This window comes from Bufo bufo, chromosome 4 (genome assembly GCF_905171765.1).
Source record: "Bufo bufo chromosome 4, aBufBuf1.1, whole genome shotgun sequence".
Lineage (NCBI taxonomy): Eukaryota > Metazoa > Chordata > Amphibia > Anura > Bufonidae > Bufo > Bufo bufo.
In genome coordinates this window covers 383,653,292-383,725,380 of record NC_053392.1, presented here as the reverse complement: position 1 = coordinate 383,725,380, position 72,089 = coordinate 383,653,292, and the positions used below count along the sequence as shown (strand labels likewise).

The 72,089-nt window shown below is 44.7% G+C and overlaps 1 protein-coding gene across 2 annotated transcripts; it reads right to left on the bottom strand.

Moving 5' to 3' along the window:
• Positions 1-29,369: 29,369 nt before the first annotated feature.
• On the bottom strand, positions 29,370-59,231 carry TNFAIP3 (TNF alpha induced protein 3). Of its 2 annotated transcripts, XM_040429206.1 has the most exons (9): positions 59,053-59,231; positions 47,656-47,957; positions 40,881-41,071; positions 39,516-39,663; positions 37,170-37,340; positions 36,814-36,994; positions 34,591-35,447; positions 31,549-31,757; positions 29,370-30,889 (listed from the first exon to the last, which is right to left on the bottom strand). In XM_040429206.1, the coding sequence occupies exons 2-9, from the start codon at positions 47,951-47,953 to the stop codon at positions 30,647-30,649; spliced, it is 2,298 nt and encodes a 765-aa protein (XP_040285140.1). In that variant the 5' UTR covers positions 47,954-47,957; positions 59,053-59,231; the 3' UTR covers positions 29,370-30,646. The 2 variants fall into 2 exon arrangements, with proteins under 2 accessions (XP_040285140.1, XP_040285141.1); XM_040429207.1 differs by lacking the exons at positions 47,656-47,957; positions 59,053-59,231 and adding an exon at positions 41,226-41,327.
• Between the last annotated feature and the right edge of the window lie 12,858 nt (positions 59,232-72,089).

The following is a 72,089-nucleotide window of genomic DNA, read 5'->3' as shown; positions in this document are numbered from 1 at the left end:
GGTTTGGGATGAGCTGGACTTCAGAATGAAGGCAAAAGGGCCAACAAGTGCTAAGCATCTCTGGTAACTCCTTCAAGACTGTTGGAAGACCATTTCAGGGGACTACCTCTTGAAGCTCATCAAGAGAATGCCAAGAGTGTGCAAAGCAGTAATCAAAGCAAAAGGTGGCTACTTTGAAGAACCTAGAATATGACATATTTTCAGTTGTTTCACACTTGTTTGTTATGTATATAATTCCACATGTGTTAATTCATAGTTCTGATGCCTTCATAGTCATAAAAATAAAGAAAACTCTTTGAATGAGAAGGTGTGTCCAAACTTTTGGTCTGTACTGTATATATAATTACAATATAGCAACTATACTTTGCAATTACGATAAAAATGAATGAAATACAACTGAATCTTTTCCCATAAAACTATACATCAATCTGCTTGGCTCCTACTGCTCTATATGCTGCCTGTAGTTTACACTGCATTTCATGGTGTCAGGTTCCCTTTTCTCGTTGACAATTCACCTGCAAAATAATAGAAAAATGCTGAATCTCATGCATACTTTGGGTAATTTGTATGCATGGAAATTGACCTGCCATGAGGATTTTAGCATTTTTTTTATTTGCAGTACAGCAATTGTTTTTGTGATTCCTCACATTAGGGGTCATTTATCAAAGACTGAATTTTTATGGCAGTCTTTGATAGCCCCTGCACTGCCGGAAGAAGGAGCAGGCCTCATCATAAATTATTCACACCTCCGGCAGCCCGTGCGCCTGGATTGAAATCTACTCTAGTCCCTGACTGGAGAAATTTTCACTTCACTTTTACCCCTGTTTCCAGCCATAAATGGTAGTAAATATGCTTGGACCAGTGTCTTGACCCCAGCCAGGACCCCGCCATTCCCAATGATGATTACTGTAACAGCAATCATCATTCCTGTTTCTGAAGAGAAGTGCTAATTGGTTGAGCAGATTCAAATCCACCAATCAGCTGCTCTCTGATCTCTTCAGCCAGGGACTGGAGCCCTGAGTGCAGTACAACTGATGTGTGCAACAACAGCCTGAGCCCTGAGTGCAGTACAACTGATGTGTGGGACAACAGCCTGAGCCCTGAGTGCAGTACAACTGATGTGTGGGACAACAGCCTGAGCCCTGAGTGCAGTACAACTGATGTGTGAAACAACAGCCTGAGCCCTGAGTGCAGTACAACTGATGTGTGCGACAACAGCCTGAGCCCTGAGTGCAGTATAACTGATGTGTGCCACAACAGCCTGAGCCCTGAGTGCAGTACAACTGATGTGTGTGACAACAGCCTGAGCCCTGAGTGCAGTACAACTGATGTGTGTGACAACAGCCTGAGCCCTGAGTGCAGTACAACTGATGTGTGCGACAACAGCCTGAGCCCTGAGTGCAGTACAACTGATGTGTGCGACAACAGCCTGAGCCCTGAGTGCAGTATAACTGATGTGTGCCACAACAGCCTGAGCCCTGAGTGCAGTACAACTGATGTGTGCGACAACAGCCTGAGCCCTGAGTGCAGTACAACTGATGTGTGTGACAACAGCCTGAGCCCTGAGTGCAGTACAACTGATGTGTGCGACAACAGCCTGAGCCCTGAGTGCAGTACAACTGATGTGTGTGACAACAGCCTGAGCCCTGAGTGACGTACAACTGATGTGTGCGACAACAGCCTGAGCCCTGAGTGCAGTACAACTGATGTGTGCGACAACAGCCTGAGCCCTGAGTGCAGTACAACTGATGTGTGCGACAACAGCCTGAGCCCTGAGTGCAGTACAACTGATGTGTGCGACAACAGCCTGAGCCCTGAGTGCAGTACAACTGATGTGTGCGACTCTGAGGTGCTCTGCACTTTCCTGATTAAAGGACCAATTATTACCCCCATAATAAAGTGTATGTTAGGTTGGTGCAAATTAAGGGGGTCATTTATCAAACTGGTGTAAAGAAGAACAGGCTTTTAGATTCCACCTTTCACAGCTCCTTTGGAAAATTAAAGGTGGAATCTGATTGGTTTGCAATGGGCAACTAAACCAGTTCTGCTTTACACCAGTTTGATAAATGACCGCCAAAATTTGCTCTTTGTTTCTGAAATGTTTCTACTGTTTTTGTTTACAGCAGGGGGCATAGGCCTAAAATAGTTTTTCTTAGGGCTCTTTCACACCTGCGTTGTTGTGTTCCGGCATAGAGTTCCGTCGTCGGGGCTCTATGCCGGAAGAATCCTGATCAGGATTATCCTAATGCATTCTGAATGGAGAGAAATCCGTTCAGGATGCATCAGGATGTCTTCAGTTCCGGAACGGAACGTTTTTTGGCCGGAGAAAATACCGCAGCATGCTGCGCTTTTTGCTCCGGCCAAAAATCCGGAACACTTGCCGCAAGGCCGGATCCGGAATTAATGCCCATTGAAAGGCATTGATCCGGATCCGGCCTTAAGCTAAACGTCGTTTCGGCGCATTGCCGCATCCGACATTTAGCTTTTTCAGAGTGGTTACCATGGCTGCCGGGACGCTAAAGTCCTGGCAGTCATGGTAAAGTGTAGCGGGGAGCGGGGGAGCAGTATACTTACCGTCCGTGCGGCTCCCCGGGCGCTCCAGAGTGACGTCAGGGCGCCCCAAGCTCATGGATCATGTGATCACATGGATCACGTCATCCATGCGCATGGGGCGCTCTGACGTCATTCTGGAGCGCCCGGGGAGCCGCACGGACTGTAAGTATACTGCTCCCCCGCTCCCCGCTCCTACTATGGCAACCAGGACTTTAATAGCGTCCTGGGTGCCATAGTAACACTGAACGCATTTGGAAGACGGTTCCGTCTTCAAATGCTTTCAGTACACTTGCGTTTTTCCGGATCCGGAGTGTAATTCCGGCAAGTGGAGTACACGCCGGATCCGGACAACGCAAGTGTGAAAGAGGCCTTAATTGTTATTGCAATATGCCATATTTTAGCATTATTGTTAGTACCCCCAAGAGGACTTTTAAATGGGTTGTTCACCAAATAAATATAAATTTATTCTTAATAATTTACTGTTAGATGATTCAAAACATTTACTAATGAGTGTTGTAAATATTGATGCAGTTTGGCACAACTAAGCTTTTACAAATTTGTTCTTGACTTGAACGACCAAGGGAAGGGCATTAGTGGGAAGGGCAATTCTATGGCATTTGTGCCAAAATTGCACCATAGTTCTGGCATAAAATTTTGTCTCAAAGTAAGCCAACATTAGTTGGTATAGAGTCAGAGAAAATAATCTATCCCTGCACCAGAACTATCATTCAGCCACCGTGATAAATATGGTGCAGGTCTAGACCGCCTAAGTTTAATCGGTTTACAGGTATACCAAACAACACCAACACACACAAAGAGGTGAGCCCCTAAATAAAGTACAATGTATTCACCAAGTAAAAGTAAAAAAATAAAATGTGATATTGAAACAACTCCATAAAAGATTATACATCAAAAGGAATCCACACAACAGTGGGATCAAAAATACAGCAAGAGGGACACCTGGTGGACAAAAATATGTATGACTCAATATCTAAATACACTGCTCAAAAAAATAAAGGGAACACACAAATAACACATCCTAGATCTGAATTAATTAAATATTCTTCTGAAATACTTTGTTCTTTACATAGTTGAATGTGCTGACAACAAAATCACACAAAAAAAAAAAAAATGGAAATCAAATTTTTTAAACCATGGAGGTCTGGATTTGGAGTCACCCTCAAAATTAAACTGGAAAAACACACTACAGGCTGATCCAACTTTCATGTAATGTCCTTAAAACAAGTCAAAATGATGCTCAGTAGTGTGTGTGGCCTCCACGTGCCTGTATGACCTCCCTACAATGCCTGTGCATGCTCCTGATGAGGTGGCGGACGGTCTCCTGAGGGATCTCCTCCCAGACCTGGACTAAAGCATCTGCCAACTCCTGGACAGTCTGTGGTGTAACGTGACGTTGGTGGATAGAGCGAGACGTGATGTCCCAGATGTGCTCAATTGGATTCAGGTCTGGGGAACGGGCGGGCCAGTCCATAGCATCAATGCCTTCGTCTTGCAGGAACTGCTGACACACTCCAGCCACATGAGGTCTAGCATTGTCTTGCATTAGGAGGAACCCAGGGCCAACCGCACCAGCATATGGTCTCACAAGGGGTCTGAGGATCTCATCTCGGTACCTAATGGCAGTCAGGCTACCTCTGGCGAGCACATGGAGGGCTGTGCGGCCCTCCAAAGAAATGCCACCCCACACCATTACTGACCCAATGCCAAACCGGTCATGCTGGAGGATGTTGCAGGCAGCAGAACGTTCTCCATGGCGTCTCCAGACTCTGTCACGTCTGTCACATGTGCTCAGTGTGAACCTGCTTTCATCTGTGAAGAGCACAGGGCGCCAGTGGCAAATTTGCCAATCTTGGTGTTTTCTGGCAAATGCCAAATGTCCTGCACGGTGTTGGGCTGTAAGCACAACCCCCAACTGTGGACGTCGGGCCCTCATATCACCCTCATGGAGTCTGTTTCTGACCATTTGAGCAGACACATGCACATTTGTGGCCTGCTGGAGGTCATTTTGCAGGGCTATGGCAGTGCTCCTCCTGTTCCTCCTTGCACAAAGGCGGAGGTAGCGGTCCTGCTGCTGGGTTGTTGCCCTCTTACGGCCTCCTTCACGTCTCCTGATGTACTGGCCTGTCTCCTGGTAGCGCCTCCATGCTCTGGACACTACGCTGACAGACACAGCAAACCTTCTTGCCACAGCTCGCATTGATGTGCCATCCTGGATAAGCTGCACTACCTGAGCCACTTGTGTAGGTTGTAGACTCCGTCTCATGCTACCACTAGAGTGAAAGCACCGGCAGCATTCAAAAGTGACCAAAACATCAGCCAGGAAGCATAGGAACTGAGAAGTGGTCTGTGATCACCACCTGCAGAACCACTCCTTTATTGGGGGTGTCTTGCTAATTGCCTATAATTTCCACCTGTTGTCTATTCCATTTGCACAACAGCATACAAAATTGATTGTCACTCAGTGTTGCTTCCTAAGTGGACAGTTTGATTTCACAAAAGTGTGATTGACTTGGAGTTACATTGTGTTGTTTAAGTGTTCCCTTTATTTTTTTGAGCAGTGTATAAAACATGCCTGAGAGTTACTGATGCATTCAACATATGTCCTATAGTGAGTAATGCGTCGACAGATTAGATATCATTAAAATTAGACCATAAACTCACGAGCTGCCAGAGCAATAAAAGGCGTGATCAGAAGTTGCCAGCCACCCACAGTGTCCCTCACTCACTAACACGTTTCGCAACAATTCTTCATCAAGGGATTGGTGTACCATGGAACTGATATTGTGGGCCAGTATGCCTCCTCTCATTGTGTCTGTTCCGGCACAGAATGGTGCCAGGAAGTGATTGATTTGGGAGAAATACTGCAGCACTCAATGTCTTCAATGCAATTCTTAATTTATTCACCAAGAATGAAACGTTTCAACTACAATGAGTCTTTTTCAATGAGTGACCAGGAAGTGATGTACATGCACGCCGCCAATACAGACGCCTGCACGGAATGGTGCCAGATAATGATGTAGGTACACGTCATCATGATCTCCCTGTTGTGTGGATTCTTTTTAATGTATAATCTTTTATGGAGTTGTTTCAATAAAGTATTTTGACTTTTAGTCTGTAAATAGGAGCTTACATCTTTGTGCTTGTTGGTGTTTGGTGATACAGTGTGGCCCAGGGGTGGATTGGCCATAGACCTTACAGGGAAATTTCCCGGTGGGCCGATGCCCAGAGGACAGCCTGGGCCTTCCTCACGGCCGGCCAGTGGAAGTTTTTGGGTATATGTTTTGTGCTATAACACGCACCCGATGATAAGACACACCCCAGATTTTAGAGGAGGAAAATAAGAAAAAAATATTTTTCATCAGACCTCAGATCAGACTCCCATAAATATCAGGACATCACATCAGACCCCCATATCAGCCCTCTATGTCAGAACCCCATCAGCCCTCCATGTCAGACCCCCAACAGATCTCAGAACAGCCCATTTCTTTCAGACCTCCATCAGACCTCAGATCAGCCCTTTTCTTTTAGACCCCCATCAGACCTCAGATCAGACCTTTTCTTTTAGACCCCATCAGACCTCAGATCAGACCTTTTCTTTTAGACCTCTATCAGACCTCAGATCAGCCCTTTTCTTTCAGACCCCCTTCAGACTAAAATAAAACTTCCTTACCTATCCTGTGCCGTGGCTCTGCTACGGGTCCAGCGCCGTGCTCCCCTGTCTTCTCCGGTCACCTGGCTGGGTGCAGCGTCAGGTCGTAGTGTGCGCACTACGTCCTGATGCTGTACGGGGTCAGGACAGTGGAGCGTGGGCCCTAGCAAGAAGACCAGGGAGGGTGAGTATCGGAAGCGCTTGCGTTGCAACGCTTCTTCCCTGCTCCCGGCACCTAAAGACACAGGGCTATTTTCCCCCTACTTTTGGGGGGGGGAAAGGTGTGTCTTATAAAGCGAAAAATGCGGTAGAATGGTTGACTCTGCCTTCCATCAATTTGGACCTACTACAAAATGGGCCACTTTTAGTATTTTTTTCCAGGGCCACTTTAAGTTCCTAGTCCCCCCCTGGTGTGGTCCCATACATAAGGTCAGGTTGGATGAGTAACATGTACAGGTTTGGTTAATCTGAGCCAGTGGGTTGAATTTATTAAGACTTGCATTTCATAAGACATTCTTGTTCTCCTGTGGACTGGAGTGAGATTCATAAATTCAGGCATCTCTGGACCTCCATGCACCTGAAAGTCAAAGCTATACAATCTATGCCAGTGCCTTGACTAAATTATAGTAAATTTGCTGGGTCACCACGCCCCCTCTTGCTAACTCTCCCCTCCTTTCATAACATGGCTAGCCAGGCATAAATAGAATAGTAAAAAGTCACAAATTTCTGCACAAATATGCAACTAGACAGTTTATTAAATCCCTCCCCCCATCCCACTTGACATACGCTACAACAACCACCTGAAACCACCCACACAGCCATCAGGAAAGACCTTCAGGAAGATTTAGCAGACTCTGGAGTTGTAGTACATAGTTCTACCATTGTAATGTCAGTAGGTAGGAACAGACACGGACAGTTTCCGTTTTTCCGTTCCGTTTAAAGATAGAACATGTCCTATTATTGCCCTCAAATCACGTTCCGTGGCTCCATTCAAGTCAATGGGTCCGCAAAAAAACGGAACACATACGGAAATGCATCCGTATGTCTTCCGTTTCCGTTCCGTTTTTTGCGGAACCATCTATTGAAAATGTTATGCCCAGCCCAATTTTATCTATGTAATTACTGTATACTGTATATGCCATACGGAAAAACGGAACAGAAACGAAAACACAACGGAAACAAAAAACGGAACAACGGACCGCAAAACACTGAAAAAGCCATACGGTCGTGTGCAGGAGGCCTAAATCTGTGGATAGACGTCAAAATAGCACTGCATGCAAGATGGCCCACAAATCTGACAGAACTGGAAGACTTTTGCAAGGAAGAATGGATGAAAATCCCTCAAACAAGAATTGAAAGGCTCTTGGCTGGCTACAAAAAGCATTTACAAGCTGTGATACTTGTCAAAGGAGGTGGTACTAAGTACTAACCATGCAGGATGTCCAAAGTTTGATTTTGGGCCCTTTTCCATTTTTGTTATTTTGAAAAAAAGTTTTTGCTTATAATTAATAATTTGTGCTTAATATTAAAATACAAAGAGAACGTGTCATCTTTAACTTTTTGTCTTTTGGAAATCATTTCATCTTTGACTTGCTAACTGTTCACAGTAATTTTAACCCAGGATGCCCAAACTTTTGCATGCCACTGTATATACATAATGGTACCACACAGTGTTCTTCATACAGGTTCTCAGCAGGTGGTTTTTTCAACCCATAAAGCATCATGCAAGAGAACTGCGACACACTGTGTTAGGCTACTTTCACACTAGCATTCGGAGCGGGTCCGTCTGATGTTTCATCAAACGGATCCGCTCCTATAATGCAGACGTTTGCATCCGTTCAGAACGGATCCGTCTGCATTATAACTTAGAAAAATTTCTAAGTCTGAAAGTAGCCTGAGCGGATCCGTCCAGACTTTACATTGAAAGTCAATGGGGACGGATCCGCTTGAAGATTGAGCCATATTGTGTCATCTTCAAACGGATCCGTCCCCATTGACTTCCATTGTAAGTCTGGACGGATCCGCTCGCCTCCGCACGGCCAGGCGGGCACCCGAACGCTGCAAGCAGCGTTCAGGTGTCCGCTCACTGAGCGGAGCGGAGGCTGAGCTCTGGCAGGCGGATGCATTCTCAGCGGATCCGCGTCCACTAGGAATGCATTAGGGCCGGACGGCTGCGTTTGGTGCCGCTTGTGAGCCCCTTCAAACGGAGCGCACGAGCGGACACCTGAACGCAGGTGTGAAAGTAGCCTTAGATGTAAAAAAAATGCAAGACGCTCGACAATTACCCATTCTCATTCTTTCTGTCAATGACTTAAAGGGGTTGTCTCACTTCAGCAAGTGGCATTTATCACTTACTAATGTATTGTGATTGTCCATATTGCTTCCTTTGCTGGCTGAATTAATTTTTCCATCACATTATACACTGCTCATTTCCATGGTTACGACCACCATGCAATCCAGTAGTGGTGACTGTGTGTCTGTGCTTGCACACTATAGAATGCTTATAAGTTTAACCCCCCCCCCCCACACATTATTAAAGGGGCTGTCCCATTACAACTTACCCCCTATCCACATGATAGGGGATAAGTGTTTGATTTGCGAGGTTTCAACCATTGGGGCCTCCGCTGTTCATAAGAATGGGGGCCTGTGTCCTCCTGTTCGAATGTAATGGCAGACATGCATACATGCTGTCGCTTCATTCAACTCTATAGGACTGCCAAAGACAGCCAAGCACTTGATGACAGATATCTAGGCAGTCCCATAGGGTTGAATGGAGTGGCAGAGACACATAAATGTCTGCTTCTCCATTCAAGTGGGGGAACACGTGCCATAATTTTCATGATTGGCAGGAGCCTCTGAGGTCAGAACCAGTTATCAGTATTTACCTTGCTCTTAGACCTCTTTGACCACAGCCAAATAACACATCAGTGTTGCATGGATCCATAATTCACCATCTTTTGTCTACTGTGGACCCATACTGGGCCTCAAACCTGTGAAGTTTTTCCCCCACAGATACAGTACAGTATGAATCCATAAGATGCATTCTTCCCTAGTGGTGTTGCTTCCATGGTAGAATATGGTGCCTCATGGCACTTACCGTACTTTGGATTGGCCAAGTGGGCCAATAAATGAATAATAGTAGGACACAAAATTATTATACACTTTCCATATCACATCACTATTGGGGGTCCATTGGCTGTATTATATGTCGTAAGATGGAACTGCCACTGTGCCATGACTTCTGTTAATAAAAGGAAGCCACAATGTATATGCTAGGTTGCTAGAAATGATATTCAGTTACAGGTTTCTGAGAAAGGTAGATCACAAGAATATGGTAGAAATCAGCATAGACCATAAGTGCATAATCTTTGTGCTGCTGCCCCATCACTGCAGTCTCTGACACAGCACTACTAGCAACCATGTGGCTGTGTATGGTATTGCAGCTCAGCCCCACTCAAGTGCTCGTCCTGCTAAACTACACTTTTCATCATGCATCCGGAGGAAACGCACACAAACGTGGGGAGAACATGCAAACTCCATGTAGATGTTGTCCTAGGTCATATTTGAACCTAGGACTCCAGTACTATAAAGCACCAGGCAGACTTGACAAATGCTACCCACAAAGACTATTACTCTGGTCATAATAGTGCTTTCAGTCACCAGACCAGGTTTCCATGCAGCAGCAAAAACACATACGGTAGGAACAACACAGGAACAAGATAACCCAAACTGTGACCTGTTTCATTAGAAAATATGTGAGAAGCTGTAGTGTAGTATCTCGCACATAACACTTGCAGCACTTGGGCAATGAGAATGCAGTTCCTAGGGTTACTTTGTTTGTTTTGCAGTCCCACTGGTGCTACAGAATGTCCCCATCTCCCCAGCTGAGAGATAGGCCCAGGGCAGAACTCTCTTAGGCTAGATTCACACCAAGGATTTTCAGTGTGGGTTTCAATGTGGATGCAATGTTGAAAATATGGCCGAATCTTGTTTACAATGGGAGGCCGCTCCGCAGTCCATGTGGTCGAGGGTTGTTGCCACAGATTTCAAGATCACGCCAATAATGTACAGGTCCAAATCTCTCTAATAGGGCATATAGACAGGGGCTGTCTGCATGAGAAAACCCCTTTAATTGGAAAACTTTAACCCCTTAAGGACTCGGCCCTATTTCACCTTAAGGACTTGGCCATTTTTTGCAAATCTGACCACTGTCACTTTAAGTGCTGATAACTTTAAAACGCTTTGACTTACCCAGGCCGTTCTGAGATTGTTTTTTCGTCACATATTGTACTTCATGACACTGCTAAAATTGGGTCAAAAAAGTTAATTTTTTTGCATAAAAAAATACAATTTTTACCAAAAATTTTGAAAAATTAGCAAATTTCAAACTTTCAGTTTCTCTACTTCTGTAATACATAGTAATACCCCCAAAAATTGTGATGATTTTACATTCCCCATATGTCTACTTCATGTTTGCAGCATTTTGGGAATGATATTTTATTTTTTGGGGATGTTACAAGGCTTAGAAGTTTAGAAGCAAATTTTGAAATTTTCAGAAATCTTCAAAATCCCACTTTTTATGGACCAGTTCAGGTTTGAAGTCATATTGTGAGGCTTAGATAATAGAAACCTCCTAAAAATGACCCCATTCTAGAAACTACACCCCTCAAGGTATTCAAAACTGTTTTTTCAAACTTTATTAACCCTTTAGGTCTTCCACAAGAGTTAATGGCAGATGGAGAAACAATTTTGAAATTTATATTTTTTGGAAAATTTTCCAATATAATCAATTTTTTCCAGTAGTAAAACAAGGGTTAACTGCCTAACAAAACTCAAAATGGGTTGCCCCGATTCTGTAGTTTGCAGAAACACCCCATATGTGGTCGTAAACTACTGTTTGGCCGAACGGGAGCACATAGAAGGAGGGGAACACCATATGGGTTTTGGAAGGCAGATTTTGCAGGACTGGTTTTGTTTATACCATGTCCCATTTGAAGCCCCCTGTTGCACCCCTAGAATAGAAATTTCAAAAAAGTGACTCCATCTAAGAAAGTACACCCCTCAAGGTATTCAAAACTGGGTTTACAAACTTTGTTAACCCTTTAGGTGTTCCACAAGAGTTGATGGCAGATGGAGAAACAATTTTGAAATTTCTATTTTTTGGAAAATTTTCTAATATAATCAATTTTTTCCAGGAGTAAAACAAGGGTTAACTGCCAAACAAAACTCAAAATGGGGTGCCCCGATTCTGTAGTTTGCAGAAACACCCCATATGTGGTCGTAAACTACTGTTTGGCCGAACGGGAGCACATAGAAGGAGGGGAACACCATATGGGTTTTGGAAGGCAGATTTTGCAGGACTGGTTTTGTTTATACCATGTCCCATTTGAAGCCCCCTGTTGCACCCCATGAATAGAAATTTCAAAAAAGTGACTCCATCTAAGAAAGTACACCCCTCAAGGTATTCAAAACTGGGTTTACAAACTTTGTTAACCCTTTAGGTGTTCCACAAGAGTTGATGGCAGATGGAGAAACAATTTTGAAATTTCTATTTTTTGGAAAATTTTCCAATATAATCAATTTTTTCCAGGAGTAAAACAAGGGTTAACTGCCAAACAAAACTCAAAATGGGTTGCCCCGATTCTGTAGTTTGCAGAAACACCCCATATGTGGTCGTAAACTACTGTTTGGCCGAACGGGAGCACATAGAAGGAGGGGAACACCATATGGGTTTTGGAAGGCAGATTTTGCAGGACTGGTTTTGTTTATACCATGTCCCATTTGAAGCCCCCTGTTGCACCCCTAGAATAGAAATTTCAAAAAAGTGACTCCATCTAAGAAAGTACACCCCTCAAGGTATTCAAAACTGGGTTTACAAACTTTGTTAACCCTTTAGGTGTTCCACAAGAGTTGATGGCAGATGGAGAAACAATTTTGAAATTTCTATTTTTTGGAAAATTTTCCAATATAATCAATTTTTTCCAGGAGTAAAACAAGGGTTAACTGCCAAACAAAACTCAAAATGGGTTGCCCCGATTCTGTAGTTTGCAGAAACACCCCATATGTGGTCGTAAACTACTATTTGGCTAAACGGCAGGACATAGAAGAAGGGGAACGTCATATGGTTTTTGGAAGGCAGATTTTGCTGGACTGGTTTATTTACACCATGTACCCTTTCAAGCCCCCTGATGCACCCCTAGAGTAGAAACTCCACAAAAGTGACCCCATCTAGGAAACTACGGGATAAGGTGGTTGTTGTTTTGGGACTATTTTAGGGGTAAATATGATTTTTGGTTGCTCTATATTACTCTTTTTTGAGGCAATGTAACAAAAAAAAAATTCTAAAATTGTTTCTACATTCGCTATTTAGTTTTGTGGAACACCTAAAGGGTTAACATAGTTTGTAAAGTAACTTTTGAATACCTTGAGGGGTGTAGTTTCTTAGATGGGGTCACTTTTTTGGAGTTTCTAGTCTAGGCTACATCAGGGGGGGCTTCTAATGGGACATGGTGTCAAAAAAAAACTGTCCATCAAAATCTGCCTTCTAGAAACCATATGGAGTTCCCTTCGTTCTATGCCCTGCCGTGCGGCTATATAGCCATTTACGACCACATATGGGGTGTTTCTGCAAATTACAGAATCAGGGCCATAAATATTGAGTTTTGTTTGGCGGTTAACCCTTGCTTTATTACCGGCAAAAAGGATTCAAATGGAAATTTTGCCCAAAAATTGGTGTTTTGGCACCGTTTTTATTTTAAATTTTTAACACCGTTCATCCGAGGCGTTTGGGCAAAAGTTATTTTTATAGCGACGACTTTTACGCACGCGACGATGCCCAATATGTATGGTTCTCAGACTTTGGAGACACTAAGCAGGCATCCTAAAAACTGCGGCCCTCCAGATGTTGTAAAACTACAATTCCCACCATGCCCTGCTGATGGCTGTAGGTTGTCTGGGCATGCTGGGAGTTATAGTTTTACAACATCTGGAGGGCCGCAGTTTGAGGATGCCTGCACTAAAACTAATATTTTTTTGGGAAAAAAAAAATGTTTCCGTGTCTCCAAAGTCTGAGAGCCATAGTTTTTTATGTTCTCTAGTGGACTGTTGGGGATTATAAAAATTTAGTACTCCATGGAAGTGTGATACTCCCTGAAGCAATCGATAACGCAGAGGCCCGGATGATCGGGGCAAGTGTCGCACTGAGTGGTGGTGTCCTTCCGTATCCCCCTCCTGCGACACACTCTGCACTTTTTTTGGGTTCGTCCCTTCTTTCCAGTATGGGGGACCACACCTGGAAAGTGTTGGCCAGGGACGATCCGGGCGCCTCCAATTCCCGAGGTACTCCGGCCTGCTCTTTCCCGGTCCGAAAAGATCAGGTCCTTGAGGACTGCCTCATAGAATTGGAGGAATGTCCCTGTGCTGCCAGCGCTTCGGGATAGTACAAAAGAGTTGTACATGGCAACCTGCACCAAGTAGACCGCAACTTTTTTGTACCATGCCCGGGTTTTGCGCATGGCGTTATATGGCTTGAGGACTTGATCCGAGAGATCAACTCCTCCCATATACCGATTGTAGGCGACGATACAATCGGGCTTGAGGACCGTTGCCGCGGTACCTCGCACAGGGACTGGGGTGATGCCGTTACCGTGGATTGTGGACAGCATAAGGACATCCCTCTTGTCCTTATACCTGACCAGCAACAGGTTTCCACTGGTAAGTGCACGGGTCTCACCCCTGGGGATAGGTACCTGGAGGGGGGTAGGCAGGGAGGCCGCGTTGATTTTTCCGCACGGTCCCACAAGCGAACGTGGATCTGGCGGCAAGGGACCTGAACAAGGGAATGCTGGTATAAAAGTTGTCCACGTACAAGTGGTAACCCTTATCCAGCAGTGGGTACATAAGGTCCCACACGAATTTCCCGGTAACACCCAGAGTGGGGGGACATTCTGGGGGTTGAATCCGGGAATCTCGCCCCTCGTACACACGAAATTTGTAAGTGTAGCCTGAGGTACTCTCACAAATTTTGTATAGCTTCATGCCATACCTCGCCCGCTTTGTGGGAATATATTGGCGGAAACTGAGTCTCCCCTTGAACGCAACGAGAGACTCATCAACCGCGACCTCCCTTCCAGGTACGTAGGCCTGCTGAAATGTGGCCCCAAAGTGATCGATGACCGGCCGTATCTTGTACAGCCGGTCATAGGCAGGATCACTTCGGGGGGGACATGCTGCATTATCGGAATAATGCAGACATTTCCGGATGGCCTCAAACCGGGGACGTGTCATGATCATACTGTACAGTGGGGTCTGGTATAGGACGTCCCCACTCCAGTATTGCCTGACACTGGGTTTTTGGACTAGACCCATATGCAGCACGAGGCCCCAAAATGTCCTCATCTCGGCTGCACTGACCGGCGTCCAGCCACCGGGTCTAGCCAAAAATGAGCCTGGGTTTTGAGCGACGAACTGTTGGGCGTACAGATTCGTCTGCTCCACCCTCAGATTCACCAGTGGGTTACTGAAAAAAAAACTAAAATAGTCTATTTCAGTAAACCCCACTGTGGGAATCTGGATTCCAGGATTGCCAGCAAAATCCGGAATCTCAGGCTCAAAGTCCACTGGGGGACACCAGCTAAGTTCATCGGCAGGGGGCTCCGGTGGACTTATTTGGTGGGCCGGGAAACCAGTACGAACCCCAGGGCGGCTCGTACTAGGGTGGGCCACAGGATCCCTAGCATGTGGGGCCCCTGGCTCCGCCTGGCGGCGTCTCCGCCGCCTTGGTGGCTCATCGTCATCAGATGATGATGAGGAGGATGCGGATGATAAAAGGAACGTGGGGTCATCCTCATCCTCACTGGGGCTCTCAGAGTCGGAGGCAATCTGGGCGTATGCCTCCTCAGCCGAGAACATCCGGCGGGCCATGGGTGTGTGTGCGTGTATGTGTGCGTGTGTGGAAACCTTTATTATATGTGCGTGTGTGTGGGGGCAACGGGTGTTCGCGTACTAAAAAAGGCAAAAAAAGAAAGGGCAAGTGTTAGGAAAAAAAAAGTTCAAACTTGCTGATCAGCGGTACAACGCTGATCAGCGGTCGGTGGGGTGGTGGGGCGGGCGATGCGCTAACACTGGACGGACGCTAAAAAGTGCCGGCCAGTCAGCGCACGCAGAAAAAAAAAAAGTGGTGGTAAGGGGGCTGGTGGTGGGGGGGTCTGGTGGGGGGGGGCAAGTGGCAGGGGGGGATCTGGGGTCTGATGGATGGATCAAAGAAAGTTTGGAAATAAAAGTTGTTGTTTTTTTTTCTAACTAACTTTTCCCTTCTTTCCCTGCCTAACGGTGCCTCTCCCTCACTGACCCTAACCTACCTGGGTGGCGATGGGTGCAGGAGGGTGATGGATGCCGATTGTGGGGACACAGGAGCTCGTTCTGGACGGTGCTGCACGGTCAGGGTGCTGGACAGGAAGAGGAGGGGAGAGAGGAGCGCAGGAAGTTTGAATCTCGCGCCTCTCTCCCCTGCTCCAATCAGCACCCTGGACAGCGGCGTTCAGCACCAGGGCCAGCACCGCCTCTCCAAATCCTCGGACTGCGATAGGTGGTGTAAAATTACGCCACCGATCGCAGTCTTTTTCCGGTTCATCGGGTCACAGGATACCCGAATGGACCGGAAACGCAGAAAACCGCAGGTCTGAATTGACCTGCGGTTTTCTGCGATCGTCGATGCGGGGGGGTCAAATGACCCCCCCCTGCATTGTTACGGGATGCCGGCTGAATGATTTCAGCCGAAATCCCGTTCCGATTAACCCCTGGGGCGCCGGAATGCCGATTTCAAGTTAGGACGTACCGGTACGCCCTGAGTCCTTAAGGACTCGGGAAATAGGGCGTACCGATACGCCCTGCGTCCTTAAGGGGTTAAAGAGGTAAATCCTTAGGCCTCTTTCACACGGGCATCATGTTTTTTGCCCGGATAAGATGCGGGTGCGTTGTGGGAAAACGCGCGTGAGAAAAATCGGCATGTTTGGTACCCAAACCCGAACTTCTTCACAGAAGTTCGGGCTTGGGATAGGTGTTCTGTAGATTGTATTATTTTCCCTTATAACATGGTACAATAAGGCTGGAGGGGTTAAAAAAAATTTAACTCACCTTAATCCACTTGATAGCGCAGCCGGCATCTCTTCTGTCTTCTTCTGCTGTGCACAGGAATAGGACCTTTGATGACGTCACTGTGCTCATCACATGGTCCAATCACCATGTTGAGGGACCATGTGATTGGATCATGTGATGTGATGTCACCACAGGTCCTTAGCCGGCAGCTCAACATTACAGAAGAAGACAGTGATCCGCAACTACGCGATCAAGTGGACTCGGTGAGTTAATTTTTAACACCTCCATCACTATTTTACTTTGCATTCTGTATTCAGAATGCTATTATTTTCCCTTATAACCATGTTATAAGGGAAAATAATACAGATCGGGTCCCCAGCCCGATCGTCTCCTAGCAACCATGCGTGAAAATCGCACCGCTCGTGTGCACAGCCCCATAGAAATGAATAGGTCCAGATTCAGTGCGGGTGCAATGCGTTCAACTCACGCATTGCACCCGCACGGAATACTCGCCCGTGTGAAAGGGGCCTTAAGTTTCCAAATTTTTGTTGCATCTTATTGTTTCTTCAGAATGGTTTCTACCCTACATCCAAGCCACATCACATCTATTAAGATTCTTCCATGGGCTTACTGGTACACAGTTCTGAATCCCTACCAAGAAAACTGCTACTTATCAATACTGAATAAACCCACCAGTATCACTCAATATGCCATTGGTTACTTTCTTGATTTGAAGAAGTTGAGTTTGACTGCTATACTATGCCTCAATTGGCGGGTTCTCCATCAGTGAGAGCTTGCAATCTCTCTGACTACTTAAGAAATACAAAATTAGGTACTCACAAGTCCCTAAGCTCATTCTACTGTTGACCTCATGGGTACATTTAGAATTTCCCACTCATATATATGGAGTTGGCATCCATATTTTTTTCCATACACACCAAAACATTTTGTCTTTTGTGAACATTATTATGAAGGAACTTGCTTAAAGTGGGGAACTAATAAAACACTTACATGGTGAACTCATTTTCATCTTTTTAGTTGCAGATCTGCAAATATTCGGGCTCCTCTTCTGCTATCCAAGATTTTAGGACCACTTCTCGGACTCCCTGATGCATACCGTGGATCAGTTGTCCAAGTCACTTCCTCTTTGCCCCACCCTACTGTTCACGTGAGCAGTACTGGTCAATTCAAAGGCAGCACGAAGTGTTTGAGCTACCAAATGAACAGTATGAGAAGCTGTGTGGCCATTTTGTACGGCAGAAGAGGAGATAAGGAATTGATGGACCTGCAGCTAAAAAGATGTATAGGAGGACATCATGTTCTACTGGTTCCAAAATTAATGTGAATGTTTTCTTGAACCAGAGGGACGACTTAACCCCAGACCAGTCTTCAAAAATTCCTTAGGGCATCTGTCAGCAGTTTTGTACCTAGGAAACTGTCTGACCTGTTACATGTGCACTTGGCTCCAGGTTCATAGCTTCATGAGGGCTTGTTTTTTGCGGGACAAGTTGTAGTATTTAATGGTACAATTTCTGGGGTACACACAACTTTCTGATTAACTTTTATTAACTCTTTCTGGGAGGGAGATGGGAAAAACAGCAATACTGCCACTGCGTTTTTACGTTATAAATTTTATGGCGTTCATTTTTTGGTATAAATAACATAATATCTTTATTCTCTGGGTCAGTACGATTACAGTGATACCAAATATATTTAGTTTTTGTTTACATTTTACTACTTTTTTTTTGCAATAAAACCTTTTTTTTTTTTTAAAGAAAAAAATGTTTTCGCATTGCCACTTCCCAAGACCCATAACGTTTTTATTTCATGGAGTTGTGTGAGGGCTTGATTTTTGAGGGCCGACTTGTATTATATCATTTTGGGGTAAATGGCGCTTTTTGATCGCTTATTATATTTTTTCGGTGGCAACTAAGAATAAATTAGCAATTCTGTCTTTTTTTTTATTTTTTACAGCGTTCACCATAGGGGATAATTTACATGATATTTATGTAGTCCGGGTCATTACGGATGCGGCAATACCAAACATATGGGGAAGATTTATTTTTTTGCAATTTTTTTCATTGAAAAGCGTATTTTCAATGGAAAAAAGCGTCATTTTTTTAATGGGATTTTTGTATTGAATAAATTAGTTTTGTTTTTTTACTTTTGTTTACCACTTAATAGTCCCAGAAGGGGACTACCGTATAACAGACAGTTTTTTTTATTGCTTTTAAAATGCAATGCACTATCCCTATAGTGCATTGCATTTTAATGGCAATGCTATTCTAACATTGACCAGCAGGCTGCGCCTCTCTGCTGGAAATTACTGAAGGCTGGTCTGGGGCCTACATCAGACCCCAGGCAGCCTTCACACACATCGGCAGTGCGGCACCCCGCGATCGCATTTGCGGGGTGCCGATGGGAGACAGACGAAGTCCGCTCCCTCTGTCAGCACTTTACACGTGGCAGGCGCCATTGCCCGCGGCATGTAAAGTGTTAAACAGCCCGGATCAAAACTCCTGCCGGTCCGGGCTGTTAGAGCAGGGCCGCGGCTCTCATGTGAGATCCGGGTCAGCACTTGGTCTGGGCTGCCGTAAAAAAGCGGTGGCCCAGCCTAAGGCCCCATAGTGACCGCTGTAAAAACACGTATCGGTGGTCACTAAGTGGTTTTAAAGAAAGCTAACCAATTGTTGGTATAGATTGTGACAGTGTGAAGTATCTATCCAAGTACCAAATACAGTATATCATCCAGATCCAGCCTGATCCACTGTGATAAATCTAGTGCAGGTCTAGAAGTTTCTGCCATCTATAGGATTTTCCTTTATTTGCATTTTATTTTATAACTTTATTACTTGTGCATACATACAGTGGGGGAAATAATTATTTGACCCCTCACTGATTTTGTAAGTTTGTCCAATGACAAAGAAATGAAAAGTCTCAGAACAGTATCATTTCAATGGTAGGTTTATTGTAACAGTGGCAGATAGCACATCAAAAGGAAAATCGAAAAAATAACTTTAAATAAAAGATAGCAACTGATTTGCATTTCATTGAGTGAAATAAGTATTTGAACCCCTACCAACCATTAAGAGTTCTGGCTCCCACAGAGTGGTTAGACACTTCTACTCAATTAGTCACCCTCATTAAGGACACCTGTCTTAACTAGTCACCTGTATAAAAGACACCTGTCCACAGAATCAATCAATCAAGCAGACTCCAAACTCTCCAACATGGGAAAGACCAAAGAGCTGTCCAAGGATGTCAGAGACAAAATTGTAGACCTGCACAAGGCTGGAATGGGCTACAAAACCATTAGCAAGAAGCTGGGAGAGAAGGTGACAACTGTTGGTGCGATTGTTCGAAAATGGAAGGAGCACAAAATGACCATCAATCGACCTCGCTCTGGGGCTCCACGCAAGATCTCACCTCGTGGGGTGTCAATGGTTCTGAGAAAGGTGAAAAAGCATCCTAGAACTACACGGGAGGAGTTAGTTAATGACCTCAAATTAGCAGGGACCACAGTCACCAAGAAAACCATTGGAAACACATTACACCGCAATGGATTAAAATCCTGCAGGGCTCGCAAGGTCCCCCTGCTCAGGAAGGCACATGTGCAGGCCCGTCTGAAGTTTGCCAATGAACACCTGAATGATTCAGAGAGTGACTGGGAGAAGGTGCTGTGGTCTGATGAGACCAAAATAGAGCTCTTTGGCATTAACTCAACTCGCTGTGTTTGGAGGAAGAAAAATGCTGCCTATGACCCCCAAAACACCATCCCCACCGTCAAGCATGGGGGTGGAAACATTTTGCTTTGGGGGTGTTTTTCTGCTAAGGGCACAGGACAACTTATTCGCATAAACGGGAAAATGGACGGAGCCATGTATCGTGAAATCCTGAGCGACAACCTCCTTCCCTCTGCCAGGAAACTGAAAATGGGTCGTGGATGGGTGTTCCAGCACGACAATGACCCAAAACATACAGCAAAGGCAACAAAGGAGTGGCTCAAGAAGAAGCACATTAAGGTCATGGAGTGGCCTAGTCAGTCTCCGGACCTTAATCCAATCGAAAACCTATGGAGGGAGCTCAAGCTCAGAGTTGCACAGAGACAGCCTCGAAACCTTAGGGATTTAGAGATGATCTGCAAAGAGGAGTGGACCAACATTCCTCCTAAAATGTGCGCAAACTTGGTCATCAATTACAAGAAACGTTTGACCTCTGTGCTTGCAAACAAGGGTTTTTCCACCAAGTATTAAGTCTTTTTTTGTTAGAGGGTTCAAATACTTATTTCACTCAATGAAATGCAAATCAGTTGCTATCTTTTATTTAAAGTTATTTTTTCGATTTTCCTTTTGATGTGCTATCTGCCACTGTTACAATAAACCTACCATTGAAATGATACTGTTCTGAGACTTTTCATTTCTTTGTCATTGGACAAACTTACAAAATCAGTGAGGGGTCAAATAATTATTTCCCCCACTGTATGTCTATCGTACATAACTGCCCGCCAAGAAGTAATAAAAGACCTCTGCAGGACATTTACACTTTATTTTTTGCTTTTTTCCACTGTGGTAGCACTTGTGACTGACAGCTGATCTGGGGTCTACCAACACTTGGATTTCTCCATCTTGATTTGACCTCAGCATATTACAGACAACTACTGACATCTAAGGCTACTTTCACACTAGCGTTCGGGTGTCCGCCTGGCCGTGCGGAGGCGAGCGGATCCGTCCAGACTTACAATGTAAGTCAATGGGGGCGGATCCGCTTGAAGATGACACCATATGGCTCAATCTTCAAGCGGATCCGTTCCCCATTGACTTACAATGTAAAGTCTGAACGTATCCGCTCAGGCTACTTTCATACTTAGAAAATTTTCTAAGTTTTAATGCAGACGGATCCGTTCTGAACGGATGCGAACGTCTGCATTATCGGAGCGGATCAGTCTGATGAAACATCAGACGGATCCGCTCCGAACGCTAGTGTGAAAGTAGCCTAAAGGATACGACCACAACTAAGGCTACTTTCACACTAGCGTTCGGGGCTCCGCTTGTGAGTTCCGTTTGAAGGCTCTCACAAGAGGCCCCGAACGGATCCGTCCAGCCCTAATGCATTCTGAGTGGACGCGGATCCGCTCAGAATGCATCAGTTTGGCACCGTTTGTCCTCCGCTCCGCTCAGCAGGCAGACCTCTGAACGCAGCTTGCAGCGTTTGGGTGTCCGTCTGGCCGTGCGGAGGCAAACGGATCCGTCCAGACTTACAATGTAAGTCAATGGGGACGGATCCGTTTGAAGTTGACACAATATGGCTCAATTTTCAAACGGATCCGTCCCCATTTTCAATGTAAAGTCAAAACGGATCCGTTTGCATTATCATGAACAAAAAAATAAATAATAATAATTGTTTTTTTTGTTCATGGTAATGCAAACGGATCCGTTCTGAACGGATCTAAGCGTTTGCATTATAGGTGCGGATCAGTCTATGCAGATACCAGACGGATCCGCACCTAACGCAGGTGTGAAAGTAGCCTAATTAGGATCTTGCCATTTGGTTAATCTATATTGTTCAAAGCAGCGCAGCACCCGCAAATACTGAGTGACCATTGACATTACGGATTGACTAAACTGTGTACAATAGTCCTATTTAGGGTGGGTTCACATCACGTTTTATGCCTCCGTTTGACGTATACGTTGGGAAAAAAAAGGATACAAAAACGCAGCACACCACGTTCTTGTATCCTGCACAGTCCAGTAAAAAGTATATATATATTTTTTTTTTTTACCATGGAACTCTATAGTGAACGGTCGCCACTGTATGGCATCAGTCTGAGCCATCCGTTTAAAGTATAGGTTTTTTGTATACATTAAACGGATGGGAAAAAACGTAATGTGAACCCAGCCTTAGTTTGATTAGAGTCCACTGCGGCTTGCACAGCCGTGCAGTACTCAACCACAGTTTGGCTGTGTCGCAACCGTGACATGACCACTCCATGTACCCAAACAATGGAACTCCTGCTCCTTAGGTCATTTAGGGGTGTCACAAAAAGAAGGAAGCACAATCTTATCTGGGAGTGTGGAAAAGTTTCCAATGTCAACTCTGCCTAGCTCCCATCCTTGGTCTAGATTTCTTACTTCCCCAGTGGGTCAGGATGCCATAGCAACTTAGAAGGAAGTGATGATGTCATCCGGCTGGGCTATGTAAACCTGGTCCAGGTAAAAGATGCTGCCCAACTATTCAGGTGGTATATGGCATCCCCGCTGCATGTTCAACTCACAGCCACTACAGCTCTGCTACATTAGAGTGTTCTTCAGCTCTGCTTAATCACTACACTTCTACAGCTCAGCATATGTGCAGCACTACAATTCTGCTACATCAAGTGGTCTTCAACTCTGCTTCATCACTGCAATTTCACAGCTCGTCATGAGTGTACCATTGCCACAGCCCTACTACACAATTTACACCTTCACTGCTCCAGCTCTACTGCATCAGTTCAGCTCCACTACTTCAGCTCTGCTGCATTAGTATTACGGCTCCACTACTCCAGCTAAGCTATACCAGTTTATAACTCCACTACTGCAGCTCTGCAAAGTTGATTTATGGCTCTACTCCAGGTTTGTTACTTCAGTTATCAAGCTCTACTAGTCCACTTCTGCAACTGCTTCAACACTCATATTCCCCCAAATCTGCAGCATCGACTTCTTCTTGCACTGTGCGCACTCGCCGAGAAGGGGACACTGCTACAGGTTGCCGGAAAGATTTACTGCGAGTAAACTAGAGATGGGAAGTTCGGATTTTTCACATGAATCGGTTCATATGAATCAGTTCATTCAAATGAACAGATTCATGAATCGAATCTTCGGTTCATTCGCTGAGCTGACAAGAAGCGAGTGAACCGAAGCTTAGGTTGCGCAATGCGCATGCGCGGATGCTTCGATTCACTTGCTGACTCGCTGAGTCAGCTCTTGGTCTGAGTCAGGAAGTTTATTCTTTAAAACCCTGTGTGTAATTATCTACCCCACTTTAGGGAAAAAACAAGCATCCAGGGGGGGTGAATTTAACACTGTGGTAAATAATATAATTAAAATGGAGGGTTAAATGTGCAAATGCATAAAAAAATAAAAATACATCTCTCTCAATAGTTCTATAGCTACTGAATGAGACAGAAGAAGGGATGCCTTTAACATATATTTCTCCTTGAGAAGCCAATTTGACCCTAAAGGGTTAATTCAACCTGTAATCTAAACTCTGTCCTGTCACTTCTCTTATCTCTCTGCTCTGCTATCAGTAAACCTTTCCGGGAGATATTGTCTGTCTCACATGTGTCAGGGAGCCGCTATCTAATAGAGGGAGACTCCCTGAACCTCCGGGAGACTTGAGATCCCTGTAGGTAAGACATAACATGCGACCTTTAACATGCAAAATTACCTTGTTTTCCAGTATTGTGGTGAAAGGTGGAATAACTGAAACGTCCTGTGATTCACAAATACTTTCAGCAGAGGTTAACACAATCAAAAGGATGGTTTTGAAGGTCAAAATTAATAGGCCTGGATACAAATGAAGCCTCGATGAAGTAATCTATTCATGATGTCACACAAGCCTGTTAGGGCTGTAATTCTGCACTTAGAGTGGATCCTTTATAATGAGAAGTACGCCACTTTTTGGCGCACTTTTGTCGCAGATTCATTCGCAAAGGGGATTTGTGGCAGAATCTGCAACTTTTCCCCGCTCACGCCACTTTTCCGAAGTGGCAGAAAATGGGGATGTGGGCAGGGAAGGGGTGGCCGGCCAGCCCATCTCTTTTACTGTATCATTTTCTACACCTGTATTTGGGTGTAGAAGAGGACTTAAATCTACACCAGCAAGGGAGCGGGCGTAGATTTAAGCAAGTCACACGGCCAGTGCCCAAGTTATGTAGAGGCTGGCGCCTCTATATAACTTAGGCACATCAAGCGTCAGCGCAGGGTTATTAAGTCTGGCGTCTAAAACGCCGGTTTTAATAAATGACCCCAAGAGAGTATTGGTCTATGCCCTTCTGTGAGGGTGGAAGCATTTGTACTATTGAGATACTATCTAACGTAAAAGGACCTATCCTAGAAAAACTAACTCTAAATCCAAAAATCTAAGAGACACATTTATTAAGTCTGGCGTTTTAGACGTCGGTCTTAATAAAGCCCTATAGCTGGCGGAGGATCTGCCAGAGTTATGTAAAGGCGCAGGCCTCTCCATAACTTCGGTGCATCCAGCGCCAGTTCTAAATGTAAGACAGCTTCTGAGTGGTCTTACATTTAGACCATTTTCTACGCGTAAAACAGGCGTAGAAAATGATGAAAGACGGGCGTGCCGTCCCATCCACTTCCCCGCCCACAATGTTAGACCTGACATGAGCAGGGAAAAGTCAAAGATAGCGGCGCAACTAACCTTTGCTCCCCTATCTACATCTGAAATACGCCTAATGAACATCTAAATCTTTTCCAAACTCTGGTATAAATTTTTAAGCAGGATAAAACCTTTTAACGGATACATATTCCAGGCTGAAAAGTGAAGGTTGGACACTTGGGGTGCAGAAAAGAGCTCCAAGAAGGTAGTTCTAGGATTGCCTGAAGCATCCATGATTGGTCACAGACATGATCCTCATCCAGGTGAATCAAGCCATTTTGAGGCAAATTGGTGTTTTCATCACTCTATTCTACCCTTGGAATTAGTAGTAATGGGGGAGAATCAGGTTCCACATCTAAAGAAGGGTGTCCAATCCATTTGGGGATTCCCAGGGGTTTAAAGAAAAGAAAGCTTTCAATTTTTGGTTCTTCCTTGATGCAAATAAGTCTACAGAAGGCCTGCCTCACACATTCACAATTTTCTTGAAAATATCCCAATTTAGGCACCATTCACTATGGGCCGCAATTGGCAGGAAATGGACGATGCAACACTGTAAGCCAACTAATCGGTGGTATAAACGCAGACCATGTAAACAAGCCTCAAATTTAAAACTAAAGCTGTCTGAATGAGGCCTTACTCCCTGGGACCAGGAATGGGCACCACTTTTGTTAATACTAGAATTTCTGGAGGAATTTTCCTGGATTATGAGATTGGTATTCCAACTTTTGACCAAAATTCATATGCTTCCTGATGCTTCACTTGTGCAGGGGGTGAGAGACTAGGGGCCCACCGGGGGATTCACCTGTACCCCTGTGGGCCAGTCCGAGCCTGGACACACAGGACCTCTTGTGATCTCCAAAGGCTGTGTAGAAGCAGTTCTATCAAGCTCAGGATCTGAGCTAGCTCTGACACACCGCCATTTCCTGTGAGCCATCTTCTGAGACAGGCAATGGACTGCAAATTAGGTGGTCAGTGATTACACGAACCAATAATCGTCCAAATAATCAGTAACGACTGTTCCTGCAAACAGTCGTTCCCAACAATCCGCCCATCTAAATGTGCTGCCGATCCCACGATGAATGAGCAAAACGCTCGTTCATCTGGTGATCCTGTAGTTCGTGCAGGCAGCACCAATCGTTTCTGAGCAGCAGATCGTGCTGTCTAAACAGTAATCTGTTGCCCAAAAACAATGATTCTGTATGGGTATGAGGGATCCCTATAGCAAATTCTCGTCTTTATACTGTTAAGGAAATCGCTGCATGTAAATACAGTGGTCTCCTTTACTACGTGAGCAGCCGACTGTCGGGAAGGAACAATCAGCCGCTTGATCGGCTCATTTAAACCAGTCTTAAGGCCTAACAGGAACTCCTGTCTTGGTCCACCTATGGCTTGAATATGCTACACGTCTTCAACTTTTTGAGCACCTTCATGTCCTATTCTTGTCTGCATTATGGACAAGAATAAGACAGTTCTATTATGCACAGAATGCACACGGCCGGTATCAGTGTTTTACGGATTCACAATTGTGCATGAGCCCTAACGCTGATGAGCTCAACCTTGTTCCCTAAAGTTTTTGCACCTGCAGCTGCAATGGAAGAGAGCTCACTGTAGACTGCTTCTGAAAATAGCCTTGTCATTCAGGTAAATATGAATACGATGCAAAGCATCTTGCCCTTTACTCAGTGCCCTGCAGGTCTCTCTCCAAGTGCAGGGAGAGGCCCTACCTATTTTTCTGTAGGTTTCTTATATTTGAAGGCAGATCCTCTCTCTCGGTGCTGTTATTGTTGATGGGAAAATATCTTTCTTAGAGAATTTTCTTATTTGCATTGGGGAGCTTTATGGTAAAAATGTCTGCTGACAGTGCAGATGGATAGAAGTGGATATTGCCATGGTCATGTTCTTCATTGCAAGAACAAAAGAAGTCATTAATATTTTAGCATATAAATAATTTATTAGATTAAAGTGAATGTCCAATATACAATTATGTGCAAATATAAAATTACCATAATGTGAGTAAATAAATAATCTCATAATGACACATTAAAAGAAACCCGAAAGCAAAAAATAAACTTGCTGAATTTACACAAGAATGTCGATTAATAAGGTATTAGAGGCTTAACCCCTACATTATACAGCAGCTTCCCCTACTTGCTGTGATGTGACGTCTTATATATTACACTGCTGACCAGCATTGATGGTGACTGGTCGAAGTCCTCAATGAACAAATGTACAAGGTCCAGGGTTTAGACAAAAAAAAGGAAACCCATTAGAATAAATTACAGCTAATTACAATTTCTTATCATCAATGGGGTGCTAAAAGGTTACAATATCATTAAATTCAATACCCTGTATAAAATGCATTATATACTAAAAGGTGGAACGCTCATTCCTGATAATCGGCACCGTATAAAGGTGCCGCAGATCACGTTCATCGGGCGAAACGATCATTGGTGCAGACGCCTCATTTCTCACTTCTGGGCAGCAGACTGTGCTGTGTGAACAGTGATCTGCAGTATCCATCACTTGTCCTCATACAGTGGAGGAGATCACTGCATGTAAATGCAGTGCTTCACCTCCACTGATAAGCAGGCAATTATTGCGAAGGAACTCTTCCTTCCTGATGATTGTCTCCACGGCTTGTGTAAATGAGCCTTAACACTGATTATAAGTGGTCTTTAAATTCAGACTAAATCTCCATGCCACAAGCACTCTGGAGGATCAGTGTCAATCTTGTGGGGTGGTGACATGGCTACGACAGTGCTGTAAGGGTGTTCTCTGCAGCCAGTTCTCTTTGTGCCAAAGTGGCTCAATATTAAAAGGGGTGAATAATTTTTTTTGTATATTTTTTTATTTTAACGCACTCCCTGTGGTTTGAAAAAATAAATAAAAAAATCCCTAGACAATCCCTTTAAGCGTTATTCCTCTCAGTTATGTGACCCAACAGCTGAGCTTTACTGGGCAACTATCATTTTAGTTCACACAAAGCACTGCTCCCTTGAAACCGTAATATGTAAATTTATAATTTTAAAATTATTAAGTGTTTCTAGAGAAGTAAAGCAAGTGATTTATAAAGTTGCTCAAATTTTGATACTATCTTATGGTGAGGGTATTACCAACAAGTTATCTATACTCTGCAGATGGTTACAGTTTGCCAGTAACATGAATGCTGCTGCACAGGGCTCAGTCTGCAGCAACTCCTGTGCCTTCCGTACCTTTTCCTAACCTTCATCTGTGTTTTTGAGCTTTCTACGCACCGCGTAGACTTGGTGACTACATGGATTTTATACTGCTGGAATAATAAAGGCTTTTATATTTTTATTACAGAAGCTGGATTGACATTTTTCTTTTTCCTGTGGACTTCTGCTTGCTCCTGGCAGTATCCGTGCTTCCATAAATGGTGCAGGTGAGCTTGGCTATTTTATTCGCTTCTACTTATCACAATGTAGAATGATACTTTTATCTTCTGGAAGATATGATCTGCTGTAGCTTTGTGTTGTCTCAATCACAAAACATGCCGTTCCCACGGCTCCTTTCTAAAGACAGTGATTTCCACTATCAAGATAGTGAAGCTGGGTAATACTCCTCAATGAAGCAAACTAGAGTAATATGAGGGGAGCATAAAACACAGCAATAATTATAGTCCTCTATAAAAATTCCCAGCTACACTACCTTTCTGATTTAGACAGCAAAAAAGAAGGAATTTATCGGAAATTTTTTTTTAGATTATTAAAAATGTCATGGCCAAAAATCTTACTAACAGATTTGTCTATGGATGCTTTACAGTTTACACATCAGTGTAATTACATACAAGTCTGAGCAACTTTACAAATACCACATCTTGTTAATACCAATTGTGCAAGCGTTCCAGCATTTCTGAATGTGGGGGTCTTCATAAGTCTTGCCCTTGTGAATAACCGTATAGGAAGTGTAGCCTGTGCACAGCAACTCCCAGAATGAAATGCGGTAGCACATTATAGAGGCTAACAACTGCTGCCAGGAAACAACCAGACAGTATGAGAAAGAGCGATGGCACTAGCGATCACTTCTCCCCATACTCATGTAAATGCACCGGTCTCCTCCGCTAGCGAATGCGTCCTTCTCAACAATCTGCTAGATTGTCGTCTCGTGTAAAGGGACCTTTAGAAACGTCTACTGGTTCAGTGACAAGAAGTAACCCTGGAATAGAGCATGGTAGGTATAGCCATTTGTTGTAGATGTAAAGTAGTGATTAAAAGTAAACATACGCTTAATGGGAACCTGTCTATACCTGTGGGGCCACTAAACCACCAGCATGCCCTTTTCTAGTTATTTTCGAAACAAGATTGTTTTCACAGGGGTATAGTTAAAAAGCTAAGACGGATCCGTTCAGATAATACAGCCGTCTGCATCCGTTCAGAACAGATCTGTTTGTATTATCTTTAACATAGCCCAGACGGATCCGTCTTGAACACCATTAAAAGTCAATGGAGGATGGATCCATTTCTATTGTGTCATAGAAAACGGATCCATCCCCATTGACTTACATTGTGTGCCAGGACTGATCCGTTTGGCTCAGTTTCATCAGACGGACACCAAATTGCTGCAAGCAGCGTTTTGGTGTCCGTCTCCAAAGCGGAATGGAGACTGAACTGATGCAAACGTATGCATTCTGAGCGGAACCTTTTCCATTCAGAATGCAAACTGATCCATTTTGGACGGATCTCACAAACGGAAAGCCAAAACACGAGTGTGAAAGTAGCCTAAACCCCAGCTGCGTAATGGCACAATCCCAAAGCTAGTGATAGGTTCCCTTTAAGCACTATAATCATTTTATGGCAGAAAAAGATCATATACTTTATACACAGTACGTACCAGAACATCAACTGTCATTGGTGTAATCTGATTGTTATCTATTATCATTTACTACAATATTACAGAAGCATAAATATCCCAACAACACAAAACCAACCACTCTTACAAATGCATAAAAATAAATCTTTTAAAGAAACAGTAATGTTAAACATTGTTTGCAGCATAAGAACATTGATTTCACATGTTTATTTACATAGACAATAGTACTGAGATATATACAAAAGGAAATACCTTAAAAGCACACCTAAACTTTTAGTTTTCATAATTCAATAGCATTGGTGATAACAGTGAACTTTGTAATATATTTTATTTTAAAAAAGTGCCTGTTTCTACACATATTTCCCTTCCCCTGACCTGATCATTGTCTCTGAAATGACTGAGCAAATCCACACAGGGAAGTGTGTACACAGCCGACTGAAGTCTATTGGGAGCGGGGAGGAGGATGACCGAGATGCAGCGGGTGATTTATGTCTCCCCAGAGCTGGATCATCAGGTGAAAAGCTCTGGGGTGAAAGAAATCTCTCACTTGATGCTGCATCTAGTCTCTCTGCCGTCTGTCTGCTGTAGGATGATCTGTCCAGTGGACAGATTTGATTAGCCAATTCAGAGACACTGATTCAATTATGAAAAATGAAATAAAAGTTTAGGTATGCTCCAAAGGGGCTGTTCAAAAGCGATAAAAAGTCCGGCAGCATGCTCCATTCACTTCTATGGGAGTTCTGAGAATAGCCAAGCAAATGTGCATGCTGGGAGTTGTAGTTTCACCACAGCTGGGGTGCTGATCTCTGCACTAGATTGTAGTCTGGCAGCACACATGGCATAAATGCTGAGGCCAGTAATTGGCTACGGCGGTGTCTTGTGTGCATGGAATATCACCGCTGCAGCCAGGAAAACAAACAGCAGCGGGGAGGACGACGCTGGCCGAAGTAGGGAAGAAAAGGAATCCCTTCTTTTATTATTTTAAACCATTTACAGTTTTTATTGTACTTGGACAACCCCTTTAACCAAAGCCAAGTATAAAGTAGTCTCTTCCTCAATGTCCTGCTATAGAGTGTTTAGAAGGTAGCACCATTTTGTGGTAACGGGTATCCAGGCTTTTCCAAACTATCCATACATCTGTTTGAACTGGTAGCATTCATTACAATAACCATTGCACTTGTTGTTACCATAGTGATCACATCCTGGTGCCCTACAGCGCAGTTTAGGTGTATCTTCCCCAGATGAGTGATGCGCACCTCTATTCTTGCATTGTTCACAAAGTTCATCATTTTTGCTTGTCACCGGGTTTCTGCAGACATCCCTGGCACATAGTTTCATGTGATTACCAGCCCGATTTTGTCCAGATCTCTGAGGAAAAAATGATTGACTTTTAAACATGGACTACCTTAAACAATTTCCTAAAACATCTGCTACTATTTTAAAAGGGAATCTGTCACCTATGACCTTCCTATCCAGCTGTTTGTATAGACACATAGCATTGGTTCTCCTGATTAGAACTCTGCTTTCCTTTTGTTGATCAGAGGCTCCGTTCCAGAACTGATGATACTTTTCTTAATATGCAAACTAGACATTTGGTGCAATGAGGGGGGTCATCATTGCACTTGTTGCACTCAAGCACCACTCATTTCTGTGGCTAGCCCATCCCTGCCTGCTTTGCCACTGTCTGGCCCTGTCAATCAAAGCCGATAGGGAGGGGCTGCCCACAGAAAGGAGCAGAGCTTGGGTGCCACAAGAGCAACAGTGATGCCCTCATTGCACCAAATATCTAAGTTATCTCAGCATATTAAGAAAAAGTATCATAACTCAGGAACAGAGCCTCAGATCAACAACAGTTAGATAGGGAGGTCCCTGCAGAGAGAACCCCTTTAAGGGACCCAATTCTGAATGTACACAGCACTGTACAAACAGAGATCATCAACTTCAAACATCAATACAAAAAAAAATACTAATCATTTGATGTAGTGCTTAATGATTTTTAATATTCAATATATTCTGACTATAGCTACCTCTGTTTGTCTTTTTATCCGCTCTTCTGTACTTCTTGCTTCATGGTATCTTTGGTTCTGGGCTTCAATGAAGCATTTCTGGCAGAACCCCTCAAACAACGTACTACCTAATGTGCTGCACTCGCGGCCCAAGCACCGGGTCATGTTCTTGAATGCAGCCACGCTGACATTGCTTTGTGATGTTCTGTTAGATCGACTGGAATTAACTCCTAGAAAATATAAACCAAAGTCTTAAATGAGTTACTAGTAACATCCAAGCCAGTCAGCATGAACAGACCAACTGGAAATACACAATCCTCAATACTGCATGACATACCGTATTTTTCGCCCCATAAGACGCACTTTTCCCCAAAAAAGTGGGGGGGGAAATGCCCCTGCGTCTTTTGGGGCGAATGCCATTTTGCATTGCAGACTGCGATGTATCAGCGGGGAGGGAGGAGGGGCTGGAGTTTGGGAACGTGATCCCCCCCCCACATAACAGCGCCATCCACAGATCCCCTCCATTACAGTGTGTCATCCACAGATTCCCCATAATAGTGTCATGCACAGACCACCATTAGTTCAAAAGCCACCAAAGGCACACCATTTGGTTAAAAAATTTTTTTTTCTTATTTTCCTCCTCAAAAACGTAGGTGCTTCTTATGGGCGAAAAATACGGTATGTGACAACCAATACAAAAAAAACAGGCAGAAAATGGAGCAGGTGACAGATCACGTCTTTTCTGCATCAGTTTTAATACATGAAGCTCAGTTTGTCAATCCCTCTCCTACAGGGAACATACTTTGATGAATTTCTGTAAAAGAAAATACCGCCCCAGCCGAACCAAGTACCATAGTGCAGCACAATATACTGCCGACCGCACCACAGTATTCGACTGTACCACGATTCTGAGGACGGCAATACAGTTGAATGAGATCATATGGCACAGGTGCAAGATCTCCTGGAGAAAAAAAAACATCAAATGCAAAGGCGTGGGAAGCTTGATTCCAAGTGTCGTTGCCCCCTTGACTTTAACTTGCATACCGTACAAGTGGCGAAATAAAAGTTGCTTTCCTGCAATCTTGCTCATTGGACAAATTAGACAAAGATATCATTAGAAACCAAATGACTTCAGCTGGCAGGTCCTGTGGGCAATTTAGGGGGCGTTTTGGTGGTGACAGATTCCATTTAAGACAAAATACCCCTTTCTGATGGAAGTGTCCCTTTCCTGCTAGATAAAGGAGTCCCAACTACAGAATGCTGTCACAGACAAGGGCCTAAACAATACATTCCATTAATGCCATTCCTATCTATCCGATACTCAGACTCCCAATACGTTTTCAGTTAGGTGAGAGCTGAAGCAGTCCTGCTCGTGGTGTCACAAATATGCATTTTTTTTGTGCCGTTACCAGCTCTCCACTAATTAGTATTCATACGAGCTCCGTGTTTCTCATTCTCAGAGAGCAAGAAAAGAGTAACTCTAGGTTCTCCTATACACTGCCCCATCCACATGGCTGTCCACATGTTTGAGTTGGTGGCGTCAGCATTACTTATGCAGCTTGGAAGTTGAACACTCTTAGGGGACGTTTTGTGAGGAGACGTGCTGAAATTTCGCTGAAAACCCACCGGCGCCCGTGTCCTCTCTGCCTCCCATACTGAAAGGGGTTCTGCAGTTTGTTTAAACTGATGATCTAACCTCTGGATAGATCAACAGCATCTGATCGGCAGGGGTCCGACACCTGGGACCCCCACTGATCAGCTGTTTGAGAACTCCAGCAGCGCCGCAGCCTTCTCACTATGTACCGCAGGCCCAGTGATGTCACCACTAGTATCAACTGGCCTGGGCGTGGTTAAAGGGCTTCTGTCACCCCACTAAACTTTTTTTTTTTGGGTACTTATAATCCCTATACTGCGATTTATCCATACATAATGTGATTAATCATTTTGGTTCAGTAGATTCTGCTAAAAATGTACTTTTATAATATGTAAATTACCTGTCTACCAGCAAGTAGGGCGGCTACTTGCTGGTAGCAGCCGCATCCTCCTATCATAATGACGCCCCCTCCGCATGTTGATTGACAGGGCCAGCGAACGGGATCTTTCTCTGCTGGCCCTGTTTGCATTCAAAATCTGGCGCCTGCGCCGTACCTGTCTTCAGTCGGCGCAGGCGCACTGAGAGGAGGACGCTCGCTCGGCCGCTCCATCCTCCTGCGCCGGGTGTAGATGTGACGTCATCGGCGCAGGAGCATTGAGGATGGAGCGGCCGAGCGAGCGTCCGCCTCTCAGTGTGCCTGCGCCGATTGAATACCGTTACGGTGCAGGCGCGAGATCTTGATAGCAGACAGGGCCAGCCAGAGAAAGATCCCGTCCGCTGGCCCTGTCAATCAACATGCGGAGGGGGGCGTCATTATGATAGGAGGATGCGGCTGCTACCAGCAAGTTGCCGCCCTACTTGCTGGTAGACAGGTAATTTACATATTATAAAAGTACGTTTTTAGCAGAATCTACTGAACCAAACTGATTAATCACATTATGTATGGATAAATCGCAGTATAGGGATTATAAGTACACCAAAAAAAACAACTGTTTAGTGGGGTGACAGAAGCCCTTTAAGCTCTGTTCACGTGAATGGAGCTTAGCCCCGCCCAGGCCAGTTGATACTAGTCGTGACGTCACTGGGCCAGCGGTAAACAGTGAGAAGGCCACGGCACTACTGCCAGCGCTGCTGCCTTCTCAAACAGCTGATCGGCGGGGGTCCCGGGTGTCGGACCCCCACCGATTAGATGCTGATGATCTATCCAGAGGATAGATCATCAGTTTAAACAAACTGCAGAACCCCTTTAAAGCTGCGGCTGCGCCGAGAAAGGACATGTCCAGATATGCAATTCTCAGCGCTGCCTGCCATTGAGCTGTATGAGAGGCAATGAGGACGTAGATGCTGGCGGCTCTACGTCTGTCTGCGGCAAAATTCCGCTCAAAGAGCCGCCATAAATTGCTACCAATAAGGAAAAAATATATTTCTGGTATTATTGAAATGACCATAAAAACAGATAAATAACCTACCTCTGTTTTCTTTATATTCAAAGAAGCATAAAGTGCAAAATCCTTGATTTTGTAGTGTACCAAAATACTGGCAGCCAGCTTTTCTACATTTTTGGTTAGGAGTCCTCTCTTCTACAGACGGTGAACTAGTGGCTGATGTACAAGTCTCATTGCTTGTGGCCTCTTGACCTGATAGATTCACAATACTCCATGTCGAATTGACAGGGTCAGAGACGGACCTCTGATGAAGCAAAGGGGGAATGCTTGAATTGTGGGAGAGTTCTGTAGTCCGTTTAAAGCAAGAGCTGCAAATGCCATTAAAAGTCCTAGTGGCATCCTGGAAACATATATTACACCTAATTATGTCAGAGGTCCTAGCTCTTTCAGTACTACTGCCTAGCTGAGTATGCCTGGCGTTGTGACAGCGTTCACAAAGTCCACTCAGCTCCACATTCAGTGTAAATGGACAGTCGCCTGTCTTACATTTCATTGCATTTGTTTCACTGAAAATAAAAATGCTGGGTGCTGTAGCTAGTGCAGGGTCTTCCAGCGACTGTCCTGTCATCTGACATGATGGTTCAGAATTTTCATGTTTGCCATGTAGAGCTTCACCTTTCTGTATTTGGGCTTTAGTCCTGTCAACGGACTTCTGTTTCTTGTCGAAGCACTCGTGGCAGTAGGGTTGTGTGCTCACAGACATGAAGAAAGGACAATTTAATGTCTCACATTTCACTTCGACAAGAGACAGCTGAGGAAGGACCATCTCAAATCGGCTTTTCCCACCCTTGGTCTCCTGCCACCGCTTGTACTCATGCTGAACCAACTGAAAGTAATCTTCCACCAAATTAATTTCCTTGGGTAAATTGTTTTCATCAAGCCTGCAAAAAATAATAAGAATTTATTATGGAGCAGTAATTGGCATTTTTTTTTATTTAAAAGCAGTTGTCCCAAAGAATATGTTCGGAGGACTAAGGAATTGCTCACACATGGTGGATACACTGTGGATTTTCCATACTCAATTTGCAGGCAGAAAATCTTCAACATATTGCAGTAGTAGCAAAGTGGATGAGATTAACATCTCATACACAAGCTTTCGCGGAAAGTGACATACAGGTTGGATTTTAAATCTGCACCATTTCAATTTTTTGCATTGCATAGGGTAAAATCTTTGGCAAATTCACAGAAAATTTGTGACAAAATCTGCATGGAAAATCTATGGCAGAAAATCTCAATGTGCTTGCCCTTAAAGGCTATGAACACCTTTGAGGGCAATTTTTTTTAACCACAACCAAGACTACAACTGCAATATGGAGGTTTGTTAATGGGCCAAGGACAGCTGCCAGCACATGACAAGACCAAAGGCCAAGATCAATTACCTTTCACAAAAGATAATTAATAAAGCTAAGGGCACCAGAATTGTGGCTCAATTTGTGGCAAAAACTGGAGAACAGAAACAAAATCAATCAGTGCATCCTGCATGGTAGGACAAAGACTCAGGTGCACAGTCATAGTTAAAGGGTTCTGCTAAGAACCTCTAATTGTATATTAGATGAGGTATACGTTTGTATATAGATCATGCACAGTTAGTTTGCAGACTGCTGCTATGCCTGTGTGACTTCCTCAACAACTGGAGAACACCAGTTTTGTTGTGTCTTAGGCCTCTTGCACACAAAAGTTTTATTTTTTCAGTTTACGCTCCATTTTACGTTACGTTTTTGCGTTCGTATACGGAACCATTAATTTCAATGGATAAGCAAAAAAACGAAATGTACTCCATATGCCTTCCATTACCGTATTTCCATTTTTCCATTCTGTTCAAAGATAGAACATGTCCTATTATTGTCCGCATAATTTGGTCCGCAATATTTGGTCAGTTATTTCCATCAGTTATTGTGAGCCAAAACCAGTAGTGAAGCCTCCTCAGAGATAGGGTGTAATGATTTGATTTGCCCCTGTTCTGTGTTTTGACTCACAATAACTGACCAAATAACTGTTTTAGATAGAAAGGGGACATGCCATAAATGCGCCATTTGCATCAAAACCTTGATGCAAAAAGTAAGCCAACCGAGAGGCGGTATAAACTTAAACAAAAGATGCGTCAAACTTATCATACAGCATGAGCCACTGTGATAAATATGGTACATCTAGTTCAGTTCTACATTTACAGACTTTATTAATAAAATCAGTCCCATTACAGGTATTGCCTGTGAAAATGAATGTACATGTATATATAAAGGCACCCACCTGGCAGCATTTACTAGGTGAGTGGTACCATACTCCCAGGAATGCACAGGTACCTCTAGCACATGCAAATACTCTTTAAGCAGCTTCTCCCTGGATTTCTCTTCATGGTCTGTTAAAAAGTGCACTTTCATATCTTCAAATCTGCCATTTTCACTGAACACCAATAGAACAGCTCGGATTTCTGTGTGGGTAGCAAGGTTTATCATCAGCTGCAGCAATGTGGGACACAGTCTATGTTGACTACAAGGGCTAAGAAATCATACTATAGACAGGCTAGGAAATATATAGCATTAGTCGATCGCAGGGTGTTCATTACTAATCTTTATGGTACTATATAAGATACACAGAAGTAATACCTGGTCCTGTGTCTTTCATAGTGACAAGAGGTGCAAAGTGCTGGCTGTCGTAGCCAAGGATAATGGGGTATTTATAGCATTCCTGTGCAGGCCAATGAAGAGGTAGGTAAATTCCACCAACATTAAGAGGTGAAAAACTGGAGCCAGACTCCAAGCTTCGAAACATGTTATCTGTTGAAAAAAGGTTTTATTTTAATATAGCATAATTACTACTTATTCATGTTCAAACATACAGTGCATTCAGAAAGTCTTCATACCCTTTCACTTTTTTCACATTTCCCCCCATCAATCTGCAGTCAAAACCCCATAATGAGAAGGTAAAAACAGAATTTTAGAAATGTTTGCAAATTTATTAAAAAGGAAAAAAAAATCATTTTATTCAGACCCTTTTACTATGACACTTGAAAATTAGCGCTCTGAATCATCTTTGTGATGTTTCTACGCCTTGATTTCAATCCATTTGTGGTAAATTCAGTTGACTGGACACGATTTGGAAAGAGACACCCATGTCTATATAAGGTCTCACAGTCGACAATGCCTATCAAGGCAAAAATCAAACCATAAAAAGGAAAGAACTGCATATGGAGCCCAGGTACATGATTTTGTGGAGGCACAGATCTCCGGAAAGTTCTCAAGAGCACAGTGGCCTCTATAATTCTTAAATGAAACAAGTCTGGAACAACCAGGACTCTTCATAGAGCTGGCTGCCCCACCAAGCTAAGTAATCAGGGTAAAAGGGCCTTCGTAAGAGAGGTGACCAAAAACCCAATGGTTACTCTGGCTGAGCGTCAAAGATCCTGTGTGCAGATGGAAGAAACTTCCAGGAGGCCAACCATTACTGCAGCACTCCACCAATCTGGGCTTTATGGCAGAGTGGCCAAAAGAAGCTTCTCCTCAGTAAAAGACACATGAAAGTCCACCTGGAGTTTACAAAACAGCACCTAAAGGACTGTCATACTGTGAGAAACAAGATTCTCTGGTCTGATGAAACCAAGATTGAACTTTCTGGCCTTAGGGTACTTTCACATTAGCGGCAGGGGAGTCCGAAGGTGGTTCGGGTGGGTGAATAGCCTGACGGACTCCCCTGCCGCTAGTGTAAAACTAGCCTTAATTATAAGCATCATGTCCTAAGCATCATGTCCATGTCCTGCGCCACCACTGTTTTTAATACTGGCAGATGGGGAGTGGGGCGCACTGCGCCACCAATGTTTTTAATACTGGGGAGGGCGCACTGCACCACCAATAATAATTAACGTTTAATACAGGAGGTGGGTGTGTCGGCACAGAATCACATAGCCGGCACCTTGCCTCTGACAGGGAGCTGCAATCAGCGGCGGCAGTTAAACCTTCAGGTGCGGCACCCGAGGGGTTAACTGCCGCCGATCGCAGCTTCCTGTCATATAGGCTGGGCACCACCTCCTGTATTTGTATTAGACTTTGATTATCATTGGTGGCGCAGTGAGCCTGCCCCTCCTCCTCGGCAGCGCGGCACAGGGGGAGGGAGAGAGTGAATCCTTCTCCCCTGTGCTGCTGAGGGAACATGAGCGCGCTGACAGCAGTGCGCTCATGTTCTGTGATAGCGCGCTGGACGCATTATCGGCAAGGTTAAAAACCGATAACTGAAAATCATGAATATCGGCCGATAATATCGGTAACTCTGATAATCGGTCGGTCCCTAGCTAGTACGTGCACTTCAATTGCATTTACTTAAAGAGTTTGTCCAGGATTTAAATCTTCATGACATATCCTCAGGCTAGACTATCAATATTAGATCAGTGGCGGTCTGACTACAGACACCCCTGCAGAATGACGGCCTCTTCATAGTATACCAAGCACAGGCTGTACATTGTATAGCTTATGTCCTTGATGTGCAGCGCTGTCCCTTTCACTTGAATAGGACTGAGCTGCACAAAGGCCATGTGACTGATGGACGTGACATCACAGGCCTAAATAGAGACTGTGGCACTCATCACTGAACGAGTCTGGTGGCATCACCTGGGCAGAGGAAGATTTTCCAGGTGACTATCTTTTTTTTTTTTTATTGCATCCCCTTTCTTCTCACTGGTATTTAGAATTCCAAGACAACCCTTTAAGGGTCCATTCACATGTCCGCATTATGGGTCCGCATCCGTTCTGCAAAAAAATAGAACATGTCCTATTCTTGTCCGCAGCCACGCACAAGAAAAGGCATTTCTATTATATTGGCGGCCATGTGCGGTCCACAAAATGCGGAATGCACATGGCCGGTGTCCGTGTTTTGCGGATCCACAATTTGCGGACTGCAAAACACTTGCGGACATGTGAATGAACCCTAAGTGCAATATTTTTCAGGTTAATATACCTTACCTGCAAGAACAATAATTGACCTCCGAAGGATGTTGGCCAACACAAATATGTGTATCTCTTCAAGGCAATTGTACTGGAGACCACTGTTGCCTACTGAGGTGTCTGTGGATGCCATATTGACAAGATGTTCCCATTCATCATCCCAGTTCTATAGGTAAAAGAAATTATACAATGAATTACGGATTTCATTTTTGGCAAAATGTATTATTTATCTAGTGCTGCCTTCTTGATTTGTATAATCTGATTAGCAACGAAGACATACTTTACATAGGAAATCCAATCAAAATAATCTTCAGATAAGCATTAGATACAGGAGGGATAATTATATTGGTGAAGTCTGCGATCTTAGGCTACTTTCACACTTGCGTTTTGAATTCTGTTTGCGAGATCCGTTTCAGGGATCTCACAAACGGTTCAAAACGGATCAGTTCAGCGCCAATGCATTTTGAATGGATAAGGATCCGTTCAGAATGCATCAGTTTGGCTCCGTTCCCTCTCCATTCCGCTCTAGATGCGGACACCAAAATGCTGCTTGCAGCGTTTCGGTGTCCGCCTGGCGATGCGGACCCAAACGGATCCGTCCTGACTTACAATGTAAGTCAATGGGAGCGGATCCGTTTTCACTGACACAATAAGGTGCAATTGAAAACGGATCCGTCCCCCATTGACGTTCAGTGTAAGTCAGGACGGATCCGTTTTGACTTTGTTCTTCATAATGCAAACGCATCCGTTCTGAACGGATACAATTGTTTGCATTATAGGTGCGGATCCGTCTGTGCAGATACGGGCCAGAGGGGTGAAAGAGGAGGAGTTTGGTAAGCAAAGCGCAGAGGGGCCTGGGCACCGGCCGCATGAACGCCGCCCCTGGGCACCTTCAGAACCTAATTACCATATGGTATAAAACAGTTTTTTGGAGAAAATCGGCGATGGACAGCATTATGAAAGGTACCATAGTAATCTGGGGAAAGTAATGGAGAACCTGATCTGAGTGGTCTGTAATGGTCATATTTGGTGAAAGAAACTCCCTTTAAGCACTGGTCTTGGATCTGATTAATTTTAGAGTCTGATCTGAGGTCTGAATAAGTTTAGGAGTCTACGGTATTAATGCAATTATTGGTTTGGTCTGATTTTTCCATTAAGAAATAAAACATTTTAATGTATATATTTCTACAAAGCTTTTTGAAGCGTTAACAAAGCAACATCTTTACTGTTGGTGTTCAGCTCGGATCTTCACCTGACTGCAGATGTGCCCCTGCTCTATGTCCAAATACAATCAGCTATTTTCTTCACATTATCACCACCTTCCGAGGTGGTGTATTGTGTAAGCCACTTGTGACTGCAGGAATATCTAGTGGCATTTCTTACCCGGGTGTCATATCGCAGTTCCGTCTGTTGAAACACGGTGGATTTTACGCACTCCAGCTGCCAGCGGAATTTAAAGTTGCGCGTATCTGTTGTCTTCAGAACATTGTGCAGCGTCTTCCTGAGCACCAAGTCCGTGTCCTGTACACCCCACATATACATGGACACAGAATGCAATAAACAGTTTCCATCACCTACACAAAATTAACGAGGTAGAAAGAAATTGTATTAAACTAGAGAAACCTTTACAGCCTAGTCGTGAAATATTATACAAAAAGCATTTTTGACATATATTATTTTTATACTTTTTATGTTGACGGCCCCTGTTGGATCATTTAAAATGGATACCATAAGCAAGATCTTCTCCAGAAGAATAAAAGTCATTGGCTGATTACAGCAGTCTTCTCATGCCACTCACATGGTGAGAATGCTAACCAATCGTGGCATGAAGGAGCTCGTAGTGCCATCTACCAGGACAGAACATCACCATTGATAACACTTGGAAATCAAACTAGCTACTCAGTAACTAAGCTGAATTTGGTTTACAGCAGGGAGGTTAATAATTGCTGTTATACTGCGGTGTGCATGCGTGTCTCCTTGACAATTATACTGCATATACAGATACAGCAGAGCCGACTTTGTCATTTGGTACAATATGCCGTATTCACACTATAAGTTAGATGTATCAACACTGATACAAAGAAAAAGTAAAGCTTTGCCTACAGCAGCCACTCGGGTCACTGCTTCATTTTCCAAACGGCCTCTGAATAATAATTAGGAATCCGTTTTTCCTTTGTATACGTTTGATACATATTCCCCTATAGGTTATCTACAATTCCCCTTAAACCTTGAGTTGTTTCAAGTCAGTAAAATGTAGTCTACAGAAAGAGCGAGTAAAATAACAGATTTCGCTTGAATGCACGTGCAGCTCATAAGAACTATGGGGGTCATTTATTAACGTGAAATACGCTTATATTAGGTGTATTTCAGGGGCAGATTGCGGCGCAACGATTCGTTGTGCCGCAATCGGCGTCTTTTCCCCGCTCATGCCAGATCTAAAAAGGTGGGCGTGAAAGGGTCAGCAGGCCTGTCTCATTCATCATTTTCTACGCCTGTTTTAGGCATAGAAAGTGGTCTAAAATTAAGCCAGCAAGGAAGCTGTCTTAGGGTCCCATTCACACGTCCGTATGTGTTTTGCAAATTGCGGATCCGCAAAACACGGACATCGGCAATGTGCATTCTGCGTTTTGCGGACCGCACATCGCTGTCTTTTCTTGTCCGCAATTGCGGAGCAAACAGCACATTCCGGCCCCATTGAAAATGCGGAACGGATGCGGACCCATTTTGCGGACGTGTGAATGGACCATTACATTTAGACTGGTGCTGGATGTGCCGAAGTTAACGCTACATAGCTTTGGCGATCCACAGCCAGCACAGGGGCTTATTAAGGTCGGCGTTTAAAACGCTGCTCTTAATAAATGACCCCCTATGTACTCAAAAGTTGTTTAGAATATTAGCAGTACTAGTGCCTAAAAAGGGTATTCTGGTGACCGCAAGTAATTCCCTAGCTAGTATAGTGCTTGGCTATATCTGGCAGTCCCACAGATATGCATGAAGCATTACTCCCCCCCCCATGTGATTGGTGGGGGTCCCAGCAGTCGGACCCTCACATATCTGTTATACCATACTGAATGATAAGGGGATACCTTTAAATAATAGCACCATACTATGAACATTATCATATAGCCGGATACGAGAGACACTGAAGACAGCCTACAAATCCCACCATGTCCTCCGTCTAGAAGACCTCTGCACAGTCGATGGTAAATTCAGCAGTCAATTCAGGTGAAGAACAAAGATCTGACTTGTTTTGTCTGTAAACTTTATGCACACACAGAACCGGCAGCAGAAAATTCCGCGTGACCTGGAATTTCCCAGGCCGTGTGAGAAGCAATTGGCTGAAGTCTATTGTACTTTTTTGCTCTTTCAACATTGTGGCAGACAGGACTTTCCAAGAGGGTGGGGACAAGGCAGGATTGTGTACTCATCAGGCGAGTGAAATCAGTGCAGGCAACTCATGGCGGAGTTTTTCTGCCTTGTTCTTGAGTTTCATTTCTTGTATGACCAACCATCTTCCTCATTTCCGTCATTCTTATATCCTAAATTACACTGGGGATGAATCACTCAGAAAGTAACCTTCCTGCCGGGTATTTCTGAGGCTGTCAGCTGCATGGCACATACTCAGGTACTGTTCCCAGTGCCACCCCGTGTAACCTGGCAATGCCAATGCTTAGCTCCGAACTGACGATAGCATAGCAAAAAACGTGTGTCAGTGGAAAGTTCATGGACGGATCTATATTTGGTCTTGTTACAGCCCCATGAACAGGAACTGCACGCAGTCATTATCTCTTGTTTCTCACACCTATGCTTTGCATTTTTCATGTAAAACTTTATAGAGGTTAAAGGGGTTTTCTGGGAACAGAGTTGCAGTGCAAAGCATGAGGAAGGGAACGCACAATATCAGATCAGTGGGGTCCTTCTCCCAGCAGCCCTGCCGATCAGCTCAGACAAATGATGTGGCCTCCTTACAGTTTATGAAGCACAGCGCCGTACATTGTGTAGTGGCTGTCCTAGGTATTGCAGACCAGGCCCTTTCATTTGAATGGGACTAAGCTGCACGTAGGTCATGTGACCAAAGAATGTGACATCACTGACCTAGAAAAGGGCTGCAGCGCTCACTGCCTCTTCAAATAGCTGATCGGTGGGGTTGCTGGCAGTTGGTCCCCCAACTGATCTGTTATTGGTAATCTATCCTGAGTGTTCTCCTTTCATGGAGGCTAACTTCACTTATCAGTTGTGCGGCAGTTACTCAATCCTTTTCTCACTGATGCTTTACTTGTGCTTGTACAGAACCAATCTGTAGAAGCAGAGCTGCAGTGCAAAGCACAAGGGAGGGACTGCACAAATACCCTGAGCACCTATATAAACAATACAGATCAGAAGAACAGCCAAGGGGTCTGAGTAACCATCATTTCACTATCTACCTGAAAAGAAAGTAATATATATATATATATATATATATATATATAATATGTGCATAATTCAAATAAAAGACAGCTGAAAGGTATTCTCCAGTCTTAAGCTTCGTTCACATCACAGTTCAGCCTTTCCGTTTAGGAGCAGGAGAACGGAAAGGACGGAGAAGGCACATAACTGAGCCGAACAGAGCCCTTAGGACCCCATAGACTATAATGGGGTCAGTTATGTTTCCGCTCAGATGATTTTGAAGCAGAGACAAAAGTCCTGCATGTACAACTTTTGTCTCCGCTCCAAAATCATCTTCTAAGAGGAAACATAACGGACCCCATTATGGTCTACAGCGCTCCAGATGGCGACCAAAATGGTCGCCAATGCGCCTTAAAATTTGCAGATGGTGACAAGACTTTTTAGCCTTGTCGCCATTTGCGACAGAGCTGCCGCGCTGTAGCTGAATATTGCAGCGGGGCATGGGAGCCGCCCCAGCGCAGGTGTTTACTCAGCAGCACAGGGGAGAAGGAAGCAGTCCCTCCCTCCTCCCTGTGCTGCCACCATTGACGTTAACTCACCCATTAATTCAAATACAGGATACGGGTGCTGGCTGCAGAATCATATAGCCGGCACCCGACCTCTATGACAGGGTGCCGCACCTCAGGGGTTAACTGCCACAGATCGCAGCTACCTGTCATAGAGGTCAGGTGCCGGGTATGTGATTCTGCAGCCAGCACCCACCTCCTGTATTTGAATTAATGTTCTCATCACTGATGGCACAGTGCGCCCCCCCACCTTCCCCCAGTATTAAAAACATTGGTAGTGCAGTGCGCCCCCCCCCCCCCCAATCGCAGTATTAAAAACATTGGTGGCGCAGTGCACCCGCCCAAGTATTAAAGTCATTCGTGGCAGTGGCCACAGGGTCCCCTCCCCTCCTCCTCAGTGGCAGTTCCCATCGGAGCCCCAGCAGTGTAATCTTGGGGCTACTCAAGCCCTGGCTGCCATAGTCAGCTCCCTGCTGCCGTGTGCACAAAGCCCAGGGCAGCAGGGACAGTGTAAAGTCCAATTCACCCTCATAGAGCTCTATTAGAGTGAAAAGGACAAGGGTTCGAGCCCCTAAGGGGGCTAATAGTAAATAAAAGTGTAAAAAAAAAGTTTAAAAAAACAAACACCAAAATATTAAGTATAAATCGCCCCCTTTCCCAATTTTACTATGTAAAATATATAAACAAACATATTATATATTGCCACGTCTGAAAAGTCCAAACTATTAAAATATTTTAAAAAATCTCCTATGCGGTGAACGTCGTAAAAGAAAAAAAAATACCCGTGTCACCTCGTCTAAGGCACACCTGTGCAATATTCATGCTGTCTAATCAGCACCTTGATATGCCACACCTGTGAGGTGGGATGGATTATCTCTGCAAAGGAGAAGTACTCACTAGCACAGATTTAGGCCTCATGCACACGACCGTTTTTGCGGCTCGGATGCGGACAGCACTCCGTGGCACCGCCAAAAAAAATATAGCATGTCCTATTCTTGTCCGTTTTGCAGACAAGAATAGGCATTTCTACAATGGGCCGCCCGTTCTGTTCCGCAAATTGCAGAAGGCACACGGGCAGCTTCCGTGTTTTGCGGATCCGCAATTTGCAGACCTCAAAAAGTGGAACGGTCGTGTGCATGAGGCCTTAGGCTACATGCACATGAACGTTGTTTGTTTCCGTGTCCGTTCTTTTTGCGGATAGGATGCGGACCCATTCATTTCAATGGGTCCGCAAAAAATGCGGACAGCATACCGTGTGCTGTCCACATCAGTATGTCCGTTCCGTTGCCCCGCAAAAAAAATAGTGCATGTCCTATTTTTTTCTAGTTTGCGGACAAGGATAGGCATTATTACAATGGATCCGCAAAAAAAAACGGATCCGCAAAAAACAAAAAAAATAAAACATGGATGCCATGCGGAACGTCATCCTTTTTTTTGCAGACCGCAAAACACATACGGTCGTGTGCATGTAGCCTTATCTTTGGGTCAATGCTGTCATTTTGGTCTTGGAATGCCATCTTTCAAACAATACAAAGCCCATATCTAGCTACTAGCAGTCAGAAGATATGAGCAGCTAAAACAGCCCCCTGCTGGGGCAGAACAGGTAGGCCCCTTTCACACGAGCGAGTTTTCCGCGCGGGTGCAATGCATAACGTGAACGCATAGCACCCACACTGAATCCTGACCCATTCATTTCAATAGGTGTGTGTACATGAGCGTTGTTTTTCACGTTGCGTTGCGTGAAAATCGCAGCATGTTCTATATTCTGCGTTTTTCACGCAGACCTGGCCCCATAGAAGTGAATGGGACTGCGTGAAAAACGCATTGCATCTGGAAGCAAATGCGGGTGCGATGCGTTTTTCACGGATGGTTGCTAGGAGATGTTGTTTGTAAACCTTCAATTTTTTTATCACGCGCGTGAAAAACACATCAAAACGCATTGCACCCGCGTGGACTGAACGCAATCGCAGACAAAACTGACTGAACTTGCTTGCAAAATAGTGCAAGTTTCACTGAACGCATCCGGACCTAATCCGTCACGCTGGTGTGAAAGAGGCCATAGGTGGTTAATGAATGTAAAGGGAAACGGGCTTGAGCTTAGTTGGGCCTCTTTTATCAAACCTATCTAGCAGAAAAACAAGCCTTGTTGTGACTGGTTGCTATGAGCAACAAGGCCAGATTTTCTACTAGAGAATTTGATAAATAAACATATTGTCAACATTCAGACAACAGTAGAGACCTGATACTTCTCACAGCTGAAGAACTGCTACAATGGCTTCCAATGAAGGCAATTCATTTTCCTGCTACAATGGATCCGTATGGATAAAATGGTAAAATGTATCAGTCTGGAGTCTGGCCATTTAGCTCACAGAAGATGGTCTACTACATACATGACAAATATGTTACCCTGAAACAGAAACAGAGATTCTGTCACCGGGATTATGCCGGTCTATCAGTGACAGGCACCCTGATCCCAACATTTTGTCACAGCATGTCAATGCATCGCTTATCAGGGTGTCTGTCACTAAATCATGCTGCCCTCAGGATAAGGCCTCATGCACACAGCCGTGTTCCGCGGCCGAGAGCGGTCCGTGGTATGCCGGCCTGGATTCTTGTTGAGAGCAGGAGCGCACGGCGTCATTGGTTGCTATGACGCTGTGCGCTTCATGCCGCCGCTGCACTACAGTAATACAAGTGTATTACTGTAGTGCAGCGGCGGCATGAAGCGCACGGCGTCATAGCAACCAATGACGCCGTGCGCTCCTGCTCTCAACAGGAATCCAGGCCGGCATACCACGGACCGCTCTCGGCCGCGGAACACGGCCGTGTGCATGAGGCCTAAACCTGATGACAGATTCAGGTTCGAGAGGGACCACTTATTAGGAAACTGTAAAAATGAAGATGTTCCCATCTCTTGATGCACTTACAGGACTATTACAGAATTTCCCCAATGGGGAAAAATTGGGCCAAATTTATTTAAAAAATAAAAAAAAAGACACCGCAAGTCAGCAAGTCCAAACTGATACGATAACACTCTGAAGTACCACTGTAGGCACTGCCCACTATTCCAAAAATCACAGTACAGCATGTTCAAGACATATTTAAGAAAGTTGTCACAAAATAAGATCATAGAGATAAAAAGAGTACACAAAGAGAAATCAGCTATACGGTACCTACTTAGCAGATCAGTAGAAAGTGGTTCTTACCATTTGTCCGTAGAGGGGCGAGTTTTTTAACTTCTTTACATGCATTTAGCTTCTTGTGGCTTTCCAGGGCAACTTGCATGGATCTATCAAAAAGAGTCTTTTGCAGAATCTCCCGGAATCTTGTACAAAACTGACAGACCATAAAGAGTTCAATAGTGTATCGGTGCATGGATCGCAAGTGGTGGATGATTCCGTTGCTGGGCTTCACTATGTCCTGCGGGGTTCTCTCTCGGATTTTCACCGCCTTCAGCATGTTGCTCATGTATAAGTCCTGGGGAAGGACCTGCTGCGTTGCCATCTTTCTGTTGAATGAGTAAGAATAGAAATGGGTTGTCATTCTGTGGAGATCACAAACCTAGGGTCTGTAAAAAAGTTTTTCTTAAAGCACAGCTATAAAAAAAAAAAAAAACTCCACAGTTACAAAAGAGCTACAATAACTTTCCGAGACTTCACAAATAAAAAAAAAAGAGACTTAGTCATTCAGGTCTGATGTCATTCAGATAAGACAGACCTCTATAGGGAAGGGTTGCACATAAGTCCATGAATAGTCTTCCACTTTATTGATTTACAGCCATAATTATACTGTACAAGTTCCCCTTACCACCCAGGGTGATGGCGGACATACCAGATGCACGCTCATGTGTACTGTATGCACAGTGACTTACTGTATATGAAGCCTGGATAATATACCATAACTATACTGGGATTTTCCACTCTCACGGAGCACGTTTTAACATGCCTTAGGCGCCAATGGTTTGGTCCATCCCCGGGGAATTAGCCATTTACTCCCTCAAAATATCAAAAAAGGGAAGGGTGGGGGATTTTGGAAACACAAAATAGGTGGAAAAACCCTTTGCAGAAGAATACCGTAAAAGGAAAAACATAGGCTAATGGCTGTTTGTAGAAAGCTGTATGTCCAGGGGCAGGAAAGTCCATACCACAGGCCTGGAAAATCCCAGGAGTCAGGTAGCCAACATACCTACACATGTGCTGAAGGCATATAACACTTTGGGGGAGATTTATTTAAAACTGATGTAAAGGAAAACTGGCTTAGTTCTTCATAGCAACCAATCAAACTACACCTTTTATTTTCAAAAGGAGCTCTAAAAAATGTAAGGTGGAATCTGATTGGTTTGCTATGGGCACCTGAGCCAGTTCAACTTTACACCAGTTTAGATAAATCTCTCCCTTTGAGTTTATCATTATTCCAACTCTTTGACTACTAGTTGTCCAACTGGCTCCAAAAGCCTGGAGTAATTAGTGCACCCCTGACCCTGGTACAGTGAGTACATACAACTACAATGCTGTCTACCTTCACCAATGTGCAAATTTTCAGCTTAAAGGGAACCTGTCACCAGGATTTTGTGCATAGAGCTGGGGACATGGGTTGCTAGATGGCCGCTAGCACATCTGCAATACCCAGTCCCCATAGCTCTGTGTGCTTTTATTGTGTTAAACCTCCGAATCTCTTCCTTGCTGGCTGACGTCACAGAGCTGGAGCGCCGAAATCTCGCGATGCGCGAGCTAGTGCATGCGCAGTGTCTGCATCATGTTCATTCCCTGTGCTGGCATCAGCACAGGGAACGAACTACACATGCGCTAGCTCGCGCATCGCGAGATTTCGGCGCTCCAGCTCGGTGACGTCACCCAGCAAGGAGGAGATTCGGAGGACGCGGGGCGGTGCTGGGCTCCTTTCCGCTTGACTCATCTCCGGACACAGGACTCATATCAGGTCATTTGCATATTGATCAAAAAGGCTTTTTAACACAATAAAAGAGCAGAGAGCTGTGAGGACTGGGTATTGCAGATGAGCTAGTGGCCATCTAGCAGCCCATGTCCCCAGCTCTATGCACAAAATCCTGGTGACAGGTTCCCTACATGTCCCAGAAGTGGCTCACCCCTTACTTGGAGAACTTCAAAACCTCATCTGTGGTACTGTATGCTGAACTGACGCTCCAGTGAAGACAACATGGGCATGTGACTGCTGCTACCAATCACTGGCTGCAGAGGTGACCTCAGTGGTGTTGATCCATCATTACTACCGTCAGTGATTGGCTGCTGTAGTCACATGTCTGAGTCGACGCATCATCGCTGGCGCAGGAAGTATAGAGAATGAGAACAAGTGAAGTAATGGAATGGGATCGGCGGGGAATCGGTAAGGTGTTACTTTTTTTAAAATTTTATAACTTTCTAAGTGTTTTTTTTATAGGTGGCTACAAAACCTCTTAAAAAAAAAAACACAGTACTAAATTGGCTTGGCTTGTACATGTGAACGAATCGTTTCGTACTCCACTCTGTGAAAAGTCTAACTACCACCTTGTCTGTATAACTTTGTGACTCAAAGCTGGTTACAATTTCAGGACTTCGCACATTTGTGCTTTTCCTTTTACATTACATGTTGCTATTTATGATTGTTTACAGCAAGAAGTGGAACTTGTCACCCAGGTTCCCTATACTGTACAGTTTGAGTCAATAAGAACCTGTTTGTGTGGACAGAAGACATTTTGCCTCCTTGTTATCGGAAACTATAAAGTGCCCCCTAATATGCCGGGCCCCTCCCATGGAATATACTTACCCCACCCTGCTCTGCTCCTGTCCCGGCACCGCCACTGCTGCTTATTCCCGTGTGCGGATGAAAACATCCGGTGTCGTGGGGGAGCAGCCAATGGCAGGCGGGGATGGGGACAAGCCTCCCTAGCATCACCCACGATGGTAGGGAGGTTCGTCCCTGCCTGCCATTGGCTGCTCCTCCCTGACACTGGATGTTTTCATCTGCGCACGAGGAGAAGCAGCAGCAGGAATACTGGCATAGTTTCCCAATCACAGAGCCGTTTAAAGGGTTTCTGTCACCAGATTTAACCCTATTAAGCTAGCTGACATTAGCGATGTGCTAATGTCAGCTAAACCTAACTAGCCTATTCCTACTTTTATCTATGCCCCCGTTGCGCCAGAAATCTAACTTTTATAATATGCTAATTAGCCTCTAGGAGCAGGGGGGGCGTTGTTCCTGCTCCTAGAGGCTCTGTTCTCCCACCTTTGTCGCCTCCCTCCAAGTCCTGATACACAGAGCCAGGCAGCACTCTAGCATCTATCTGCCAGCCCTGTGCTCTGGTGAAATATCGCGCCGTTCAGCATTCGGCGCAGTGAGGGAAAGACGCTCGCAGGCTGCCAGCTTCCTCAACACGCCTGCGCGAGATTTCACCAGAGCACAGGGCTGGCAGACAGATGCGAGCGCTGCCTGGCCCTGACAATCAGGACTTGGAGGGAGGCGACAAAGGTGGGAGAACGGAGCCTCTAGGAGCAGGAACAACAACCCCCCCCCCCGCTCCTAGAGGCCAATTAGCGTATTATAAAAAAGTTATATTTCTGGCGTAACGGGGGCATAGATACAAGTAGGAATAGGCTAGTTAGGTTTAGCTGACATTAGCACATCGCTAATATCAGCTAGCTTAATAGGGTTAAATCTGGTGACAGAAACCCTTTAAGACATAAAATCTGGTCTTTGGATCCTGTGGCCAATTTTTCTATTACGCTTTTGATAAATACAACTTAGGACGAGTTTACACCCGCAATTTAGATTTTCGTTGTTCTCTTCGGCTAGAGGAGCAGAACAACAAAAATAATGGAAGTGCCAGATATGGTAGATAGCTGACCCAAACAGAGCCTAACAGATCCCATTAACTATAATGGATCCATTCGGTTTCCATTGGGAGTCTGTCTTTTTTTTTTTAGCACAGAAAAAAGTCCTGCATGCAGGACTTTTCTTCTCTGTTGGTTTTTGATGAAATCTGCAATGGAGGCCCTGAACCGAGCCTCCAATGCAGATGTGAACAGGACTTAAGTTACTCTTCACCTTCCACTGCAGCATCTTCAGACTCAAGATGATGTCCAGCACTCCGATTCACCATCTAAAATATATTGCAGACAGTAGATGGCCAGCATTACAGAGCTGAACTCATAAAACACAGTTCTTCAGATTTCAATCTCCTAGCATTTGAGAGGCAAATTTACTAAAGGTGAGACAGTGTAAGGCAGTCTTAACCTGAGCCAGACTTAGCACAGTGGCTGATGCTGGATGCTAAATCTGTCACATTTTTAGACTGTCTGTTTTGAGTTTATAACGCCTTTACGTTGGCTGAATTTTTCATTCAAAAATGCAGGAAAACGGTGCATTTTTAGGCACATGGAGGCACATTTAAACCACTCCCCTTTCAGTTAAGCCACACCCACTGTTGGACGAGGCGTAAAAAGGTTAGAAAAGTATCTAAAACACTTGATAAATGCAGTAAAAAGTATAGTAAACCTGTTTCTCCAAATACTAGCACATTTTCAATTGTAAATCTACCTATGTCTATAATATATACACTCACCTAAAGAATTATTAGGAACACCATACTAATACGGTGTTGGACCCCCTTTGCCTTCAGAACTGCCTTAATTCTACGTGGCATTGATTCAACAAGGTGCTGATAGCATTCTTTAGAAATGTTGGCCCATATTGATAGGATAGCATCTTGCAGTTGATGGAGATTTGAGGGATGCACATCCAGGGCACGAAGCTCCCGTTCCACCACATCCCAAAGATGCTCTATTGGGTTGAGATCTGGTGACTGTGGGGGCCATTTTAGTGCAGTGAACTCATTGTCATGTTCAAGAAACCAATTTGAAATGATTTGAGCTTTGTGACATGGTGCATTATCCTGTTGGAAGTAGCCATCAGAGGATGGATACATGTTCTCATTCTGTTTACGCCAAATTCGGACTCTACCATTTGAATGTCTCAACAGAAATCGAGACTCATCAGACCAGGCAACATTTTTCCAGTCTTCAACAGTCCAATTTTGGTGAGCTCATGCAAATTGTAGCCTCTTTTTCCTATTTGTAGTGGAGATGAGTGGTACCGGTGGGGTCTTCTGCTGTTGTAGCCCATCCGCCTCAAGGTTGTGCGTGTTGTGGCTTCACAAATGCTTTGCTGCATACCTCGGTTGTAACGAGGGGTTATTTCAGTCAACGTTGCTCTTCTATCAGCTTGAATCAGTCGGCCCATTCTCTTCTGACCTCTAGCATCCACAAGGCATTTTTGCCCACAGGACTGCCGCAACTGGATGTTTTTCCCTTTTCACACCATTCTTTGTAAACCCTAGAAATGGTTGTGCGTGAAAATCCCAGTAACTGAGCAGATTGTGAAATACTCAGACCGGCCCGTCTGGCACCAACAACCATGCCACGCTCAAAATTGCTTAAATCACCTTTCTTTCCCATTCTGACATTTAGTTTGGAGTTCAGGAGATTGTCTTGACCAGGGGCACCCCCCTAAATGCATTGAAGCAACTGCCATGTGATTGGTTGACTAGATAATTGCATTAATGAGAAATAGAACAGGTGTTCCTAATAATTCTTTAGGTGAGTATATATATATATATATATATATATATGTTCATTCTATCACACTCAACTTTCTTCCAGTACTGTGGAATGGAAAAAATAAAACATCAAGTAAAATGTTATTTTTATTCTGTTTCAGTTTTAGACAATACTAAAAAAAACTAGGCCAAAATGACTCACTCCGTAAAGTTTACTGCAGTAGATTACAGGACCAACTGTGTGGATAAGATCTGAACGAATCTCATCCACATGCTACAGAATTTTTTTTAAAAATCTTCAACTTATGAAATTGTGCTGCAGATTTTTGTGCGGAATTCATCCCTTCCACAGCAGTGGGGTAAAATCCTGCATTTAGCAGGTGGAGATTTTACAGCGGATTAGTTGAGTACGCCAGTTTTACAAGCATATCTTTGGACAGAGGAAGTGAATTGGGATGCAATAAGCTAAATGAGTGTCCAGAGTCTGACAAGCGATTAGGCTCTTGTCAATACACCCTGCACCGCTCCACCCACTTGGTCTTGACTGATAGTGCCAGCGCTGGATGTAGAGCACGTGCAGCACTGTCACTGCGCATGTACAGTACTGGGGTTATACCATGCATGAGGCTTCAGTGCTAATATTAGACATTGAAATAAGATAATAATGCACTTAGTAAAGTAGATGCAAGCATTATATATGGACAAAGTCCTCACTCTGATATGATAAAATCTGAGACACTTAGCCAATATATTTTGATCAAAATACATCTGTGCCCGCCTACCAAGCGCCAAGGTGGTCTCAGGTCAGGCGGGTCCTACGCTAAACCTACCTAAGGCCTCTTTCACACTTGCGTTGTCCGGATCCGGCGTGTACTCCACTTGCCGGAATTACACGCCGGATCCGGAAAAACGCAAGTGTACTGAAAGCATTTGAAGACGGATCAGTCTTCAAAATGCTTTCAGTGTTACTATGGCACCCAGGACGCTATTAAAGTCCTGGCTGCCATAGTAGTAGTGGGGAGCGGTATACTTACAGTCCGTGCGGCTCCCGGGGGGTCCCGGGAGCCGCACGGACGGTAAGTATGCTGCTCCCCGCTACACTTTACCATGGCTGCCAGGACCTTAGCGTCCCGGCAGCCATGGTAACCATTCAGAAAAAGCTAAAAGTCAGGTCCGGCAATGCGCCGAAACGACGTTTAGCTTAAGGCCGGATCCGGATCAATGCCTTTCAATGGGAATTAATTCCGGATCCGGCCTTGCGGCAAGTCTTCAGGATTTTTTGGCCGGAGCAAAAAGCGCAGCATGCTGCGGTATTTTCTCCGGCCAAAAAACGTTCTGTTCCGGAACTGAAGACATCCTGATGCATCCTGAACGGATTTCACTCCATTCGAATGCATTAGGATAAAACTGATCAGGATTCTTCCGGCATAGAGCCCCGACGACGGAACTCTATGCCGGAAGAAAAGAACGCAGGTGTGAAAGAGCCCTAAGCCATTGGGCCTCTATGTTCAGGAGCGCAGACCCTGCACATATGGTGTGCTGCTCCTGGTTACCTCTGTGTGCATCAAGCAACCGATAGGAGGAGGAGTAAGCACACCTATATGTACCACCTAATCAAGGCGCTCTATTGGATAGGAAGGGCAAAAGTGCAAAGGAATGCTACTCCCAAGATAAAATAGGTGCGCATTCACACTTGAAGGTGCCACTCCCTTGAGGAGCCTTTAAAACTATTTTATTAAAAACTATTGAAAAGTTCATAATGAATTTTTATTATATACTTTATTTATGTTTCTGTTTTACCTACCAAATATAAATGGGAAGTTTAGATGCCTACCGAGGTTTACGGTACAAGGCCAACATGTCAGCAGTGTACTGGTATACCGATCCCTCTGTGGGGCCACAGTGAGCGATGTACTGGCACACACATCTCTGCTGCTACCTGTACCCGCACCGCTCTGCTAATCCAATGTGCTATGCCAGACTTGAGCAGGCACAGGCAGGACCAGCGATGTGCTGTGCAGAGCTCCTGCCTCCGCTCACTCCTCCTCTCTGCCAAAACCTTCCATAGCACAGCAAGCGGCAACCTTTATGGTATGTTTCAATGTAGCACAAATGTAGTGGACTTGCAATTTCTGTGATAGATCTATGACTGGCAATCCAACTGTTGTGAAACTACAACCCCCAGCATGCACATTTGCTCGGCAGTTCTCAGAATGCTGACAGAACTGAATGGAGCATTCTGGGAGTTGTAGTTTAACAATAGCTGGAGTGCTGGACGATGCTGATCTCTGATCTAGATACCGTACCCACCATATAGCAATAACTATGGCACAATCCTATTACTCATGCCTGTCACTACACTGACCGCATAGCCTGCAGACCGCTGACTCACAGCTTGCCCAAAAATATAAAGTACGTAAAAATTATCCACTATTTATAGGAAGAAGGGTCCTCAGCCTAAGGGTCCATTCACACGTCTGCAAAATGGGTCCGCATCCGTTCTGCAATTTTGCGGAACAGGTGCGGACCCATTAATTTTTAATGGGGCTGGAATGTGCTGTCTGCATCCGCATTTGCGGATCCGCACTTCCGTTCTGCAAAAAAATAGAACATGTCATATTCTTGTCCGCAATTGCGGACAAGAAAATGCATTTTCTATGAGAGTGCCGGCGATGTGCGGTCCGCAATGTGTGGAACGCACATTGCCAGTGTCCGTGTTTTGCGGATCCGCAAAACACATACGGACGTGTGAATGGACCCCAACAGAAAATATGCCAGCCTTGTACACTCACCTGATATACCCAACATAAAGTCTATATACCACACAGGCCATACAGTCAGAACCAGACCCAACAGTGGCTACCAGTATAGGAATGTGCTTTAATCAACTGGGCTGATAATTAAAATAATAGCAAGAAGGCTGCGTCCACAACTGCGTTGGAGGCTCCTCTAGAAGATGTGATCGTGGATTGCATCATAAATGTCATGTTGGGCTATTTGGTCAGGTAAAATGCCAGACAGAACAATAGAAACCAAATGGTCCCCATCGATGGGGTCCATTCCATTTGGTGCCACTAGTGAAAGATACGACTCTGACTTGTCTTCCGTTTTTTCCTACAGTATGATGGAACAGAAGAATGGGATGCCGACTGCAGATGTGAACGAGGCCTAATGTGTGCATGTATGTATGTATGTATGCTTACCTGGCAATATATGAAGAGCTAATAGTAAACTAAAGATACAAATAAAAAGTAGATCTAAAATACTACAGAAAAACTAATACCACATAACTCAGATTCCAGTCCCTTCTTCCAAAGACAATGGAAAACCTAATGCACCACTTTTTTTAGGGAGTGACCCTCCAGTTCAAGTACAAAAACACTTCTATGGCGCCCCCCTTTTCATCTTTTCAGATGCAGATGAGCTAATTCTTGGACGCCTGTCATCCAAGATGGCCGCAAGGCTTCTCAGACTACCTGATGTATATTGTGCATTTGGTAGTCCAAGACACTTCCTGCTGGCCAATCCAAGAGCAGGGCTGGGCATTGAGGAAGTGTCTTAGGGCTCTTTCACACTTGCGTTCTTGTCTTCCGGCATAGAGTTCCGTCTTCGGGGCTCTATGCCGGAAGAATCCTGATCAGGATTATCCTAATGCATTCTGAATGGAGAGAAATCCGTTCAGGATGCATCAGGATGTCTTCAGTTCCGGAACGGAACGTTTTTTGGCCGGAGAAAATACCGCAGCATGCTGCGCTTTTTGCTCCGGCCAAAAATCCGGAACACTTGCCGCAAGGCCGGATCCGGAATTAATGCCCATTGAAAGGCATTGATCCGGATCCGGCCTTAAGCTAAACGTCGTTTCGGCGCATTGCCGGAGCCGACATTTAGCTTTTTCTGAATGGTTTCCATGGCTGCCAAGACGCTAAAGTCCTGGCAGCCATGGTAAAGTGTAGCGGGGAGCGGGGGAGCAGTATACCTACCGTCCGTGCGGCTCCCCGGGCGCTCCAGAGTGACGTCAGGGCGCCCCAAGCGCATGGATCATGTGATCACATGGATCACGTCATCCATGCGCATGGGGTGCTCTGACGTCATTCTGGAGCGCCCCGGGAGCCGCACGGACTGTAAGTATACTGCTCCCCCGCTCCTACTATGGCAACCAGGACTTTAATAGCGTCCTGGGTGCCATAGTAACACTGAACGCATTTGGAAGACGGTTCCGTCTTCAAATGCTTTCAGTACACTTGCGTTTTTCCGGATCCGGCGTGTAATTCCGGCAAGTGGAGTACACGCCGGATCCGGACAACGCAAGTGTGAAAGAGGCCTTAGACTACCAAATTGGACTACATTGTGCTCCAGGTAGTCTAAGAAACGAGGCGGCCAACTCGGATGACAGAAACGGAGCCCAGGAATCAGCTGGACAGATGAAGAGTAGGGCACCAGGAAAGTGTTCTGTTTGTTCACCAGTTATATATTCTTTTCTTGAACTGGAGGGTTCTTTTAAATTAAAAACCTTCAAAGGGGTTGTATCACCATGATAGCCCCTTTCCATATGCCCTATAAAAGGCACCTGGTTGTCATGCATTCAGTGCAATGCATGGTACCTGCGGCAGTCACACAGACGGACTAACAAAATCCACACATCTGGATATCACTGCAGATCTGTGGACCGGTCCAACCGTGTAATATTCACTCCATGGGTAAACCAGCCCTCAGTCTCTCTCATTTAATTATTACTGAAGTCCCCTTATAACGACCAAAAGGCCAGGTTCACACAAACAGCAAAGCCTGCGTATGATAAATTAACCAAAGCATCTTGTGATACCAAGACTGACACTTAGCACCTGAGAAATACAGGAGCGCTGCTGGTTCGAATGCTAGGATCCCCACAAATACAACTGGAGAGGTGGTCAGGCATGGGCACAGCCATTCATTCTCTATGGCACTGCTGGAGATGGCAGAGTGCAATAATAAAGAGGTATTCCGAAACTAACGGCACTCTGTTTGGCGGTTTTCCTAACCCCTATATGTTATAATTTCATGCGCTGCGTACATACACACACGGCTGCTTCATCTCAACCTGACAACCAGAATCTAAGGGTCCGGCTACACCGGTCGTGGCCTAGATAGCAGGGGTATTGCAATGTAGAGGTGATTCCATAGAAATTAATGTGGTCGCAGAAGGAGGCGTATTTGTGCTGTGACCCACAAAAAATACAACCCTGCTAGATTTTTTTAGATTCAGGTCACAGTAGCGGCACACGTGCAACCCTATTCATTTCTATGAATCACCGCTACACTGCGATCCCCCTGCGGTCAAGCAGCGCGACCAGTGTGGCCGTGTAGCCATGCCCTAAGGTACAATGGGGACCAGGACCTCCACCTATTAGACATTTTATGGGATATACAAGGCATATGTGTCTATCGGCAGAACACGCTTACGCCGCGTAAAGCTACAAGTCATGGATCATCAGTATACAATGAAGTCTGCTATCTCCATCAGTCCCACTGACTAGAGCAAGGGGTCAGCAACCTCTGAAACTACTACTCCCAGAATCCTCCTTTTATGGGAGTGACAAGAACAGTGAAGTGTGCATGTTGGGAGTTGTAGTTTGACAGCAGCTGGTGTGCCAGAGGTTGCTGATCCCTGGACTAGAGTTACTTGGCGCACATTGGACCACCACTGCAATCAAACGCCTCCAGAATGGGGGGCCACAACCCTGTTCTAGTGATCAGTGGAGATCACCTTAAAAGGTGGATAGGCAATCAATTTTTGTCATCATAAAAGTAAAAAACTAGAGGAGAAAAAAATAATCTGTTTTTAACTTAAATTATAGCTTAGAGATGTAATGTCCGCTACTAGCAGGTCAATAGATCCCATATACATTCTGCATACAAGTCATCACCACAGACTTGTATCCTGGCCGCGCATGCGCACAAGCTGCCGGACGAGAACCCGGTAGAAGCATACCGTATTCACCATCTACTTCTCGCGCTCAGTACACAGCTTCATAGTTTAGTACTCGTCCAATCTTACCTCCACTGTAAACTGGTTGTAGGGCTGACAGGACTCCGGCAGTGCTCACATTACTTCCCGCGGATACAGGGGTCCATGGAGTACCAGACAGTGCGCTCCTGCTCTCCGCTCCTTGTGGGGATAATACTGCAGCCTGTCCCCTCACAACAGAAGAATTTTGCACTTGCAGAACTGTTGCACTTCGGGTTTACTAGCTCCTCCCATTGGGGATTTCCAAGGCCTGGGGACTTTCCAAAACACGCCACTTATGTAATGGAGGCGAATGGCCAGCAGAGGGCGCAGCAGCAGGCAGAGCATACTGTATGGGGGGGAAGCCGTGCTCTGCTGCAGTCTTCATGTGTCTGGATCTCCAGTCACTAGAAGTGGTTTTGTAATAAGTTTATTACTATTAGCTGGCACTAGAGGTGCTTTACGAACATGCTGACTGACATTCGTTAGCCTTGTTGAAATACGACAATCACACCAGAGTAGAGTTGAGCGAACTTGTGTTTTAAGTTCGGCGTCTAACGTTTGGGTTCGGGTTATCGAAGAATCCTGTTATGGATTACGCTACCACGGACCATAACGGAATTTAGAATCCATAACGGGATTCTTCGATAACCCGAAGCCGAACTTTAGACGCCGAACTTAAAACACAAGTTCGCTCAACACTACACCAGAGTCCAAAAAAACGACCATTAAAAATAATAAAACTGTCCGTTTTTAACTGCTTTTTATTCATTTATACCTGGATGACTGATGTTAAATGGACTTTAAAATTGTTCCCCTTTAATTGTATGGGGGCAGTCGGTCAATGAAAACGGACAGAATAGAACATGTTGTTTTTTGACGTTCGTTATTCACTGGCCATCAAAAAAACGGCTGTGTGAATAACCCCATAGACTGCCATTGTTCTTAAAATGAATGTGTGACGGCCATTAAAAAAACATCCCTCAGACGTCAGTGTGAATATAGCCTTATAGGTGTTTTCATGGATTTTAAGTGTGATGTCACATGAAGAAAAAACCCAGCCCTTATGGTCTGTCAGGGCCTGTTCACATTGCGTTTTGAGCCTTCTGTCAGAAGTGTACGTCTGAACTAAAACCACATACCTGGGACCGAAGGCTGAAACGTATCACACTATACATACAGTCTCTCTCTATAGCACTCTCCACTTTGCCGGACATGCCGTGTCACAGTCTCTTTCTCTGTCCCCTCCCACTGAATTTTTTTTGCAGAATTTAACCCCTTCAACCATAGGTGGCCCAGCCTCAGTGGATGCTCTAGAAAGGGTTAAAAAAACATACTAAGGCCTCATGCAAACAACTGGATGTATTTTGTGTTCTGCAAAGCGCAGATCCGCAAAACACAGATGACGTCCGTGTGACGTCCATGTTGTATCCGTTTTTCTTGGAGAGCCATTGACTTCAATGAGTCTATGGTCTAAATTTTGTGGCCAAGATTAGGACATGTTCTAGCCTTTGCGGAAAGGACATATGGATGCAGAAAGCACATTATGATCTGAAGTGTGTGTGTCTTTATGATCTCTTTTTTTTTTATTTTCTTTGGCAGGTGAAGAGACGAAAAAACTGTGAATCGGCCATTTTTACTTTTTTTCCCCCTTTACAGTGTTCACCTTACAGGATGAATACATTGATATTTTAATAGTCCATCAATTTTGGGACACAGTGGTATGTATTATCTTTATTTTTTTTTATTATAGGGAAAGCGGAGGATTGTGTTAAAGATGTGTGCATTTTATTCTATATTTTGTATATCTAGGACTGTAATGAGTTAACTTTTTCTTTTCCAAGTGCCTCCCCCCCCACCCCTCTCTTTGTTTCAAGGCTGGAGAGGAGAGAGAGGGGGGCAAAGTGCTGTGCTGTAAGAAGTGTCTGATTTCTCATCTTCTTGCAGGTGTCCCATGGAGTGTGGTGGAGATGCGTAAGCCAATCATATGGTTTGATGATATATATATTATTTACTGCCTATAGAGAAGCACCTCTTTGAAGTGTCACATATGACGTATGCAGTATTATTGTTAGAATAGAAGCCATTACAAAATGGCGATGGTAACGAGATGTTTACATTAGTTCACATTCTAAAGTGGTATTCACTGCGCAGTTGCAGGTGTATTATCTCCTCTCTCTTATCTCTTCTTCCTTTTTGACCAATGAAACAATGTTTTAGCCTCAGTGAGGACTGCCCTCTTCTGAAGATGTATAATACGGCTTACCTGATGTAATAAAAGTTAGAGATTGCTTTGACCAACTTCTGTGTCAGTGTTCAGTCTCTCAGCCACGTGTGGATATTAACCCCTGGGGGGTACATTGATCTGGAACACCAGAGTGTATCTAAAATGCCCTAATTTAGGGCTGCTTTAACAATTGTATATATTTTTAAAACCTTTTTTTTATTTTAATGTTTACTTTTCTTTAGCTTCCCTTGGGGACCTAAATGTCCAGTCATTAGACTGATTCTTCAATATACTACTGTGATTTAAAACATTAGTGTCGGGGAAATTCTGTATATTCCAATGCAGTACTGCCACCTGCAAGCCAACATTGGAATATACCTGTGATAGGCATGGTAAGCTCTTACAGGCTCCGGCCTGTCACCATCATCAAACAAATTCGTGGAGCTCCTTTGACAATTGTCCATATATAGGCAAGATTCGCAAAAATTAGACAACTGCAGAGGCGCAAGTGCCTCCAAACCAGGTTCACTTTCAGTAGTAAATGCACCTAAAAAAATAGACTGTCTAAAACAGCATTCATTGGTCCTAAAACAGGCGCAGACATTATAAGAAATGTGCCCCACTGTTTTTAACATTAAAACTAACAAAGTTATGTTATCATGAGGCACATTTTTGTTTTTCTGGTGAAATTCTCTACCAGTTTGATGTGTCATACACCTACTTTTCCATGTAAAAAACTAAAGCCAAGACAGCGGTATTCAAGATGTTAACATCCTGACAGGTTTTCCCATTCCCCTACAGCTTGTATCTTGCATCATTTTTTGCCAAACCATTTTCATTTTAAATAGGACAGTAGAGCTAAATGGAGAAATCCACATGTAGTCTTTGCATTTATATATAAGCTGTATACTGTAGTGTCAAGGAAGAGATAACTTTTAGGGTCCATTCACACGTCCGTATGTGTTTTGCGGGTCCGCAAAACATGGACACCGGCAATGTGCGTTCCACATTTTGCGGACCGCACATCGCCGGCACTCTCATGGAAAATGCCTAGGACATGTTCTATTTTTTTGCGGAACAGAAGTGCGGATCTGCAAATACGGATGCGGACAGCACATTCCATGCCCCATTGAAAATGAATGGGTCCACACCTGTTCCGCAAAACGGTTTCGGACCCATTTTGCGGACGTGTGAATGGACCCTTAGGCTGAATTCACACACAGTTTTTAAACAACTTTTTTGGTCAAAAGACTGTTACCAGACGTTATGGGAAACTATTAAAACGTCTACATAGACAGAATAGTTACATAGTTGGGAAAAGATACAGGTTGATCCAGCCCAATCTATAATCCCACCACGTTGATCCAGAAGAAGGCAAAAACCCCTTTGAGGCAGATGCCAATTGTGCCAGAATTTCTTCTCAACTCCAGATCTGGCAATCAAAATAAACCACTGGATCAGCCTCAGGATAGATAATATCTGATTGGTGGGGGTCTGACACCCAGCGCAGCTACCGATCAACTGTTTTGGACAGAAGTTTTATCCTCTGTTTTGCACCAAACACTTTCACCAGTGGCCAGGGCTTGACCTACAGTATACAACTGCTTGAAGAAGCTGACTGACTGGACCTATTGTAAGGAAGGTGATTGAGATCTGTCCTGCCTTCAGCATGTGTTATCTGCTGTGCAAACCATACCCTCTAGACCTCCGGCACTCCAGCTGTGGTAAAACTACGACTCCCAGCATGCTCCATTCATTTCTATGGAGTTCTGAAAACAGCCAAGTTTTACCATAGCTGGCGTGCTGGAGGTTAGCCATCACAGCTCTAGGGTATCTGCGCCATATGATCCTCCACTATTGACAAGGGAATATAGCCAAGCCAGATATTTTTCGTGGGACAGTCCCTTTAATTCTTTGACACCTGAAACTGATGACTTGTTTATTTTAGTGTTTTTTGGGATGCTCTGTATTTCATTCTGGGTTAAAGGGTTTCTGTCACCCCATTAAACCGTTTTTTTTTTTTTCTTTAATAATAATCCCTATAGTGCGATCTCATGATACATAATCAAATTGATAATTTTGGTTCAGTAGATTTTGCTAAAAAACGATTTTTAAAATATGGTTGTAACGGACCGTTTCCGCAGACAAGGGGTTAAAATCCGTTTAGGCGATAAGCCCCTTTCTGAGAGACAGGCACAGCTACTGCAGGACACCAAATTCCCGAACTGGATACAAAGTAGCACTCCAAACTGGAACCTCACGAATAGCTGCTAGCAGACGAACAGGAAAAGCATACAATCCTGGCAATCGGTCTTCTAACAGCATACAGTGAATCCCCCCAATAACGAGACAAGGCTCCGTTTTGAGGGTCAAGCAGTGGTCTGACTGTACTTGAAGTACAGCCTCTTTTATTCACAAAAAACAAACATAGTACTGCCCACAGGGGTTTGAAATACAACCAATCAGTAATTAACAAGACATACAATGTAACTACAGCAACCAATCGTTCATGCCCCCAGAGGACCAGAATGAAGACTGTAACATAGGACAACATATCCCCACAATGCATCATGGTTTCCTCCTCTCTGTCCAGACAACCTGAAGAGCAATCCAATTATCTCTGAGGACAAAAGGAGATCACCAATACACATGTGAGGACAACAGAACAGACATCACCATTTTAAACACACAATGGGACAATAGAAACACACCCAGCATATTCCCTCCCCTTATCCTGAGAGGAGACTCAATTATACATACAGTTAAACATACTTTCTACCCAACTTTCATAACTCTAAAACCATACATCACATTCACATAAAAATTACATATTCGCAATCAATCCATTCAGGGGAACAACATATTAAAAAATGGCCTGAATCAGACCAGGGGATCAAAAGTTAGTAAAATATCTTTTGGGCCCTGGCTGGCACATGGCTATCTGGCTCAAACCAGTTTTACAGAGCCCTCTTTCCTGGAGACAATGGGAAAATAATCAAATTATATCCAGGGATAGAGGCAGACTCCATTGAGCACATGGTTGCAAAAAGACATAAAATACAATAAAATACACAAGGTTGCATTTACTACATAAAATAAAGACATGCAACATATCCCCAGATAGCTTAGGTCTGAGCGCATATTATTGAATGGCGCTCAGACCACACACATACAGTTCAATTGCCATGGAGCTTAAGTTTTGCATGGGCTGATGATAGGGCCCATAATCCTGGGGCAAGAGGCCAGCAGCCAGTCCTCTCCAAAGCCCAGTGGCGAGGTTGGTTTCGCCACAATGGTAATTACCTTGCTACCAGCAAGTAGGGCGGCTACTTGCTGGTAGCAGCCGCATCCTCCGTTGATAATGACGCCCCCTCGGCATGCTGATTGACAGGGCCAGGGAAGGGAATCCTTCTCTGGTGGCGCTGTTAGAATTTGAAATCTCGCGCCTGCGCCGTACCTGGCTTCAATCGGCGCAGGCGCACTGAGAGGCGGCCGCTCTGCTCGACCGCTCCATCCTCAATGCGCCTGCGTCGATGACGTCATCGCATACACCCGGAAGAGAAGACGCCGGCGTCTTCTCTTCCGGGTGTATGCGATGACGTCATCGACGCAGGCGCATTGAGGATGGAGCGGTCGAGCAGAGCGGCCGCCTCTCAGTGCGCCTGCGCCGATTGAAGCCAGGTACGGCGCAGGCGCGAGATTTCAAATTCTAACAGCGCCACCAGAGAAGGATTCCCTTCCCTGGCCCTGTCAATCAGCATGCCGAGGGGGCGTCATTACCAACGGAGGATGCGGCTGCTACCAGCAAGTAGCCGCCCTACTTGCTGGTAGCAAGCAGGGCTGGGACAAGGCCATTTGGTGCCCAGGGCGAAGATGGCAAACTGCGCCCCCCCCCCCCGTTTTTAAGAAAGAATCAATGTTGTTTCAAAACAAGAATATACTTAAAGCAATAGAACAAAGGACTGTGGGACTTTGAAAGTCACAGACACTATAAAGTTCCCCCCCATCATCATGTGCCAGTATAAAGTCCCCCCCATCATCATGTGCCAGTTTTGTAATAAGCCCCCCCAATGTGCCAGTAACACTATTGTAAAAAAAAACAAAAAAAAAAACACTTATACTTACCTAAGTGTCAGCGATGCGATGCAGCCTCTTCCTGTGTCCCACGCTGTAATGTAAGGCTCAGGCGGCACGATGACGTCATTGCGCCGGCCTCTGATAGGCTGCCGGCCTAGTGCCTGCAGCCAGGGGCGTACATAAAAATCACTGGGCCCCATAGCAGGAATCTAAATTGGGCCCCCATTCCCCTTTTATAGCCCCTCCCTTTGTTCCATGAACTATTCTTGCTGCTGCGTTTTATAATTTATGCCATCAGGGCCGGAATGTGATTACAAAACAGCCCTGGCACACAAAAGAGGTATAATAGATGCAGATGTATATTATATACAGCAGTGTACAGTTATGTGAGGTACGCGGTATAATAGATGCAGTGTGTACAGGTATATAGTATATTCCCTAGTGTTCTGATATGTGAGGTACAGGGTATAATAGATGCAGTGTGTACAGGTATATAGTATATACAGCAGTGTACTGATATGTGAGGTACGGGGTATAATATATGCAGTGTATACAGTATATACAGTAGTGTAATATGTGAGGTACGAGGTATAATAGATGCAGTGTGTACAGGTATATAGTAAATACAGCAGTGTATTGACACCTCGTACCTCACATATCAGTACACTGCTGTATATACTATATATCTGTACACACTGCATCTATTATACCTCGTACCTCACATATATCAGTACACTGCTGTATATACTATATATCTGTACACACTGCATCTATTATACCTCGTACCTCACATATATAGTATATACAGAAGTGTACTGATATCTGTACACACAGCATCTATTATACCTCATACCTCACATATCAGTGCACTGCGGTATATACTATATATCTGTACATATTGCATGTATAATACTGTGTAATATATGCAGTGTGTGTGCATGTATGTGTGTGTATATATATATATATATATATATATATATATACAGAGCAGTGTATTGATGTGACACATAGAAGGTATAATACTGTAGATGCAGTGTTTATAGAAATATGTGGTCAGTTATGCATTATAGTCACTGTGAGGTACATGAGGTAGTGGTAACTGTCTGAAGTAGTATACATGAGTGAGCAATGAGTAAAAACAGGGCATGGAGGGGGGGGGGTAAATGATGAAAAGTGGAGGACCTCCTCTTACCTCTCCATTCCAGTCTGTATGGATCAATACAGAGCTGCTTGTGAACTTTTAATACTTGCTGTTAGGGGTTGAAGGACCTGTGATGATGTCATCACAGGTCCTGGCAGATGTACCTTTGAAACCTAGGAACTACACCATTTTTGGTGCAGTTCCTTTGCTAGATTCTGCAGGACCTGTGATGTTGAAGATGATGTCATCACAGGTCCTGGTAGATGCACTGTTCTAACCTGGGAACTACACTTTACACTGTGCAGTTCCCTTACAGGACCTGTGATGACATCATCAAAGGTCCTTTAGCTTTAGAAAGGTAAACAGGAGTAATTAGGGGGCGGGGCCTCTCCTCCACTTCGGTGCCTGCCTGCAGCCTATCAGAGGAAAGGGAAGGGACACGCCTCTCCCTCCCCTGCACCTCCGCTGGCACAGACAGTTTACAATGGAGATGAGCGCAATGGAAGCGCTCATCTCCCTGTGCCCGGCGGCGGCTGCTCACTTGGGGGGGGGGGGCCATTTTAGTTGGGGGGGCACATGGGGGGGCACAGCATGATGTAGGGGGGGCCGTGGCTGGCACTTCACCTGCGCCCCCCTCCTGTCCGCAAATGGTAGCGCCCAGGGCACCCGCTCCTTCGGCCCCTGCCTTGTACCGGCCCTGGTAGCAAGGTAATTACCATATTTTAAAAATCGTTTTTTAGCAAAATCTACTGAACCAAAATTATTAATTTGATTATGTATCATGAGATCGCACTATAGGGATTATTATTAAAGAAAAAAAAAAAAAAACGGTTTAATGGGGTGACAGAAACCCTTTAAGCAGGGAAAAAAATGGAAAATTATTGAGATTATCTATCGCTCATGTCATCTGTCATTGGACTTGTGTCCTGTGTCAAGAAATTTTATAGAATGGTCTTTTTTTTCATCCTCCTCCACCACTACACTCAGGAAATTGTAAAGGGCTTACACTTTTAGTTTGAAGTTTATTATTTCTGTAAATTGAAGAATATTTTTGGATATTTTTTTACTTTCTCTGACAAGGATCCCTTCTGTGTCATTCTGTGCTGTCTTTTACGCAATTTCTTTTTTCTTATAGTTCTTTAATGGCTAGTTACTGCTGTCTTGTTTTAGTAGTTAAAATGCTTTCTTTTTATCAGATACTAGCAGAAGGACCCGGCTTTGCACGGGTATATTTTATCTATTTCTTTTAATGTGTGTGTTGTTAAAAGATAGACAGTATCCCCCATAACAGTGACCTCTACAGCTCCCCGCCCCTTTAACAGTGAACTCCACAATCCCCTACGCCTTAACACTGACCCCCCCAATGGGACCTCCGCAGCAGCCCATCCCCTTAACTTTGACTTTCACAGCAGCCCGCCCCTCTAACAGTGAGCTTCATAGCACCCCACTCCCTTGACAGTGACCACCTCAGGGGCCCGCCCCCTTAACAGTGACCTCCACAGTACTCTGCTGCCTTAACAGTGTGTCACTACCAGAGCTTTGAGACGTTCTCACAGCTCTGTTTCTCCACCCCTGTGATGATGTCACTACTAGAGCTTGGAGAAGTTCTCACTGCTCTGTTTCTCCGCCCCTGGGATGAAGTCTTTACTTTCTGTTATCTTCCTCCCAGCTGTTCTTCCTGTGTTTGATTTCTCTGCCTTTAAATCACCGCTCCTCCTTTGTAGGGTGTGGATTATATTTCTCATTTGAGTTGTAGCTCTTGCTTGAGTATCTTAACTTGTATGCTATCCTTTCACTGGACCTGTGTTCTGCTGCAGCAAGTACTCCGGATATTGCCAGCTGTCTTTGGATCCGTCTTCTCTGCTGCTGCAGCTCCTTCAGCTAAGTGTGCAGACATTGTAGTGTATCTGTGTGTTTTCTGACTGGATCCGAGGCGACCACGGTTCCCTCCATATACTGAGCAGGGCACCGGTGGCCGTGCCCCTTCCACTATTGTAGGGGTTACAGTGGTCATCAGTCTTAGGTACGCGGGCATGCCTCGTTCCACCATTTGGATCCGGGCATGTGCTTAGCAGCATAGGGAGAGCTTTGAGGGTCTGACAGGGGTCACCCTTTATCCTCCCTAGTTTGGGTCCGGTCAGTAGCTCTATTTACTGTGCATGCTCTTGTTGCTCACATACAGCCGTGACATTATAATCCACCAAAACCGTCTTTTTTGACATGGATCCGCTTTCTGGCCTGGTTGACCGCATGCAGGGTCTTTCTTTGGAGGTAGCGGATCTCCGTCAATCTATGACTCAGCTTCAAGCATTGGGCTCTGCTCCGGCCCATGGAGTCTGTTGCGAGCCAAAGGTCTCACTTCCGGAAACGTTCTCCGGGGGCAGTGAGAATTTTGTTCGCTTCAGAGAGGCATGCAAACTCCATTTTTGCTTGTGTCCCCATTCCTCTGGTAATGAGGAGCAGAGGGTGAGGATTGTCATCTCCCTGCTCAGGGGTAATGCTCAGACTTGGGCTTTTTTGCTGCCATCAGGGGATCCCTCCCTTCGATCCGTGGAAGGATTTTTTGTGGCCCTGGGGCAGATATATGATGACCCTGATCGTGTTGCTCTGGCCGAATCTAACTTACGTTTTTTATACCAGAGCAAACTGTCTGCGGAGCTTTATTGTTCTGAATTTCGGAGATGGGCAGCTGATTCAGGTTGGAATGATGCTGCACTCCAGGGTCAGTTCTGTCATGGTCTCTCAGAGAGATTGAAAGATACGTTTGCTTTCCATGAGAGACCAACGTCCTTAGAGTCTGCCATGTCATTGGCGGTACGCCTTGACAGGCGTCTAAGAGAAAGAAACGAGACCTCTCTGTCCAGCCATTGTCAGTCTAGGGGCAGTGGTGCGGACTCATTCAGTGTGCAGGGGCCTCATCCTGTCTCGGTCCCCTCTGAGGAGGAGCCCATGCAGCTAGGTTGACTTGCCCCTGATAAAAGAGGATTTAGTCCTCAGAGTATGGTGTGTTTTTGTTGTGGGGGCATAGGTCATTTGGCAAATGTTTGTCCGTCTAGGAGATTCTTGAACTGTACTAAGAGCGATAATAAGAGAAAAACCTCAAAAGGTAAATCATCAAACTCTGCTTCATTTGCTACTTTGGGCAAAGTTGATGTAGGAATTGATGCTTTTCCTCTGACCTGCAGTTCCCGTTTTCTCCTGTCTGCCAGGGTGGCGCTAGAGAGCAAAGTCATTTCTTGTGAGATTTTTGTCGATAGTGGAGCGGCCGTCAATCTTATTGACACTCAATTTGTAGCCATGCATGGTTTTCAGGTTTGCACATTAGAAAAAGATATACCTGTTTTTGCTATTGACTCTGCTCCACTCTCACAGAGATCTCTGAAGGGCATTGTTCACAATATCCGGTTAGCTGTAGGTGACACTCATGTGGAAGATATATCTTGTTTTGTCCTTAACGGATTGCCTTCTCCTCTAGTTTTGGGGTTACCCTGGCTCACTAGACATAACCCCACTATTGATTGGCAAGGAAGGCAAATAAATGAGTGGAGTGACTTTTGTAGAGAGAATTGTCTCACAGCGACTTTTGCAGAGGTGTCTACTAAAACTGTGCCATCATTTCTCTCTGATTTCTCGGACGTGTTTTCCGAGAGCGGTGTTCAGGAGCTACCTCCTCACCGGGAGTTTGACTGTCCCATTAACCTCATTCCCGGCGCCAAGCTGCCAAAAGCACGCCTCTACAATCTCTCACAACCGGAAAGAATCGCAATGCGAACCTATATCTCCGAGAGTCTCGATAAGGGGCATATTCGTCCCTCAAAATCACCTGTTGCCGCTGGTTTTTTTTTTGTTAAAAAAAAAGATGGCTCTCTGAGACCTTGCCTAGATTTTAGGGAGCTGAACTGTATTACGATTCGCGATCCCTATCCCCTTCCTCTGATCCCGGACCTCTTCAACCAAATTGTTGGGGCCAAGGTTTTTTCCAAATTGGATTTGAGAGGCGCGTACAACCTGGTCAGGGTCAGAGAGGGGGATGAATGGAAAACGGCCTTTAATACCCCTAACGGGCATTTCGAGAATCTCGTTATGCCTTTCGGCCTGATGAATGCTCCGGCCGTCTTTCAGTATTTTGTTAACAGTATTTTCTACCATTTAATGGGGAAATTTGTATTGGTGTATCTTGATGATATTTTGATTTTTTCCCCTGATGTTCAGACCCATCAGGATCATCTTTTTCAGGTTCTGCAGATTCTGCGGGAAAATAAATTGTACGCCAAGCTGGAGAAATGTCTTTTTATGGTATCGGAGATTAAATTTCTGGGTTTTCTCCTCTCTGCTTCTGGTTTTCGCATGGATCCGGAGAAGGTCCGTGCTGTACTTGAGTGGGAGCTTCCTGAGAATCAGAATTCATTGATGCGCTTTCTGGGTTTTGCGAACTATTACAGAAAGTTCATTTTGAATTATTCCTCTGTTGTCAAACCCCTCACTGACATGACAAAAAAGGGGGCGGATTTTTCCTCTTGGTCGGAGGAGGCGCTTGCAGCTTTTTCTAAGATTAAAGAGAGTTTTGCATCTGCTCCCGTCTTGGTGCATCCCGATGTTTCCTTACCTTTTATTGTTGAGGTGGATGCTTCCGAGGTGGGTGTGGGTGCGGTTTTGTCCCAGGGCCCTTCTCCTGCCAAATGGCGACCCTGTGCCTTTTTCTCTAAAAAACTTTCCCCGGCAGAGAAAAACTATGATGTGGGAGATAGGGAGTTGTTGGCCATCAAGTTGGCTTTCGAGGAATAGCGCCATTGGTTGGAGGGGGCCAGGCACCCTATCACCGTTTTTACCGACCATAAGAATCTGGCATACTTGGAGTCAGCCAGGCGTATGAATCCGAGACAGGCCAGATGGTCTCTGTTCTTCTCCAGATTCAATTTTGTCGTTACATTCTGCCCTGGGATCAAAAATGTGAAGGCTGATGCTCTCTCTCGCTGTTTTCCGGGAGGAGGAAACTCCGAGGACCCGGGTCCCATTTTGGCGGAGGGGGTAGTTGTTTCTGCTCTATATTCTGATTTGGAAGCCGAGGTCCAGGCTGCCCAGACTGAGGCACCTGCCCGTTGTCCTTCTGGGAAGTTGTTTGTGCCTCCTGAGCTACGTCACAAACTCTTCAAGGAGCATCATGATACTGTTCTTGCTGGTCACCCCGGGAGTAGAGCCACGGTAGATCTCATTGCTCGGGGATTTTGGTGGCCGGCTCTTCGTAAGTCGGTGGAGGGTTTTGTGGCTGCTTGTGAGACGTGCGCTCGCGCTAAGGTCCCTCGTTCACGGCCTTCAGGTTCCCTTCTCCCGTTACCCATACCTTCCCGTCCTTGGACACACCTGTCCATGGACTTTATCACGGATCTTCCTCGTTCCTCAGGGAACTCGGTGATCCTGGTGGTGGTGGACCGTTTTAGCAAGATGGCTCATTTCGTACCTTTCCCTGGTTTACCCAATGCTAAAACGTTGGCGCAAGCTTTTGTCGACCATATTGTTAAATTGCATGGCATTCCCTCTGATATTGTTTCTGATAGAGGCACGCAGTTTGTGTCCAGATTCTGGAAGGCTTTCTGTTCTCGCCTGGGGGTTCCGCTGTCCTTCTCTTCTGCTTTTCACCCGCAG

What these genes read in the sequence shown, in the direction of transcription:
- TNFAIP3 (XM_040429206.1), bottom strand. Translation starts at nt 47,953, where the DNA reads ATGGCAACGCAGCAGGTCCTTCCCCAGGACTTATACATGAGCAACATG. An exon ending in GTCAATTATTGTTCTTGCAG is followed by an intron (nt 37,341 to 39,515) that starts GTAAGGTATATT and finishes TTTTTTCAACAG; the next exon opens with ATAACATGTTTCGAAGCTTG. An exon ending in TGAATATAAAGAAAACAGAG is followed by an intron (nt 31,758 to 34,590) that starts GTAGGTTATTTA and finishes TATATTTTCTAG; the next exon opens with GAGTTAATTCCAGTCGATCT.